The following is a 72089-nucleotide window of genomic DNA, read 5'->3' on the forward strand; positions in this document are numbered from 1 at the left end:
AACGTCAAGCCTTTGGGCTCTGAAACTACGGGGCGGGCCGAGGACAAATACACATGCGTTAATCGCACGTTAACATAATTAGTGGCGTTAAACATTTTTTGCATTAACGCGTTAACTTGACAGCCCTTGTAAGAATACATATTTATTGCCAGGAATACACAAATTAATGTAATGGTGTTTTGGCGATTAGGCCCCGTAGTGCAGGAATATCATTCGGGAGGGGAAAACTCCGATCCGATGAAACCCCCAAAAGAGAAGAAGTATAATGAAATGAGATGTACTGGGTTTCTTACCTTATGAGCTGGCTGCGTTGATCTATCAATATAATGAGAGAATTATACAGGGATGGAGAAGACATGTAATTGAATAGCATAGAATTAAAGAGTGGAGTTGCTCTTAAGGCCCGGACACACTAAGCTGACACCAAATAACTGACACAGACGGACCCCGACTGTTGCGTCGCCTCGCGTCTCTGCGTTTTGGCCATGTGTCGCACTGGAACACACCGCAAAGACTTCAGCCGACGGCCAAGAAGCACGTACGAACTGCGCATGCGTGAGTGGCAATAACTCTCCTTACCAGCAGGCGGCGGTAGTGTGTATTCGTCATTCAAAAGAGGCAACAACCGGAAGACAGACTGCGTGATAACCGAGAGAAGAAGAACAGACTGCATGATATAAACAAAAAACAAATAGCGTGTGCGTTCCATTTTCACTCTACAACGAGAAGCTCATGGGGCTTTCCCGAACCTGTGTCGAGAGCTGGAGTTAAATGAAATCTCAGATTTGCCTTCTTAATAGTTTGTTTGGGTCCCTCACTTCCGTTTCGCTTCTCATGCACTGATTCGCTAGCTGAACAGCGAATCAGAGTGATTTATTTTGCCTTTTGCCTTTTGCCTTTGCCTTTGCCGATTCAACATGTTGAATCGGCTCACACGAGCCTGAGACCCTTCCGGTCAAACGTGAAATAAAAATGCGAGCTCACACGAGCCTGCGACCCTTCCGGTCAAACATGAAATGGAAATGCGTGGATGATCACAACCTGGCTCTCACGAGCCTGAGACCCTTCCAGTCAAAACGTGAAATGAAGATGTGTGACATGGGACCTGAGACTTGAAATAAAAACAGCCAACACGAACATGACGTGCAAGAGTAAACGTGCCCGTGATCTTAGATTGAGTGATACAATAGGATTCATATAGATCATGATAAGTGATATACGTGCTGATATGCTATTAAGACACCACCACCAGTTATATGCATATTTACCATAGTTAAGCTTGAGAGATCTTTGGATTGCCAGCACGAGCCGATGTCCGGGCGCATGAGGGAGATGTAGGCAGCGTAATGCACGTGAGCTGTTAGCTTGAGTACAGTGATGCATGGATATCATAACCTGGCTTATCAGCAAGCCATGTGAGCATGAAACCAAGACTATGAATGAAGTGCAAGATGCACGGCATAAAATGACATACGCTTAGGTAAATACTGAAACATGACCCATGATATAGGTCTAGCTTAATTAGCAGTTTAGTTACGCCAAGATGAGTTATTGAGTAGATGCTGATATGCTTAATTACTTGATTGAGGGATTAAGACTGTTTTTCTATCATCTGAAATGAGAACGATGGAGGGAAGCTAGTGTTAGATCCAACGAGTATGATAATGAATTTGTAAGCAATAGTGGATATCTGAGCGTGCCACTATGGCGGATGATCTCGTGCAGGGAAGAAGCTACTGTAAGTGAGTGGGCCCGGGACTGCGACTCGCTTACCCTGCGAGATTCCCCCCAAAACAAAGAATGTGCAGTGTACGTCCTTAAGAGTTTTTTTTATAATATCCGTGAGTGATATGATAGTAGCGCTGCGCTGAATGTGGGCATGTATTTACCTTACATGATGCGACGATTCTAAACTGGGAAACAAGCAAGGGTTAGACAGGAATGAGCAGGGAGAGAGAAGGAAAATAGGATAGGGTGAGCTGCCGCCCCCTGTGATACTGACTATTGCATGGAGCAAGACTTCTGACAGCGCAGGCAGTCTGCAAGACTTCTGACAGCGCAGGCAGTCTGCTGGGGCTTATTATAGGGTCTCGTCTCCCAGCCCCCTGTGATACTGACTATTGCATGGAGCGAGACTTCTGACAGCGCAGGCAGTCTGCAAGACTTCTGACAGCGCAGGCAGTCTGCTGGGGCTTATTAAAGGGTCCCGGCTCTCTGTGATACTGACTATTGCATGGAGCAAGACTTCTGACAGCACAGGCACTCTGCAAGTCTTCTGACAGCGCAGGCAGTCTGCTGGGGCTTATTATAGGGTCTCGTCTCCCAGCCCCCTGTGATACTGACTATTGCATGGAGCGAGACTTCTGACAGCGCAGGCAGTCTGCAAGACTTCTGACAGCGCAGGCAGTCTGCTGGGGCTTATTAAAGGGTCCCGGCTCTCTGTGATACTGACTATTGCATGGAGCAAGACTTCTGACAGTGCAGGCAGTCTGCAAGATTTTTATTTTTTTTATTTTTGTTAGCGTATGTGGGAGAAGTGAGGACCTACCTATACCTTACCTAGATCTACCTTTACCCTGAACCTTGGAACTAAAGATAGCAATAACATATGTCGGACATTCTCGTGAATTTGTTGCAAACTGCCTTCTTGCCAGCGCTGCACTTGACGCCTTGTTGTTACGTAGAGGTGAGGCGCAGGAGGCGCAGGAGATGAGGTGAAGCTTTGCATGCGAGGATGTAAGGGCCCGTTCAGCGTGAAGGCCGGAAGCGGCTGCATTTTGAGCGGCCCTGATGCCAGTGATGCCCTCTCGAGAGGCTGAAGGAGCTGGAGTAATGCCCTCCTGCTGCAGTGGGAAAGGAGGAGATCTGCCACTGCTGTAGGTGAGCTGCTGCGGGATACCGAGCGGCAGCTTGAGGAAGTCGATGCGATCTCGGGCAGCGTGTCGGGCCCGGATCAAAATCCTGCTGGAAGCTGGTCGTGGTCTGAATACTCTGAATCGTACATCTTGAGAATTTAAGAGGTTAGTTTGACGATTGCCGTCTGTGTGTTGCCTTGAGTCACCTGAAATGACAGCTGACAGAGAGCACATTTAAAATCAAATCAAATCAAATCAGGTTTTATTTATAAAGCACATTTTAAAAGCGATTTTTGGTCGAGCCAAAGTGTTGTACATGTAATAAAAAACACATTACTACAAAACACAATAAACGACAATAAATTACAACAGATATAACTTAAAAAACAAAATAAGAATAAAACACACGGAAAAGTCAGGAGTCATGCTCCGCTCTAATTAGAAGGCCAGAGAGAAGAAGTGTGTTTTTAATGTGGATTTAAAAACCCCTACGGTCTGGGCCGACCTCACATGGAGGGGAAAAGTGTTCCAGAGCCTGGGGCCAGCTGCTGCGAAGGCTCGGTGCCCTCTGGTTTTTAGCCTGGTCTTGGGCACTACCAGCAGCAGCTGGTCAGCAGACCTTAAAGCTCTGGTTTTCTCGCTAAAAGGGTTAGCGGAGCGCTATGATAGGCTTGAGAGAATAGAGCGAAGTGATTGGTTAAGCTGGGGAGTGACGCCCCCAATCACTTATTGCAGGGTTGCCAACTCTTACGCATCTGGCGTGTGACACACGCTTTCACTCTCAATCTCACGCTCTCACGCTGCCCAAACTATTCTCACGCCAAAAACAAGAATACCGAAGACTAGAAACGGTTTTGAAAACCTTTGTCACGTAGTGATCGTCTTCTCAATAGAACATCTTTGATAATGGCTTCTGGCCAATCAGAATCACGATAACGGCGTGGTGTTGTTGCAGGAAGTCCCGACGGAGAATACTTTTGCGGTAGTACATCTCTATACATCGATACAACATTACGTGTTGATAGAAATCAACACGTAATGAAATAAGACCCCACGGTTTTATGATTGATAGGTGTGTGGGCTGTCTTTCATTTTGACACACAGAACAATGGGGGCTATCCACCCTTATCCACAATGTAAAGTAATTCACACAGCCTCTTCCCTCTTCTCTCTGTGAGGAGCAGCAGGTTCAGCTTTCAGAACAAAGTAACAAAAAACTAAAATGGCATTAATTTTTTTAAATATGTCGTGTAGTAATAGATTTATTTATTTTTCTTCTCAAGAGAGTACCAGAATGTGTATTTTAATCTGGGGGAGAATCCCCCAGACCCCCCTGCAGTGGTTGGTTTTTCAGCATGTCAACTCTTCCACCTGTGGGGAAATTGCAGGATTGGCTCCAGGTCGCCCTTTTTATTTACTACAAGACAAATGTGCCTTTTTATTTCATACAGTTCAATTTGGATTGAGACAGGGAAATAATCTAAACCTCACGCGTGGCGTTTCACTGTCGGGGGGAGCGTGTATGTAATTACATTGCAAATACTGACTTGAGCCCCACCACTGTATGGGTTAGCCCTACCATAGATTACCCAACAAAAATACTCTGGAGCCGCAACTGCCGACCCGTATTGCGCATGCGCAGATCTAAGATCCAGTAAAAATGATAAAAAAGTAAAAGTCTGCTGCTTATTGTTCTACTAGGCCAAAATAGAGTCAAAGAGTATATGAGAGTGAGAGTGTGTTAATTAATATATTTGGCAGTTTGGAGTAAGTCTGTAGATTTGTTTGTGTGTGTGTGTTTCATGTATAGGCCTCTCACGATAATTAATTTTGTTGGATACATTTTCCCGGAAATTATTGCGATAAACGATAATATTGTCGGCACCGTTGTATGACCATTTTAGACCACTGACATAATGATAATATATAATAATAATTCAAGTACATCCTTTCAAACTGCTAGTCACATCCTCATGTAAATGGCAATTTATCGAGGTCAGAAAAGTTATCGAGTTCATTTTTATTTATCGTACGATAAGTCAATTAATTGCTTATCGCGACAGGCACACAATAAAACAGTGGAAACAAACATGTTTGACTTTCATTAGTGAATGAAACTGTGTGCCCTTTATAGTCTGTATCCATTATTGTGTATTTGTATATATTGTATATATATCCTATATGCTAAGGTCCCGCTGCTGACACGATAGCAGTCATTTCGTGCGCATATGTGGAATTAAACCGAATTAAACCCATGATATCAAAATCTCATTCCAGCCAGGTACCCAAAGTTGGCAACCCTGTTATTGAGAGGAGAGAGAGTAGTAATGTAGCATAGTAAATGAATGAGTAAAGAAGGTCTTCCTGGTTGAACTTGCGCTGAGCTCCATGAGTTAGCAGGATAGCTAGCTAGGTAGTCAGGCGCTAATTGAGTAGAATGTAACACATTTGATTCATCAACACACTTTTGCCACAGCAAAGGAGAGCACATTGAAACTGTACAACTAATAACCGAACATTTCCACTTTCATTTTTCGATTTCCAAAACCATTTGGGTTTTTGGCCTTTGTGAAAGCAACTGTGCTAGTTAGAAAACTGAAACAAGCAGTGATCCTCACATTGCACTTCTCGCTATAAGAATAGAACAATTATTCCATTTTGAAGATTGTCAGGCTCATGATATCATGTCAGGGAAGCATCCTCCTGCTCAAGTGTTACAGCTGAACTATTTTCCACAGTTTGGTAGCTGTGCAGTAAAATGGGCCTGCTAGAAATGCGTTAGGGAGGATCTCATGTCTGGTTTAAAGGTCCCCTATTATACGGTTATTCATCAATATATTATAGCTCTCACTTATATACAACACATGTCTCTGAAGTGTTTGGCTCGAAATACCAAACAGATCGTGCATTGTAGCATCCCATAAACCCCTCTGTTTCAGCCCTGTTTCAAAAGTGCTGATTCTCTGTCTGTTACTTTAGATGAAAATAAGGAGCCACTCCCAACGCCCCTCCCTGAGATATTTGGTTAAAAAGAACACAATAGGCGCGTTCACACCAAGTACTTTACAGTACTTAGTTCCGGCACTCAGTGCCCCGGCGCTTTTTACCCCAGGGCACTTAGTACAGATCGCGTTCACACCGGAGTACTTTTCCCTGAGGGAAGATTACGCAAATGAGCCGCTGACGTCACTTCTTCTTCTTCTGCTTTGGCTTTACTGGCAGGCCACAAACCACTTCATGGCGAGTACAGTAGGTGGCAACCTTAAAGTTGTTTGCAATCCGCTACAAAAACAAGAGAAGAAGAAGAAGAAAAACTTCCCGCGTATACTGCGACGCCCACCCACTCGCTACATTAGGCGTCTGTTGTTTACCTTCCGACCTCAGACATGATGGAGATGGAGTCGACTGAAGTTGTGCTGTTTGTGCTCATGTTATACAGCTTTGTAACTGAGTTAATGCAGCCTGAGCCAGAGCCTGAGCCTGAGCCTGAGCCTGAGCCTGAGCCTGAGCCTGAGCCTGAGCCTGAGCCTGAGCCTGAGCCTGAGCCTGAGCCTGAGCCAACTAGGCCTCCGACACAAATCCGGAGCCGCCACACGTCGAATGCTATAATCGCAAAGCTGCTTCAGCATCAAAGGCAGTTAAAAAGCCTTAAGAAAAGGATTGGACGACGGAAAGCACGCATGATTGCCATGTTTCACCGTAGGATGGCTGATGACGATGAGCGTTTTCACGCCCTAAGAACAGCAATGGTAAGTTCAGTAAATTATTAATACTATCTAATGTAGGATTTGTGGAGTTATGTAGAGCTAATTTGCGCCTTTGTATGTGTTCCAGATATGCAAATACTACGGAACGCGTCGTGTCCCGCGCTCTCTCTGGGTGAACAATAGAACATCGGCCTGGTGGGAGAAGGTGGTGCCAACGTACACCGATGTGCAGTGGACCAGCTTGGTGGGCCATCGCCAGCCATTGCCGAGGCTGGGGGGCAAGACACGCGCACAGCCCTTATGAGGCATCTGAACAGCGTGTAAATTGTACATTGTAAACAATAAATGTAAACATTGACAATAAAGCTGATCTTTTGTACAGTGCTTTTGTTTCTCTCTTTTATTTTCCAGTCAAGACAGGCAACATTACAATAATGTACAGTGTGGCAATATAATAACAATAAACTGTGCCAGGTGTGTTGTATGCACAGTAAATAGGCTCAGCAGCAAACCCACCTTTATTATTTATTATATATCTTCCTGAGACCCACTGCATCCGTCTGCCATAAACACTATGGAAACATACATGTTAGTTTTGGCCCATAGTGGACTCCATTTTGTGTTGTGTAAAATGGGGGGGGGGGAATTAAAAGTTTAGGTCAAATAATATTTAAAATGATATAAATTATCATATTTGTGTATGTGCCCCTGCCATTCCCCCACAAAGTTGCAACATTGATGATAAATAAATGACAAATAAAGCTTCGCCAGTTTATAACCGATGAAACATGATGGTATCAGAATAATCACTTATATGTGATGTATAGGATGCTACACAGGTCATTAAAGATAAAGTGTCAGGAGAAATAAGCAAGATACAGGATCTGTTTAATCGCCATGTAGGTTCTCTTTATTGCACTCTCAAGACATAACAGTAAATAGAACAATTTTAAATGTAAATAAAATAGAGGTTGTACATGTCAGTAAACATTGTCAATATAAAATAAAGTGTCAGTTGTACTATATAATAACAGTAATAACAATATAAAAGAAACTGTCCCAGGTGTAGGGATAGTCTCAGCAGCATACACACCTTAGTGCAAAGTTGTGTGTCGTGTGTCAGTATTAATAAAAACTATACAAAATAAACTGTCCCAGGTGTAGGGATAGGCTCAGCAGCAAACCCACCTTAATTATATATATATCTTCCTGAGACCCACTGCATCCGTCTGCCATAAACACTATGGAAACATACATGTTAGTTTTGGCCCATAGTGGACTCCATTTTGTGAACTTGGTGAACAGCACCATCTGATCCCCGTGCATCGACTCTTTCACCACGGCACGCTGGTCCTCCAACGCCTGGACGGTGTCAAAGAAATTCGCATCCCGTGTCCGCTTTCCTAAGAGGGGAAAATAAGCAAGATACAAGATCTGTTTAGTCGCCATGTAGTTTTACAACATACTAGGAATGTGTTTACTAGTCAACATTGGACAGGGTGCAGGCCGGGACAAGACAGTGTACACAATGGAGGTGTATAGTAGAAGATAATATAGGATCAAATAGCATAAAATATATATATATATACACACACACTGAGTGTACACAATGGAGGTGTATAGTAGAAGATAATATAGGATCAAATAGCATAATATATATATATATATATACACACACACTGAGTGTGTGTGTGTGTGTGTGTGTAGCTGCCGCCCTTCTTTATTGTTTTGTATTTTTGAAGAGTGCTTCATGTATGCTTGAACTTTGTTTAATGTTGTTGAGGCAAGTTTTCTTACCGGAAGTCATGTGACCTCTAGCCCGGATGTTTACAATGTTTGTGAGAGAGTAAAAAGGCGCAAACATTTGTAAATGCCGGTCTAGGCGAATACGTTTTCACGCTGTTTCATAATTGTACCAAGAAGGAAATATGATTGTGAACATCAGTTCGATGCGTAACGTTCTTTCAAGACAAAGTTACAGTGTGTGTACCTTTGCGTTTGGTTGCTGGTAAGGGGGACGAGCAAGCGCTGTGATCTTGAAGGCAAAGCTTGCTTGTTTCCAATCCCGAGAGTTGTCCATCCTCGCCTGAAACACACGATTAGTGCCATGAGTTAGTGAAGCAAATTACAGAAACACTGCACAGTTATTCACAAGTCAAAACGTTTTCATAGCGGCCGAGAATATCTAGCTAGCTAGATGTTCTTAGCCAGCTCGGGGCGGTTCAGCCTAGCATGGCTAGCTCGATCTAATGAGCAAATAAAAGTACATCTGAGAACATTATTGTGCAGATTAAAACCCCAGTGCATGTAGTTGATTTTACCTTTGTCGTGGTCGTCGGCCTCTGAATCCGCCGTTTGAGCGGCCTCCCACACCATCGTGCCCGAATCAAAGGTCGATGCTGTCCCGGAGAATGAAGGTCTGTGGCCTAGCAGAGCATCCAAGCGCTCGTACCATTTACTGGTCTTCCGGTCGTTACCACTCTTGTTATTATAGTCTTTAATTTTTTTGTAGTCCTGCCGGAGTTTCTTTATTTTTAGCCGGCATGCCATGGTGCTGTGCACGATTCCCAGCTCAAGTAACTTTTTCGAACAACGATCGAACATCTTGGAGTTGGGTACTGCCTTCAGTAGCATTCCCTGGGTCGCGTCCTCAGCGTAGATCTCCAGAAGCACCGACACCTCCTCATCACTCCATCGCTCCGATGATTTCTTGATGCTTGCCATAACTGCTTTCAAAACAAACTACTCTCCGTCGGTGCGCTGGGTTTTTGTAGCGAGCAAAAACAATGGCGGCTCTACAAAACATTTTCACAGTTGTACGGGGCGTGGTTTGCAATTCGCCCAGCCAATCAGAACTGGGGCACTTTTTTCCCACAGGAAAGTACGATCTCTCAGCAGGCACTAAAAATGGGGGTAAAAGTTCCCGAGATTAAGTACTCTTTTTGGTGTGAACGCGACATAAGGGGTACTAACGGAACTAAACGCGAAAAGTACGGTGAAAATTAGTTAATCAGAACCTCTTTTACCCCCTTTTATAAGGGGGAATAAGTTCCTGGGGAAGGATTAGGCAGGATGCTAGAGAGCAGGGACTTTCGTGGGAGAAAAAGGTTCCTATGTCTGATTGGCTGGGCGGAATGCAAACCACGCCCCATAAAACTCCCAAAAAGTGTTGTGAAGCCGCCATTTTATTATCCTCGCATTAGCATTATTAGCATTAGCATTAGCCCAGCGCACAAACGCAGAGAGACTAACTTATGGCAACACAAAAGAAAACATGGGAGCGGTGGAGATGAGGAGGTGTCGGCGCTTCTGGCGATTTACTCGGAAGGCTTCAGTAGAAGCTGCTGGGAGTCCCAGCAGCTTCTACTGAAGCCAGTCCTCAACTCTGGGGACTTCTGGCCGGGGACTTCGGGTGGCAGTATATGCCGTGAATTTGTTTGCGGCCTGCCAGTAAACCCAAAGCAGAAGAAGAAGAAGTGACGTCAGCGGCTTCATTTGCCTAATCCTTCCCCAGGAACTTATTCCGGTGTGAACGCGATCTGTACTTAGTTCATGAGAACTAAAGAGTTCTCATGAACTAAGTTTGTGGGAAAAGTACTGCGGTGTGAATGCGCCTAATGGTGCTCTAGGAGGAGATTCAGGTGATAAGGGGGGGGGGGGGGGGGGGGGGGGGGCATTACCTTGGTTGGTTATTGGCTAATGGTTACACAACCCAAAAAAACCTTATTAAATCAAGTGGCCAAAATCTGATCAGCTCATTTTCAGACATGTTTTTATATAAATGGATCAGGACAAAAAATATTTTTTTCATGAAACTTTCAGAATCTCTTAATGCAGAGGGGACACATGTTTATGTATAAAAGACATGAAAAAGTAGATTTTGCATAATAGGTGACCTTTAAGACCACTTGATAACCCGGTGTATCAACATGTAGAGCGAGCAGCAGCCGGCCACATGTCCAAACTCATTCAACAGAGAGAGAGAGATGAAACATGTGATAGAGAGAAGAGGTCAAAGTTAAGAAGGTTCCTTATACAGGGAATCAGGGTTGGTTTGCACACTTTTGCAAATTTCTTATAGAATCATTTATTTTAGAATATTCTAACCGTCAACAAAATATCTACGCTATAATTAAAAACATTTTAATATGGGGTTTTCTCAAATTTGGTGATTCATGATTGCCGTCATATTTTTTAATTGGTAAAAAAGCCCCAACATTAACTGTGTAAAAGGACATTAATGGGCACATGACCCAACCAACCCTGCTCACATTTTAGCCAACTTTTTAAGGAAATTGTGTTATTCTGCTGCCAATACTCATCACACTCTTTCAAATCTTATGTCAAAACATATTTAACTCTTCTATCTATTTATTATATCTCTACCAAACAAAGTTGTATAATACGTTCAGTGCAAAGACCACTTTTTTTTACCAAACAACTAAAACAGTTGGTGACTCTGTTAAGGTTTAAAAATAGTAGATGAGTGCAGGTGAACAACACAAAAATGTTGATGTTCCATTTTTGTTTCTGTGACCTTTACCGAACCAGAAAATAGCTGTGTGCCAACCAACCCCGGTCTCCCCTACTTGACATTTAAAGTGTTTTTAGCATCCCATTAGCATGTAAACATCAGCGGCAGCGCGGTCTGTGTGCACGTCGAGGCCTCAGTGAAAGGCCTTCAAGTGCTCTTAGCATCCAGCTGCTGCTGTCAGAGAGTTTTTTAAAGCGCTCGGATTAGAAAGAGTCCTGCATGTTTCACGACTCTGGGATCCAGTGTGGGCCAGTTTTTTGAGAAGCTGTTACCCGGGGTTACAGCTTCCCCAGGCTGCATTACTCCTCTCTACCAAACAAACGTCCATACAGCGTCCCAGAGGGTTGCCCAGAGTAGAGCATCTTTCCTCTCTGCTCACAGCCACCCACATCTCTTTTTTACTGCCTTTCTCTCTCTGTCTCCATCACTCGGGCCTCACGCCCCTCTCTGCTGCTTATGGAAATGGCTGACATTCGCTCTGCTTCAATCAGATGTCAAGGACATTAAGAGTCTGAGATTGAAAAATAATCCATTATATTCAACGTATGTGGCACTTTTGCTGTTCATTGTATTGTGAACGCATCATCTGGTGCCGCACTTGTGACTTTGTTTTGTGTCTGTGTGTGTGTTTGTGTTTATGTGAATGTGGGGGCCATGAAGCTTTCTAATTTCCCCTCCTCGACTCCTCGGTTGCGGTCGAATAGTCCAAAAATCAGCTCCTATCGTCCTATCGTCTATTCCTTGACCTCTGTGTGAAACGTCACGGGGTTAAGGAATAGTGGATAGGAAAATTCAAAAGGACTTAGGAGAAGAGACTGCGGTGCTTTGAGAATCCGACTGCACTTTCACTATCCGACGTGTTTATGATGCGCCATGCTGCTGTGGGGAAACTATGGAAACTACAGTTTTCTATACAGCGGACTACATGGATGTATAATAAGAACAACAGACTACTGTAAACTCATCTAGAGACTCTGCACCGTGCTCTGATGGTGTTGTTTTATGCTTTATGAACGTGGACAACAGAGGAACATATTCTTCATGACCAAAGTTGGAATTGAAATAAAAAAGGAAAGTGAAACTTATGCTCGTCACCCTCTCCCTCCGGTCCACATTAATACAAATGATCCCAATAGAGAGCCGAAGTTCCTCCCCTTTCCTTATTTCGGAAAAAGTATGCATTGAAGTCAATGGAGTGAGAAAACGTATCTTTCGATCCCGTTTGAATTGTGCCACGAATTACACATATGATGTTTGTCAATCTTAAAAAATTATTTCCATGTAAAAAAAGTCACAGTTTGTCGTAAAACTGTTGAAATATAACACTATGAAAAATACGCAACTAGAAAGACTACAAATCCCAGAATCCCGGTCCCGCATGCTGGCTCTTACGAACCGACTAACTCCCCTTGTGTGTATGTACAGCTCTCAACATGCCCAGACTTGTAGTGATTTTCACCTCTTTTAATACTTTTCACCTCATTCTGAAAGAAAGAAGTGAAATGTGCCAACGTGACGGCCGTCTTGGTGTGTGGTGCGAGATGGGAGATGTAGTTCATTGAGCGGTTTCACACAAAAAAAAGTGTTACTTGACAGTTTTACGACATATTTAAAAAAAATTGACTTGCAAAATTATCTTTTAAATTGACAAACATATGTGTAATTCGTGGCACAATTCAAACGGGATCGCCATTGACTTCAATACATACTTTTTCCGAAATAAGGTCCCATGGAGGTCCCCCGGAAAGGGAGGGACTTCGGCACTCTATAGATGAGAGTAACAAATGCGTCACTTCCGGGCAAAAATGACAGCTCCGCCCACTTTTGGGGGAAAACAAAGCTGTCATTTGAATGGCGGTCAATTCAAATTCAGAAGTTTTTGCCAATCCGATCAGAAATGTAAGAAAACCGTGGATTTTTGGATCTTCAAAGATCCCGATTACAATGGCCAGACAGGCAAACAATTACATTAAATCGTTGGAAATCGACGATCGGGCTCGATATATGGTTAAATATAGCAGTAGGCGATCGATGTCCATAGATGAGAGTAACATCTACGTCACTTCCGGGCGAAAATTACAGCCCCGCCCACTTTTGGGGGAAACAACACTGTCATTTGAATGGCGATCAAGGCTGAAGCCACAGAGCTCTTCTTTTACTGTACTTTTTTCTTAGAGGAAGTACAGAAAAACGTAACTCTGGATTTGTTTTAATGTTTGAGGTGCAATAAACGACACAGCAGCTTTTTGGCATGATAAAACTATTATTTTACCTAGAGGAGTGCTAGTGGAGCCTCGGCGACACCGTGCCGCGCCACACTAATTGCGCCGTATAAACGCATAGGTGCGCCGCATTTGCGGCTCAGTTGAGGCTCCCTCCGCAAGATGAGGCCCCCTCCGCGAGGTGAGGCCCCACGCAGTCTGCGTGATCTTCCTGTAGGGAGGGACGGCCCTGCGTGTGGTACAGTGTGTAGCTGCGTGTTGTACACACTGTACACACTGTACCACACGCAGGGCCTGTAGGTGTGTTGTACAGTGTGTAGGTGCGTGTGGTACAGTGTGTAGGTGCGTGTTGTACAGTGTGTAGGTGCGTGTGGTACAGTGTGTAGGTGTGTGTTGTACAGTGTGTAGGTGTGTGTGTGTGTGTGTGTGTGTGTGTGTGTGTGTGTGTGTGTGTGTGTGCGTAGATGCGGCGGACAGACGGGTCTCAGTTGGTTTGGTGTCCTATGCTTACTTTAAATACTTGTAAATAAAACTTTTGGCCCGTAATTTCAGTTCCCCCATTGTAGCAACCAGAGAGAGGGGGGGGGGGGTATATCCAGTCTCTGATAGTGTTACGTTATTATGAGAGTGCTCTCATACTTGTTTGATTCTGAAATTGTATATATGAAATTATGAATATATATATAAATATATATGTGTGTGTGTGTATATGTCCGCATCTGTAGCCTGTTATTGTCTCATTATACCGCACTGTCAATGAATTAAAAGTAAATATATACGTTGTCATGAACACAGTTCTGTCCATCAGACAGAGGGCTGCTGTGCCTCCTGTCATCATTAATGGACGTCTCTTTAAAATGACTGCTCAGAGAGGATTTCTCATTTCTCTAAACGCCTGCTGCTTCCCCTCCTCTCTCCTCGGTTCCCCTCCGCTCGCATCTCCTGTGGGCGGGACTAAGACACGAGGAAAGGAGTCGAGGAGGGGAATTAGAGAAATGAGAAAGCTTCCATGTGTGTGGACGTGCAAGTGTGCGTGCTTTGCTCTACACTGCCACCGTGGGGTCAGTGAGAGTACTGCAGTCTCATAGGAGATTGTTCATCTGCAGCATTTTTCTTATGAATTGTGTTTTTATCTGATTATCAGATTTTCTAGTTGTACTTGCATCAGGTAGCTTTTGGAGTGCATGAACTTTGTGGTCATTAATTCAGAAAGTCCCCCAGGACACATAAAGAGATGCGTTAACACTGCAAGAATCATTCACAAAAACTGTGAACTGACTTCTCTCTTTGGTAAGTTATCTCCCTTAAGAGGAAATGTAGATGATATCAATAGCACACAAATGTGCCATAACACATGAAAATTAAGAAACATCTTCACCAACTTGACAAAACATGCACAGCGTTTACTAAAAGTGCTGCATAAACAAAACACTGCAAATAAAAAAACTATGCAAGAAGCTCAAAACAACACGGAAGATGGAGATTATAAAGATTGCCAACTGAACTGTCACTGGAAACTTATCTAAAAAGTTGTATCTGCTTATTTTAACAATGTGATTGCATGACTACTTTTGATATTATTGAAGATCTGCTGTAAGCTAGCTCGCTAAAGAAGCTAACCTTGTCATTTCAATACTGACAAAACAATTACAATTATGAAACAGACAAACTCTGATTGACATGCAATTTACAGTATATATACATATTATTTGAAAGTGCAGCACGATTTTCCTAATTGTAGCACGTTTGCATGATGGGTCGGCCACCGTACAATTAGAACCAAAAAATCAGGACACAAATAAGGTAAATAATTAGGAGAGAATTTATATTTTATTTGATAGGGACAATCTTTTCTGAAATGAAATGCTGCCTCTAGGACAACACATAACATATTGGAGAAAATAATATTAGAAAGAGCATCAGGAAAAAGAAAAAGAACTAGTCAACACTAAAAACAGTAGAGTTGCAGCATGCAGGCAGTTTGTGCTCCAGTTGCAGCTCTCATTGAGTCCTGTGAGGCTGAACGAATGAAAGGCCTTTTGTTTTTGCTGCTATGTCAAAACAGGGATTGCAATAATGACCAAATAACTGGATTTGGTCTCTTAAAATAGCAGCATCACAAGAGGAAAATCCACGTGAATATTTAGTATAACGAGAAATGTGCGTCATCGCTCTACATCTTTAAATGACATGTTTTCATGTCATAAGACCCAGTTTTAATGGCTCCTCACATAGTGCGCTGATCCCGGCTACTTGTGTAAAAAAAACTGCAGATTTAAGAAGCTGCAGATATTATCAGAGACCTGGAATAGTTTCCCACTGCACAAAGAGCCTCATGACCTTAAGGAGCAGCTAATACCAGACATGAGGCCAGAGGTTTTGTTATTTGTTAGATCTCCATTCTTGAAAAGGAGGGAGAATTCTGAGAACAATTTGGATGAGCAATCATGCAGAAGAGAATTTTGGATAAACAGCACACTCTTGCTCGTCCCTCCAGTGTAGCAGCTCGATGCAGGCAGCCGCGATAAGCTCCTGGTTTCTATGGAGACTCCACCTACACAGCCAGCAGTGGAGACACACACACATCCTCCCTGTGTTTGAAATTCTGCTGCTTCCCACTGTTAGTCACCTTCCTCTGCTGTCTGTTAGTACGCCGTACAGCTAATGTTAGAGAGTGGAAGCACGCGTCAGTGTGTGAGGAATATTCAGAGAGAGACTCGGAGGCAGTGTGTTTTTGCACAAGTACTAACTGAGGTTTCTTATTGAAAAGGCTCAGATTTTTTAAATAGTTTCCATATCATGTGACCTGGTGACTTTAAATCAATGCAGCATTGTTATAATCCACTAGACAAATAGAACACATCTTTAGGATTTTAAATATGGTTATCAAAATTCAGCTTTTTCCTGATTGTTCAATAGCTTCCATGACATGTTATCAAATGAATCAGAATAAAATAATTGAATGACACAGCTTTTTAAATTGGATTTTAGAGGTTCTTATATTTTATACACATATTGTAATTCGAATTATGCCGTTTCTTATTTTTATTTTACATGAATATCTTACTGATAAAATGTTGTGCTTTTATTTAGCTTCTAGGTCATGTGACCTTAAAACTATCCAAAAAAGTGTTCATTGTATTAAACCTACTTCACCTTTGCAGCTGTTAAAAGAGGAGCTTTTTTCACCATCTATACTTCAAGGTTGCTTATGAGTTCCACCAAGTATCAATGAAGTTTATATTAACCTTTAATAATACATTATCTTTTTTTTGTTGGTTATATTTTGGATTTTAATGTGAGGACGTCTGCAAACTCCTGTTTAATGAGGACAAATTATCCTCATTTTCAGGTTCATATTAGTATAGTGTGTCTCTTCTGGGACATGTCTCCATGCTTTAATGTTCAAAACTCTTTATTGTTCTCATACTGCAGCTCCTCTTTTCACCCTCTGTCTGAAACCAGAGCCCAGTGTGCTTGGTTAGCTGGCGGGCAAACACAGATACTGATTACCTGAGAACAGGGTGTTCAAAAATGAATTCTATATATTCTTATCATTTATGTGATAAGTGGCTAACAGTCATAGGTCTGTTGCTGCACATCTGCTCAGAGCTTTATCTGAATCTCCTGTAGCCTCTAATGTGAGGAAGCACCTTCGGCACCGCAGCTTTATTTAGCCCGTCCAACACAAAGGAGGAACGTTGGGCCGTGGCGGGGTGCAAACTGAATAATTGTTCTTATGTCGCTGGGAGTGTTTATCCAAAAAAAAACATCAACGCTGAGAAACACTCAGAGAGCAGGGACTCTGTAAAGAAACTCTTCAATTTCCACTGAATCGATTTTAGGGTGTTGATGCTAAAAGAGTATGATTCCGGCAATGCTGTTGTGAAGAAGAAAGAGTGACTTGTTCAAGTAAATGTAGATTTTTAATCCTGGATGTGTGTGAGATGGATCATACTAAAGCATAACGGATCAATTTAGGAATAAAAATGTGCGCCAATTTAACAATGCTGTTACATCAGAAATCATAGAAAATTATTTCATGGGGAAAGTTATCTATGGTTCTATCTGGGGCAGTATAGGAGCTACACTGCCCCCTTGTGGAGTGGAGCAGCAATTACACCAATAAAGCAAAATGTACTGATACAGAAAAGGGCTTTAAATTAATTTATTTAAAAAAAAAGCATTTCTCCACTTAAGCAGAACAAACATCAATTTTTTTTTCTTTTACTATTGTTTGGAACGTGTACAATCAGAAAACAGACTCGCCAGGTCGCCGGAACAGAGTAGTAAAATAATCAAGCAAAGGTGGGGGGAGGGGGGGTCTGCCAACACCACAACGTCAACACAGCTGGGAGGAGGAGGAGGAAAACAAAAAAGAAGGAGGAGGAGAAGGGAAATGAAAACACAAACATTTAATCAAGTGCAGGTCTGGTTTGGACAAAGCAGGTCTTTTTTCCTCCGTTCAATTTACAGTTAACAGTTAACTCTCGTGTTGTCGGATACATGCAAAGGTCAACATCTGGAACTACACATGGAGAGATTTCATATGCTTATATCGGTTATCTGTGCAAGTATTAAAATATGTAGGTATAACTAAGCAAATTTCATATGGATATGTCAGAACGAGGGGGGGAAAAGAAACGAATATTACGAAAAAAAAACTAATTACACTGTTTCACCGAACAGAAAAAGGAAGTCCACATAAAAAAAGTGAGATTTCTAACTTAGTTACCGAAATGTCGTCGACCTCATTATTTTGTACGCTTCCTTTCATTAAATTATTACTTATCTAGATAAGTGAAAATACATTAAAAAAAAAAATCCTATGCTCCACATTTGAACAACAAAATACTGCATATCTACGTACAGCTGCGATTAAGGAAGGTCAGTATTGTGAGAGGCTAGCTGCCAGAGTTTCAGGATTATTGGCTCCGAGTTGATCCCTTTCTGAATGCGTTGACCGTTTTTCATTTATTTTCTTTAAACCTTTGAATGCTCGTCGTACTCGTCGCTTGGTTGCTTCGTCCCGAGCTGCCCCGACAGGAGGGGGGGTGGGAAGGTGTGGTCTCCTCTCTGCTCTGAGGTAGTTTCGACAGAAAGGTGGTGTTCGGCCCCGAGCTCCGTTAGGGCCTCTCCCCGCGCGGGGCCGCTCCAGGTCAAAGGTCAGCTCTTAAGGGTTAATTGTTGTTAAGGCTTCCTGCGGTCTTGGTTTAGTCACTCTCCTGTTTCAGTGGCTCACAGGGGGGACACCTTTGAGTTCATCTTTCTTTATTTTTGTTCTCAACCCACATTCAAGTCTTTAAAGGGGTGGACATTATCTTTTTTTCCTCATGTTGCTCTAGAACAGAAAAATGAAAAGAATCCTCTCAGTTTGGCACCTCAGGAGTCAGTGGTTGAAGGAAGAGAAACGAAACAAAACGACTGGGACGAGAGAGAGAAGGTGGTGGTGGTGGTGGGGGGAGGGGGTTGTGTGGTGTGTGTTGTACAGACTAGTTGTGGCCGGGGTCGTTAGCTGCCGACGAGTCTGAGTCCGCCGGGGTCGAGGCCGCCTCGTCCTCTGATTTGATGCGCTTGGCGTCCGGCTGTTCGCTGGCCTGCTGCTCCCCGTTCTGACGCTTGGTGGGGAGGGAGGCCGAGGCGGAGGCGTGGGCCGCCAGCAGGTGGAGGGGGCTGGCCACAGCTGGAGGGGAAACAGATGGGAAGAGGGGGGTTAGCCGTGGAAGTCATTGTGTGGTTAACCGACATCTGTAAGCAGGAAGCCTGTGGGAGCTGTGGCTTTCTGTGATTCAGTGGAGGCAGAGAAAGTTTTAATCGTGTCAGAGTACTGCCTTAAATATTAGGGTGAGTAACAATCCCACTAACATTAGGTCATGAAAACTAGAGTGGAAAGCAGAAGTTCATTAATCAATCGGTTTAATCTGAACACTTTTTAGAGAGGCCCCTTTCGGCTTTTTGGGGTTGTCCCTTTCCTGTAGTGTGCTATATAGGTTTGTTTGCATGTAAATGCTCTGCGAAGGCTAAGATCCCTGTGTTCCATTCAGAGGGAGTTTCTCTCCCACACACTCCCCCCCTCCCTGCTGAAACGCCACCATTGGACTCCTTTTACTTCCGTTAATTTACTGACATCACTATGTAACATTCGGGACATTCTTGCTTCATTGTTCCAGATTTTGTCCATTATGGTTTAATGTAAACTATTCAGCGTATACATGATGTATACTTTCTTCAGACTTAATAATCAACATATAAACCCTCCATGTTCTCTTCCTGCTTGTCGTAGCGTTGCTTCTCACCTGAGCTGGTGGCTCCGTGGATGGCAGTGGTGGCGCTGTGGGTGCCGTTCTGTGTGATGGCCTTTATGGGCAGCTGGTGTTGACCCATGGGTGCCTGCTGCACGATGGTCACAGTCTGCAGCGAGCCACCGGACTGGGAGCTCTGGATGATGCGACTGGAGCCGCCTATAGAGGTGATGGTGGGAACCGTCTCCACTTTAACTGAGAGACACAGACATTTCAACAATGACTTCAGGGAAAAAGGGTATTCTAGTTTAACAGTGTACTGTTCATGCCTACAGTAAGAAGAGGAATTGACAGTTAGGAAACCAGCAGTAGAATGATTCATTTAGTAAATTAAAGAAGATAAATAATTTACTAGGAAAGAGCTATATCTCACTCAATAATCCCTCCTGGCTCTCTTACAGTAAAGATATGGTTAAAGCCAACAAAAAAAGCTAGTGAAAATAGCATTAAAGCTAACAAACATGTGGATGTATATCTTTTATCATGTCTAAATTCAGAGGATCATAAAATCAGGTGTGGAATTAATCTTCAGCTCTAGTTCGACATGAGACCAAACTTTTCTATGAATGAAGTTTTAGAGCCACTTTTTATGCTTCACTAAAATTGAATAAAGGTTCTAAATAATAAAGTATTTGTTTCCCATATAACAAGCTAAGGTTTTCTGTATTAGCTATCATTGAAGACGGATACATAACCAGTTATTATGTTTGAAATAATACTTTTTGTCCTTGTCGTCTTTATCTAGGGACACTAGACTCAGGAAAATGTTCCAGCGAAGAACATGAATGTTCATGTGAAAGCCACTGATGCCAGTACGGCTTTGTATCGACTAAAATATTTTTATTATGGTACCAATAATGTATTGATACCAAAACATTTTCAGTACCCCAAGTAACCAAGAGGTTAATCTCAATGTCCCTCCTCGACTCCTCGGGACTTGACCCGGAAATCGACCAAGACAAACCATGTTGAAGGACGTCCCAATCTCTTAAATGCACATGGAGGAGTCGAGGAGGGGGGAGGGAGGAGGCTTCCAGAGGAGACGAGAGCAAGGATACACAAGTGTAGACTACGCGGAAGTGTTTTCACTACTTGCGCATCAGAACTCCGCCCCCAGCTGCACAGCCTCTGCTCACTGCAGCTGATCTTACCGTTAAAGGAGGATCAGAGTCATTAAATGTTGCTTTAATGAGTAAAATATATAAATCTTTTAAACGAATGAGGAGAACATACTCTATAAAAACATGTGTGTGAAATATACTTACAATTTCAATAATAATGTTTTGATTATAAAATAATAACTTCCAGTTCTTACTTGGTGTTTTGATGCATGTGTGGTAAACCCACAGAACGTCAAACATTTAGGATATATAAAAATACGGGTAGCATAACTAATAAATATTTTAGTGAGTTGTGTCTCTTCTGTAGGACAAATTAAATAACAACATCCAATACAAAAGTTGATCTGAAACAAGCTCAAATACCATAATGACATTAATCCATCAATTATTATTGACAGAGCCTTCTCCATTGCTGCCCCCACCCTTTGGAACTCCCTTCCACAACACATCAGAGACTGCACCGACCCCCCCACCTTCAAAACACACCTCTTCAGACTGGCTTTTAATTATTGAATTATGTTGTGTTGCTGTTTTAATATTCTTTTTTATTCTATTATATCTCGTTTTATCACCACTGTTAAGCGTCTTTGAGCACCTGAAAAAGCACTTGGAAATTAAATGTATTATTATTGTTATGATTATAACTTAAATGAAATGTTATACCTGGAAAAACAAATACAGGACCGAAAATAATACATAGAAAACTATAATAAAAGAGATGAATGGAAGAGATGGACGAAATCATTTCAATGAGAAACTAAATCTCAGGTTTGAAGGGATTTATGTGGAGTGAGTCCAGTGACAGGTGATAAAACTGCACGCACCAGAAGTAAAGGGCGTTGTTTATGGTGACGCTGGAGTGAACGAGGACATCCCAATTAATACCTGAGGACTCCTCTGTCCTCGCGTCTCTTCCTCGTGTCTCTCGCTCGCGTCTTACGGAGGCGGAGCTAAGACGCAAGGAAGGGACGCGAGTGAGGGAAAGGAGGAGGCGAAATAATCAATTAAGATGAACTCCAGATGTGTGCCAATTTACAAAATGGTGGTGGATAACAACATTACCCAGCATGCCCCTGCCTCACCTTTGAGCCCTGTGTGGTCTCCGTTCTCCTGCAGCTCGCCCTTGATGATGGTGGCTGGCTGGGCGAGTACGGCGGAGCTGATGCAGCCGGCGGGGATCTGCTGCAGGAGGTGCACCGTCTGCATGGCCGGCTGCGAGCTGCTGGTGCTCACCGGGGAGGCCATGGTGTAGGTCACTGGCTTGATGCTCTGAGGTAACTGGCGCTGGACTGCTATGAGTACCGGCTGGTTGTTAACAGGCGTGCCTGGAGCAGAGACAGAGAGGGACACAGGGATATTTAATATACACCTTTGTTTATTTGAAATCATGGAGGTAACTAATGGCGCATTTCCACTACAGCGCGGAGCTCGCTTTAAGCGTGCCGTGCCCGGCCCGTTTTTGGTTGCGTTTCCACTTGGCGTAGTACCGGCTAGCGGGTACTATTTCACAGTTTTTCTGGCCCCATAAAATCGAGGTTCTTTCCGGGCCAACAACCAGCCTGAGTCGGGCTGAGTATGCTAAACTAGAGAGAGAATCGCTGGCAAGGGGGCAACAACTACAACAAGATGAACATATTTGACCGTGATTTAATTGTAATACACGTTTCAAAATGATGCCGAAGTAACAACATACTGATACCGGTTAGTAAAAACCATGAATTAATGCTTTGACAAGTCTGCAGACAGACGGCAGGCGAAAAACCTTTTAAAATGCGTGTTTTCTAAATGGAGATTGGCTAAGCTAACGTTGTATATGCTCCGACCGTCCACACTCACAACAACAGCCTATACAGACATAAATAAAGCAGCGACTGTATTCGCCATGACACAGACAGTCTGTGGTTTGTACTTGTTTAACTTTTGTCTAGTTTCTGAACATATATGAGGAGCTGTGAGCTCTGAGTGCTAACAGCTAACGGCTGTGTTGTTTTTCTGGGGTCCTCATTGAAGATGACGTCACGGCTCCGCCTACACTGCGTTACTATAGTTACTGCCCCAGCTACTAAACTGTAATGGAAACGCAGCATAAAGTGAGCCAGTCCTAACAAGGCCTAACGAGGCCTAGCCATACCGAGCGAGGCCCTGTAGTGGAAATGCGCCATTATATTATTGCTTCCAACAGCTTTTTAAGAGTAAAATTCAGACATGTTCAAAGTACCTAAACCAACAATATCCAGTGTTGAAGTCTCTATAGTCACTCAAGTTGTAACTACAAATGCAATTGTGAAAAAGGGTTTTATACCTGGTGTGTTTTGTGCAAAGCGTGCTTCCTGGATGACTGCCAGTTTGGGCTGGACCACCGTGGGGGTGGTCGGGGCAGGGGCCGAGGTGGTCTCCATCTCCAGGGGGACCGGAGAGCCCTCTCGTGAGAGGCTGTCAGGAGTCTGGACGCCGCTGGAGTGAGCGGAGAGGACGCCCGAGTGATTGGGAGACACTGGGGCACTCCTGAGGGTCAGAGAGAGGAGGGTTAACCATCTTACAGCAATATCAATATTTTACAGTTATTAAAGAGCTGGTTAAGATTTTGTTCAGTATGAAGCTGACCTTCATGTGCACCATGAGTGAACATCAATGACATCAAAAGCAAACAATTTTTATAGTTTATGGACAACAATGAAGGAATATTTGTGAGTGGGAGCAATTTCTGGTTGTTTTTTTAGTAAAAATGTAAATGGACCCTGGACATGTTTTTAAATGTTGCCATATAAGGCTTTAGTGAAATGTAATCATTTAATGCTTTGCAACTCATTTATTTTAAGCAATGTATCTCAAGCATGTTTTTATCTGAACAAAATAAAAATTATTTATAAGAAATGTTAAAAAAAAAATACCAAAATAAAACTACAATTAGTAATAAAAAAAAATATATTGTGCTAATGAACACTACAGTTACTGAATGATGGTGTGTATGAATCAAATCTTGAGTGTGTGACAGTGGGATGAGAGCAGACCTGGAGGAGAGGGGTCCGTGTGGGGTCCTGAAGCAGGGCACGCCCCGGGGCCTTCGTTTCCTGAAGGCCTGCTCGATGAGCTTGCCCTCTGAGGACGGGTCTATCCTCCAGAAGGAGCCTTTGCCCGGCTCCTCCTGCGACCGCGCCACTTTGATGAAATAACGGTTCAATGACAGGTTGTGTCGAATAGAGTTCTGCAGCAGAGGAAAAATTGTGTGAGGGTGTTGCCGTGAAAATAAAAAAAGTATTTTTGATGATGCATTTGTAATTCTTCTGAGCAGGTTCTGGGGCAGAGACCCTTCAGAGGACTCACCTGCCAGCCCTTGTCTGCAGTCCTGTAGTAGGGGTAGTTCTTTGTGATGTGATTGTAGATTCCGTTTAGTGTGAGCTGCTTGTCTGGAGCCAGTGTGATGGCCTGGACTATCAGCTGTGCATAGGAGTACGGAGGTTTGGAGTCATCCTGTGGAGCAGAGGAGAAATGCATATTTAAGTATGAAGCAAACATTAAAAAAAAATTATATAATTTTCTCAATTCTCAGTTTAAAAATGTGGAATTTAATCCCATTTTTAATCTTGTGGTTATTGTATTGCTAGAGTCTAAAAACACTGCCAAACTGGATATTGTCTATGAAATGTTAGGCATATAATAGTATAAAACATCTAGTATATAAGATTTTGGTCAGATACAATTCAGTTTCTGCAAAAAATAACAAAGGTTGCTGGAACAAAATATAGCCTTTATTAGTTTGTGGGTAGAGATGGTGATATGTTGTTATAGCTTGGAGCTGAAATGAATCATTTCATTTATAGAGAAACCAATTAACAAACATTCTGATCATTTACATTTTTAAAGAAATCTTTCTAAATATTTGATATTTATTAGTTCTGTCTTTTTTAATTTGATAATCTGCCATTTATGCTGGACTATAGTTTTTAATATTCTGACGATGCAAAATGATAAGATGACATTTTGTTTTTTGTTTGTTTTTGATAATTTACCAATATCTAAAGAAACATCAAATTATATAAAATAGTATTGTGATGAAACTTTGACCAGTGTCACAAACTGAGGGTCAGCTTTGATGCAAACCCCCCCCCCCCTCACAGAGTGACTGTCCTGCGGTCCCGCTCTCACCTTGGGACTGTCCCCTCCAGAGGCGTCTTTGTCGTTGTCGGGCTGGGAGTTGTCATTCATGAGCTGCAGCTCTGCAGAGCTGACCATGCGGCCCCCCATCCTGTAGCTGGAGGAGCCTGCGCCCCGCGGGCTTGAGGGGCACGAGTTAGCAGCACTGTAGGAAACACAATAACAACCGTGAGATGCAGAGACATTTTTTTAAATATTGTCAATACTTAATTCGTTATAGTCTTATTTAGTTGTTTATTAGGTGCTTCCATCGGAAATATAACTAGGCTATTATATCCCAGAAGAGGCACAGTTAGAGTAAGCGCAGTCTGTGCTGCAGAGGCACGCTTTTGTCCCACATCTATGCAAATTGCCTCACCTCTCAAACACTGCAGTCATTTAAGAAGGCACTATCAGGCCTTAAGCAACAACACATACCAATCTTAACCAAGTCCAATTATCTATTTGAATAACCCAGGAGGAAGAGACTTAACATTAAGGCACATTTACATATTTTTATTTCAGGACTCAGGGGACTGTGGAGAAGTTAGTACACAACACAAAGAAGCAGCAGCGCTGGACTGTGCTACACCTGGTGCCGCTTATCTTATGCCGACTGTTCATTTACAAAGAGAAAGCACATTATATCATATAACCTTGAAAAGGGGACCTGTATGACAGAAGAAACCTGGTTGGTTTTTAGCCATCTGGCTGAGATCAGGGGGTTGAAAGGATAAGAGAGTCTGAGATGGAGGCGCCTCCCTCTCTGAGCCCTGCAGTCTCTGAACTAAGCCTAAGCTGATCACCCTGCAGGGCCATGTCAAGGTCGGCTACAGGCGAGGGAGGGACCACCGAGCACTGATCTCAGGTGTTAGAATCAGAAAATGGTACGTTTACACAACTGAAGAAAAAAAAAGGGGAGAATTTTCATCATCCGGGTATTCATAATTATCCTCTATGGCAACTTAAAAAAGTTTTAAATAACAATCGAAAACCCTGCAGTAATTATCATAAAAGAAAAAGCTGAGCCTCAACATTTATTTACCTTATATTTATGCATTTTCTTTTAAACATTACCTTATTTAAGATTGTTGAGTTCACTAAAAAGGATGTCCTGTGAATATGTGATGCAATGCTGATATTTGTTTAACATTTCAGGTTAAGGGAGTCCACTATAGAGCCATTTTAAGAGATTCTCAGGATAACATAGTGAATGGCAATTATTTTGGCCAGGACTCAAATGTTTCATATTCTTCAGCCCAAAACATGGGGCCAATGGTGCCCTTGTACCAAGGCTGAAGCCTTAGCTGTGGCCGGGTTTAAAACAACTCTCTGCGAGGAAAAAAAGACAAATAGGCCAACAAATTATCTTAAAATAAAAAGCAGGAGGCAAATTAATGCTAAATGACCTGGCAAGTAAACAACTCATCTACAGAGGATACATTCTAGATACAAATTGTTGTTGGTGTTAGGAAAAGTTCTTCCTGCTTTTAGCTAGGGAACACATAACAGTTTGCAGAAGTGCGTACCTAATGGTGCCAGTGGGCGATGGCAGGGGGCTCATGAGGTGAGCGATGTTGTCTGGAATGTTGATGGTCAGCGGGGAGATCATGGGCTGTACGGGCTTCACCGGAGACTCTGGAGCTTCACGCTTCACCTTCTTCCCGCTGGACAGCGCTGTGAACGTGATCTTGATGTTTGTGCTGGGAAACCTGAAAGTGCACCTGCAAAACAAAACAAGACAAAGTTTTAAAGAGCTGGCAAGTAAGGAAGAGGTACCCGTCAATCATATCAACATTAGGAAGGCAAATCAGTGAGCGTTTAATAACCACACGTAAACTTCAGCTGACGGGCTCTAATTAGCCGAGAGACAATGCGCAAGTTAATTACATTTGAATACTGATGCAATGGCTTAATGAAGCTCCCTTCTACCTCCACACTGCTGGAAATATTTTGTTTGTGCGGCTTCTAACTGCAAATGATCACAGTACTGCACATTATTACACTGCAGAGGACAAAAAACAGAGCTATTACTCACTGGAGTACCGGCGAAAAATAAGCAGAGGGATACAAATTAAGACATGCTAACAGCACACTAGAAGTAACGGGGCAGAAACCCTCCTTTTTACGCAGCGGTCCAGACATAGACATCAAACAGCAAAACATATTCAGTGTGCAGTTACTTTGGCATTAGGGCAGGGATATCTAGATACTTTCCAAGGTTTGACATGATGAATTGTGCTACTTTTAAAGCAAGCAACGATGTTTTCAAATCTGTAATCAAAAAGGTCCGCAAGAACGCTATCGACCAATCAGATTGCTTGATTTGACTTGTCCGTTTTATAAATATATTTACATTTCTTCCATTACGAAACAAACTTACAAAGCATAAGATCGAAACATTTAAGATTAACTTCGGGGGGGGGGGGGGGGGGGGGGGGGGGGGGGGGGGTCTTACTATGGAGGGGTGGATTGAGCAGTGCCTATATCTCCAGAACAAAAAGCACCTAAACGACGACATGCAGAGCTACGTGAAGAGCAGGTAGACCAACTGGAAAAGTATCACCATTCAAAAGCTTTCTGATGCGGGTCTTGAAACAAAGCAGAGAAATTATGACCGTTAGTGGCCACAGGTGCGAAAGCTCTCTCCAGAGCTACTGGAAGCCGAATCTCGGGGACCGGAGAAAGTGGAGCAATATTCTCGCCACGCCAAGCAACAGCCTAGAACAACCTCAACTAGGGCTGTGCAATTAATCGTATTTTAATCGCAATTACGATTTTGGCCTGCCACAATTACAAAAACAACATAATCGAATAAAACAATTATTTTGCTTTGCTAGGTTGTGACTGCACTGCAACATATTTGATCTAATTTATTTTTGGTCTAATTTATTTGTATTTATCATATTTATATATGATTAGTAACTTTTGGAAGTGCGCTCCAAAATATTTGTTGATCTTGTTTATTGGTATTTATTATTTTGATATTATTTATTTAAAGTTTTTCAGTTGAATATACGTTCAGGGTAATCAACAGTTATAAGATACTGTTCAAATTATTATTTGTATTTGTTTTAAAGTTCAATAAATGGATGTTTTCAAAGTCAATGAATAATCGTATTTAATAATCGTGATATCAATTATTGACCAAAATAATCGTGATTATGATTTTTGCCATAATCGCACAGCCCTAGCCTCAACCTATACAAGTAACCACGTAAGCCATTCTACTGATGCTGGACAGTTTTTCAGTGGGTGCACAATAAACGGCAACATACACATTAATGTAAATAAATAGCCAAATAATGGATCAACGCTCTCCGTCTAATATGTTCGCTAGCTGTTAGTGTTGTTGCATAGCAACCACCTCGCACTATGTTTCGTGCAGAAGGCAACGGAGGGACTATTTTATTTTGAACTATTATTTACTAATAAAAACTATTTAAATTAGTGTGTATTTTTCTTTTATATTGCCACACTTGGTAACCGTTTTATAAAAGCAATAGCTCACTTCAGGCCATGATATATGCTCATTATATCACAGCTGTGATATAATGAGTATATACACCACAGCCTGTCGTGAGCTATTGCTTAAATATACAAACGCTTTAATGCCATGTTTATTTAATAGTTATTTAAGACCCGAAACCAATTTGGAAATGTTTGTTATGCTACAATGAGGGTTATTGGCATTCACAAATGAAAACCCCTAACAGAAACATTACCACAAGGCACCTAGCGTCAGTAAATCAGGGTCGGGCCAAGAAGAGCTTATCACAAATGTACAGTATTGGTGTAAAAGTCTGTTGATAAATAACTATACACAAAACAGTGAAAACTCAAGTTTTGAGTCTAAGTATGTTGCTAAAAATGCCCCATATCAGTTAGACTATCACACATGAGCTGTGAGGTAGCAGAGTGGCCACACATGAACCAACAACATCGTTTCAACGGCATAATGTACAGGATTAAGCATCATGGGATGCCTTTGAATTCACATACATGTTGCTTCTTATTTGAAAAGAGAATATGTAACCTACATTACTTGTCTTAAAGAAGCCCTATTATGCATTTTTGGGGTTTCCCTTTCCTGTGGTGTGTTATATAGATTTGTGTGCATGTAAATGGTATGCAAATGATAAAATCCTAAACAGGGAGCTTCTCTCGCATTATTTTTTGTTTTTTTTAAATTATTATTAAACTGTGAATATTCACTCAAATAAATACAAAATATAATGAAATAAACATTAAGGTGCAGCATTTCGATGAACTGAAATAATCTGTACTTTAACTGTACTGTACTAGTTTGACACTAGGACTTGCTTGTCATTGTATTTTCATGTTTTTTTAAAGAAAAATTAACTTGTCCACATTGCTTGCCGAAAGGGCAGATCTGCTGGCACTAACAATGTCTCCTGCTGTGGAGAACACCCTCTCACTAGGGACAGAGGTAGCAGATACAGCCAGGTAGCGCTTTGCTAACATGGCACTGAACTTTTTGCGAGTGGTGGAGGCTTAAATGCTACTGGGAGTTGGGTTTGCACTTCAGTCATTTTTCTTTTGGTACCGGTGATATTCACGTTCGGGTGATGCCTTTTCAAATGAGTGTGCAAGTTTGAAGTATTGCCAGCCGCGTAATCAATTTTAGTTGAACAATGCCGACAAACAGCTTTGGTTCGGTCCACCTGTCTTTGTCAGTCATCCTTGTACGTAACTGCGAAACCAAAATGTTCCCAGACTTCAATGATGCTGGAGGATTTTCAAGCTCAACTTTATCTGCGTTCGCCATTTCCCCCAACTACTGACTAAATGTTAACGCATCCCTGTGACCACTCTCATAGAATGCCTCTCGTCCAATGAAATGACTTGGTCGCTCTATGACTCGCTGAACCCAATGTGAGCAAATTACACTGAACGCTGCGACGCAGCACCTGAGATTACTTCCAAAAAGTTTTTCACCTCCTCAATTTTTTACATTTGACGTTATATTCGTGTACCGATCCGAAGGGCCCATATCGAATATTTTCGGTACGAATACATATACCGTCACACCACAGTAGAGGCACAAAATACAAACATTAACCTAAAAATGAGCATAACAGGGCGCCTATAAATGGATGAAAAATGTAACTCATTGCTTCTCCATTTGGTATGCAGTAGAAAAAAAAAGAAAACGGAAACAACCAACAAAACTAACTCAGGAATGCAGAGACATTGCCAACAGAAACTCGCATATTTTTGGGTGGATTCCTTACAATTAAATAATTTAGTCTTAGATAATAACAGACTCCTTGCTGGTGACGGGAAATGTTCAACATTCACAGATAGTGGTGAATAGAAGGAACCTTTCTAAATCACTGTTAGGATCAGGCGGTCTGACACCGGGGAGACGGAGCAGACACACATTTGTTTTCTTCTAGTCACAGAGTGCCAGGCACAGCAGTTTCTTCGCCAGGCCCTCACAGAGCTGGCATCTGCTGAGAGAACTGGATCCCTGACACCTACATCTTGCTGCTCACAGGAGACTGAAACACTTCCTGGGGCCAGACTGGTGAGGGGAGACACTTTTCATTGTGCATGTTCCCTCTCAGCACCCTCTAAGTAAGGGTAGATTTTACTGAGGATCTGGCAAAGTCACGAAGGATCCTTTAAATAACATCAGAGCACTTCTCAATATCCAGCGGCTGTGGAGAGCTGACAGAGTGAGGGCAGTGATATCTAAATATATCAAGAACTAATAAAATATCAAAAACGATCCTCTTCTTTTGTGTTCTTGTCTGTATTACAAGCTGCTGAAAATGCGAACCGCTGTATGTCCAATATTACATTTTGGCTCATGACAAAGCCTGAATGTTAACCATTAGTGCAGCTTTGATAAACGAATATTAAATAATAAGGATAACATTGGCAGCATAGTTCATTTAGAAAAATCTTAGCATATAATCAAGGTTAAGGTTTCCTTTCATATTTTACATATTAATGGCCTTTGTCTTTGGTAATGGTAAGTGGTCAGTCTATAAAAAAAATACTCAAGGAACGACGCTTTAGGGAAAACCTTGGTTTGATGGATAATGTGAGATGTCCTTTATTTGAAACTAGACCCTTACAATAAGCATATCTTCTCAAATGAATGAATATTTAACATTGTAGAAAAACAAGATGCCTTATAAGAAATTATCCAAGATATAATAAGAAATAAGTGGGCTAAATTGAGAATTTTTTTATGGAAATAGGACATCGATCTTTTATACTTGGCAGTTTTTCAAATCTATGGACACAGGTTGGCTGGGGTGGCTAAGAGTTTGGTTTATGGGTTTTTGAGAAAGGGGTTGAATATTATTTTAATGATAAATGCGAACTAATCCATATAATGCAACTGGGGGTGCAAATTACCATTATCTGTTCACAGTTTTCAATTAATCAATACATGTTGAGTCTATAAATGTCCGACCAAAACCCAAAGATATTGGATTTACATTGAAATAAAACATCAGATTTGAAAGCTTGGACCAGCAATGTCCTTACATTGTTGCATTTGAATGACCCAAAACATTTAATGCACACTATTTTCTCAATCTTTAAACGCAGATATTTTAAGAGCTATGAAAAGTGAGTTAAATTTACGTCAGGAAAGCTTAATTTAAGTTAATATGCAAGAGGATCTAACCAAGGACTTAATGGCCAAACTGATATTAGACTTTAATTTATCGCCACTTATTTGATGATATCAAGAGGTTCCTCACCTAAACCAAACAGCAATTCATTCCCTGATTACCAAACCCTTTCAGCCCTACTAAAAATACATTATTTTTAATTAATAATTGGACATTTTATATAGTCTGGGTGTGGTTCAATGTCATGGGAAACTGTGTCCTTATTGTTGAGTATCCCCCTGAAAGCATGCATTCACTGAAGCCTCTTTAAATCGACCCTATTTCTCTCCTGTATGAACAATGAGGCCAAACTCCATGAACACTAACGCACAGTTGCTATGCTGCTAAGCTGTGAGGACGGCAACAAACAAAGCTTGTTCAACTGAAAACTTTCACTTGATTTTCACCCCCACCCCCACCCAAAATGCAAAATAAGAATGTAAACAAAAGGAGACAGGAAGAACTTGGAGTGTTTTTCGGGTGTGGGAGAGGACATGGAGGGGAGGGAAAAAAAGGGGAAGGGAAGGCTGTTCCTTTCTGTTTAGTCTGTTTACATCACCAAATAGGAATCCCTGGAATACAACAGACCTGTCCTCTGGGCCAAAGCTGTGCGAGTTCTCTCATGCTGTCAATCTGTGCTTTAGCAGTCTTATCCTGTACATTGAGGGTCGTCTGAGTGAGCTTGCGGATTACAGTAAATCATGTTAGCCTGTGCTAGGTGTCTTACTTATAGAAGTGCTTGTTGTAAATAGTGCCACTGATTAAAAGCTCTTTATTGGCAGTGGGCCTGATCAATACGAGAACCTGAAACCGCCGCTGCTTCTTCTTCTTCTTCTTCCCTTGGTCCTCTGGGTGCCTACTAATGAAATGCATGGGTGTATGTACGATGTGGCAGTGCAATCATTGATTTACTATTTAGTTATGAAAACACAAACATGTTCAGCTGCAGACAATATTTTTGAGCAAAAGTCCAGTTTGAGGTTTAAAAAAAGGCAAAACAAGCTTATTGTTTGTGCAGTAAAATGTGGTTTCACATTGAAAGATGGCACAATAGCCGAGAGCAGTGTGCAAAGTCTGGCCTGTAATGGCAGTGGCTCAGTCAGTAGGGGCTTGGACTGGGAGCTGTAGGTTCGCCGGTTCAAGACCCTGACCAGACCTAAAATATGGAGTGTGGACTGCTACTTGGAGAGGTCCCAGTTCACCTCCTGCCCTGCCGTGGTGCCCTTGAGCAAGGCACCGGACACCCCCCTTCACCCCTCACTCCCCGGGTGCTGTACAATAGCTGCCCACTGCTCCTAGTACTAGACTCCTAGTACTAGGATGGGTTAAATGCAGAGAACACATTTCACTGTGTGTGTGCGCTGTGTGCTCTGCATGTGTGACCATTAAAGAGGGTTTCATCCCTCCCAATTCTATTCAGAGGCTGTTTTTTTCTATTATACAACCAACTTTGGTAAATTATTGCAACCACTTTTTGGAGAGCTTAAATCCCAAATAAATCCCTCTCAACACAATGTATACAGGGTAGTTTGTTTACAACCAGAGATGATGTTCCTATTCTGGTTTTGTAGTTTTCATTGTCCATTAATCCGGAAGTCACTTGGTACTAGAACATGCACGTTACACATTTATACTTTTGGTTTAAATGTACATAAAAACATCCTGACATTTGAGAAATTGGGACCCAACACGTTTCAAATGTATGATTTTAACAATTGATTACACATTTGTTGATAATAAAAGATTTTCTGTTAATGAAATTCTCATTTAAGCATTACCAGCACACATAACTTGTAGAATCTGAATAATTATGACTTTATTGCTTATCTTTATATATAACCAGGGGTGCACATAACTGGTATGCAGGTAGGCATGCGCGGCAAAAATCTGAATTGCGTAACGTCACTTGTGTCACTACACGCCTTTGAGTACCTCAAAACAAAACACATATTTCGTCTACACATGTTTCTTGTCAACACTCAATGGAGTAAACTACAAGACATGTCAAAAAACCCAAAGACATTAAGCAGCTACGTTGCCGTTTCGCTCCCTGCGAAAAAACTTCGGACTTTCTATGGCTGATAGGCCTGGGTGCTGGCCGAGCCGCGCAGGACATAACCGACGGACCTGTGAAGCTTTACAGGAGGCAGAGGCTTAGATCACTGGACGACAGAGTTGTTCACCGTGTGCACAGACAGGGTTAACGTAAGTATGAACAACAGAATTGTGCCAAAACTCCGCCAACTGGCTGCAGTGGGAGACTCCCCTGTGCACATTCTGTGCCCCGTGCACACACTGGAGAACTGCGCAAAATCAGCTGATCACAACGTTCACGCTCTGTGGTCAAGCTGCTGCAGTTTTATTTACACCAAAGTGGAGTGAAACACACAGTTGCAAACTTACTCAGGGTGTTGTGGAAGAATTTGAAATCAGACAGAGGTGGAAGAAGTACTCAGATCTTGTACTTGAGTAAAAGTAGAAGTACCAGAGTGTAGGAATACTCTGTTACAGTAAAAGTCCTGCATTCAAAATGTTACTCAAGTAAAATTAGAAAAGTATCATCATCAAAATATAGTTACCAAATAGTACCAAAAGTAAAAGTAGTCATTGTGCAGATTGGTCCATTTCAGAATAATATATATGATATGTTTTGTAATGATTGATCATTAAAGTGTTATCAAAGCTGGTAAAGGTGCAGCTAATTTTACAAAGTAGATCGAAGTCAAGTAAAGTACAAATATCTCAAAATTGTACTCAAGTACAGTACTTGAATAAGTGTACTTAGTAACTTCCCACATCTGAAATCAGATATGACTTCAAGTCATGTGATAATTTCTTAGTATTTGATCCTTCAACTTGGCCTCAGGAAATGCAAGGACTTTACAGTTTTGGCCACAAGTTTTGGAGAAAACAAATCGGAGGCTTAAAAAGAGACAGGGAGGTGCATCTTCATCATCTAGCATGCAAGAAGTGTAAATAGAGGACGGCAACACTCAGGAGACACTGAGGAGGACCACGCTTCGTGTGGGTTGAGTACCAAACGCTGTCTCCTGGTACTCATCTGAGTAACTCACTAAAAAAAAGTTATGGGCACCCCTGTATATAACTTTCTCTCTGTCCATCCACACCAGGCGGCATATATTTAAAATCCCATTGCTAAATGTTAGTACAGATCAGGGCGATAAATTCTTGAGTAATAAAAGTGTGTTGAGAAAGCAGCACATTATCAACAACCCTCAAAAGATAAACAATGGCACGGTGCAGGCTACAACCTGCACAACATAGCTCTGGAACTTTCTTTTGGAGAGGCAAACCAACCTCTATGGGAAAAACTTCTCATTTAACTTTGAAATTAATGAGGAGGGTCAATTCTCGTTTATCAATACTGTTCATAATTAACTAGTTAAATACACCAGCGAGCATGAATTCGAATTTGAACAGAGGCCAAAGGTCCCGCAGGCTCTGTTGTGAGCCGGTAGGGCGGGGACGGGCTGGTTTGTTTACGTTTAGGGGTCGAGAGGAGCTCCATTCACAACTACAGAGAACTAGCAGCTAACTGCTAGCTAACGTGTTTGCATAACAACAATGGCGAATGTTTACAGTATCACGAGATATACATTTCTGACTTACGGGTGTCCACGTGACAGAAAAAGCTGCTACTAGTCAATATCAACAATAGCGTCGCCAAAGCTGTGTGCTAGCCTAGTTATTTTGGCTATGTAGCCACCAAAACAGACACAGTGGAATGCGGCTAACGCAAAGATAACCACAGGAGGGAATGTGGGGTGAAGGCAGTCGGCAATTCACACTGTTGCTAACAAAAATGTCAACAAAGAAAATGGCATAGGGAACAGGATGCGGAGTTCTTGCTAACATGCTAAAACACGTGGTGCTCTCAACCCTGCTAGCCACTATCAACCCAATGTTGTTGACTGTTAACTTTAGCTTCTCGGCTACTAGCGCTAGCATCCACATGTTCGCTGAGAGGGGAAACTTACATTCGTGGTAACTGCAGAGGAGGGGCGCCCCGTCTCAGGAACACTCCGTCTACAAACACCCCGTTTTTACCGAGACACCTCAGGTAAAAATCCCCGCTGCCGGTGCCATCGTCGCTGGCGGTGAATATCTCCAGATGCCTCCGGGAGATGAAGCTGGAGTGGCCCATACTCACGTCCACTGAGCCCTGAGACGAGTTCCGCCCGATGGTCACCGAGCGCTTTTTCATCATGTATTCGAATTCACGGCCCTCAAGCCGGGCAACCGGCCCAGACGATCCGCTCACCACGGCCATGTTCGTGTTTAAGTCTCAAAATGCCAAATACTGGGGCAAATAAAAAACGGTGTATGGACGCCCGACTGTGGCCTAACAGAAGGGTCTAAATGGATCAAATGTACAATAGGGGCATCAAATTGAAAACAGGAATTTAGAGGGGAACATGCGAGGCCAGGGACAGCGGCTCCGACCCACCGCCGAGAGAAAGGGTAGCAGAGAGCTCCAACCAAACAGAGCAAGAGGCGGATATGCTTTTACTGACAGCGCGCTCCACCAATCAGAATACAGGAAGCCGGTGCAGCCCTGCGAATGCAACAAATCACGCGTGAGTATTAATCTGAGGACAGATTCAAGGTCGGTTGGGGAGTAGCGCATATGCTGCTTGGTGAGAAGCAAGAAGTGGCGTGTACGGTTTTTTCACCAAAGCAGGAAAGGAGTGGATCAACCGGTTTACACGTGCAATCTGTCACAATAATCACTACAGAGAGAAATTATCGACAATCTACAATAATGCATCGATATCACCATCCAATCGTGTATTAAAACTCACAAACTACCGCATGTATGAGATTATTTTGCAGGATCAATTCTCCCTTCAGTCTCTACGTCGCAGCAGGGCAAAGCCACACTGCATGATGGTCTTCCTCCTCCACTACAGAATCAATGACACGTTTTGCACGTTGCCCCCTTTGCAGCATATTGTCATTTTGAACTGAATACAGAAATTAATTTAAAAGATTCCTCATTAAAAACAAATGTTTTATTCCCGACAGAAAGATTGAGGCTTTATATTCTCTTGTCGGGGCTGCAGGTTTATAATCCTGAGCTGTCCTGTCTGCAGGCCTTGTTATCATAAGGGTGAGTGACCCTGCCATCTGTAGGCCACTTGTTTGTAAACACTGTCTGTGCGGAAGTGGTGTGTGCGCGCGTGCAAGCAGACATCAGATGATAACAGCCATGGCGAGTAAAGAGTAAAGTAATGATCACGCGCTAACTGATTGGTTTCATTGAATGCAGCATGAATGCAAAACCAAGGTTAGTCAACATCAAAATAATACATTTATTTCATGGTACATTCTAGTTTGTAGGTCAGAAAACATTTCCACATAGAGAACTACAAGAGTAACATGGTCTGAATCCTTATTGAGGCAAAACGTATATAACTAAAAGAAAGGGGAAAGCCGTGTGTCAAAAGCTTTTATTTAATATATTAAAGGTGGGGTAGGTAAGTTTGAGAAACCGGCTCGAGATACACTTTTTGTTATATTCCATGGAATGCTCTTAACATCCTGATAGCAATGAATATTTTAAGTGCTTTGACAAAAAATCCATTTAATCTGTGGAAGCCGTAGTACTGTAAAAAGCACGACCAATCATTTTAGCCGGCCCGGCTAAAATAACTGGATGGCCTACCTGCCTGTCAGCCTTCCATCTGTGCACAAATGTATCTCGTGCCCTCATTGGTCATGTGCGCGTTCGTGTGTGTTGGAGGAGGAGGGGCTCTGTAAGGAAGTGGGAGATTTTTTCCGGCTGTGTATTTTCAAATTCTAGCACACTCGAGCTGGTTTCTCCAAAATTACCTACCCCACCTTTAATATAGCAATTTGATACACAAGATTTATGTGACATACTTTGCCACTTAAAACAAAAATATGAGTCCATTTATAGTTATACATTAAATTGTCATCAATTATAAAGCTATATGATCAGTTATTAAAAATATCAAAAACGGCTTGCTTTTGCCTGTTTTTGATATTGTTAATTCATTAATAATATTGTTATCATTATTATATTTATGAAGTTTGTTCAGACAAGCATCTGAAGAAATAGCTTTTGGCATTCTCACAACTTTTTCACATGTCATACACTAAGAGAATAACTAATCAATCGCGGAAAATAATTACATATTAATGATTGGTTACAAATATTCTTTGTTATTACCCCACATTTTATTATTGCATTAAGTTAAAATACAGAATTATTTTGTACAACTGCAAAGATATGAAAACATACTACTTCAATGATGCTCATCAATTATTTCAATACTAGGCCTACATATGAAATCAATTACATTAATTAAGTAAAGTATTTTATTTTTAGAAGATTATATCTACTTAATCATAGTATGGTTGAAGGGCATCATTCACCTCTAACTTTTCTCCACTGGAGGGAGACATGCACCGCCACAATCCTCCAAAGATGACATCACAAAATCACCAGCCATTTTAAGCTTTTAAGCTGAGGTAGTGTGCACCAGCAGAATAATGAACATCATCACTTCATCACATGCCTAAAGACAGATTTATCTGCCCACAGCCACGTGTACCAGTATTTATCTGCTTATTGTGAAAAGCATTTGAAAGGTATGGATACTATCAATACAAGTTCCCTAATGAGACATATCCTTATACATTCACACACCTCAGATTTATTACTTGAAGAAAGTATTTTGATGGCAGTTCTTGTATTACAAATCTCTGGTAATCATTCATATACCGATGGCAGAACTTTTAACACATGATAGCATATCATATCATAACCCTGCTATTGTCTCACCTACCATTTTAACATGACAGAATATCTCTATCCTATCATAGTACAATGTCACACATCGTGTGAATACAATTTATGGGTACCATTATCCCTCATGGATCATATCTGTAAAAGTGTAAGAGTATTATGCAAATATCTTTGTAATTTGTTGTGTCTTATCTTGCATCTTTTTTATTTATTGCTTTTTAGCCCTGCTTTTTTCAAAACTTGAGCTTCTTTAATAAGTACATTTCCCCTTAAATCCTTTTTTTTCTCAAACTATTATCTGATCTCATCCCTTCTTATCTCTTGTATCAAGATTAATAAATAAAGCCACATCTAAAATATTAATACTTAAAACATTTATAAGTGTTTCTTATTATACTTCCTGTGTACTGGTGGTTTTTCCACTGGTGACAGTCAGTCCCATTTTTGAGTAGGAATTGTAGCACAGCTAATGGGAATAAACTATTAGCTAAAGCTCTTTAAAACCACAGGATTAGGAGTCATGACCTATGTTTTCTCAGCATTGCCGACAAAATGCTTCATCATGCTGTGTTATTTGATTAAGGCTGTAACCAACCAGGAAGTGTATCTGAGCCTCATGCTCTTGTAAAGTAGAGCCTCTCATAATGCCATGTATATCACTGGAGATGCTATTATGCACTGACAAGTACAGTTGTGATTAAGATTATAATGAGATGTATACCATCAAGACAACTTGGGAATTTCAGCACAACGGAGAAGGCGGCACCCCGCGGGGGAGGAGGGGCTGAGCAGCAGGGTTTCCATCTCTTTGCAGTGAGAGAGCCCCATTACGCCTCTCCTCCATTTCCTCTCTCAGGGGCAGGAACCAAATGGACACATTAATAACACTCTCCATGTCTGAGGGGGCTAATGGTGCCTTGAGTGCTGATTAAGCCTGGGAAGAATTGGGCGTGGAAGGGAGGTATTAGTTTCATTCTTCTCAATGGCTGTTGTGGTGAACAAACTGAAGCTCAGTTCGCAGAGCTTTGGTTTTCTTTTGAGGGAAAACCTATTGCTAAATTACAGAACGCGCCAGTACAGTAGATACACACCTTAAACCCCAATGTTACACTATTCTTGCATCGATTTATCCAATAATTTTAGCAGACCTTTTTAACTGTTCATCCATTACTGTAGCTAACTTTGAGTTACATATTTCAACTATTTATTCATGACTTTTAGCTAACTATTGCAATTGTTTATCCATAACTTTAAGCTAACATTTTAAACAGTTTAAGCATTACTTCACAGATTTTTTCAACTGTATACCAATACTTGTAGCTAACTTAAGCTAACTATTTCAACAGTTGATGCATTATATAAGCTTATCATTTCACGGTTTATGTCTTATTTTAGCTAACTATTTATACAGTTTATGCAATAATTTTAACTAACTATTTCAACTGTTTATCAATTATTTTTAGCAGACTTTTTCATCTGTTTCCATTAGCCTTCTTTTAGCTTACTGTTTTCCAATCCTTTTGGCTAATTAAATCTACGCCTTATGGATGCATTTTAACTACCTAAAGCATCTGTGCTTGCTTGCTAACAGGTTTTAACAAACATAAATGCAATATTAGGCCTACAGGTGTTACAGCTGATATTTACATATGTGGATATATTATTGTAATGAAATCAAATACCCATGGTTTCAAATCTCTGCTAGTTGGAGCCTCTTTGCTTTGTGAATGATCATGATTCCTGTCTTTCTGGATACCTTAGTGATTTTGCTTGTGTGAGAGAGATGTTCATTCTTCCTGTTAAACTCTGTACTAAAGACTCCAATAACCCAGAGCAGAAACCTACAGTGCCTGTTTGGCCAGTTCTTATAGAGGTGCAGCCCAACAACACACAACAAAGATCACAACACAAGTCATTTTAAAGCATGTTTAGTCCCTAATTCCAAAAGCTTATACATCTAACATGAATGTGCAAAGATATGTTGAAATATAAATATCAAATCATAATGTACATGATAACAACATACATAAGGCATACAGTTTCACACATTTTTAAAAGTTTCCTTCCAATGAAAGTGCTGAGAAATAAATGTTCCACTCCAACAAAGTCCAGGAATCAATGCTGTCCACATACAACATGACAAGTTGTTTTACCCTGAAGTCGTAAGGGTGGAAAAGAGTTCTTTTTATCTCCTGGGATTAGTCAAATGTGTTCCTGGTCGTGCCCGGATTTGGTTTTATCACACATCCTTCACTTGAGGCAAAACTTCAAGGAGTGCCAGGCTCACAAATTCATGATTGTTGACGAAGCTTCTGCTTCAATCTGTCCCTTCAGTCCCTTCCTCATCATCGTGCTGCTGGGTTGAAGGAGTCCGGCTCGGCCAGCCCTGCTTCACACATACTGTCTCACAGTATGTCGTTTTTGGGCAGGTTGAGCTCCTCGTCAGACACCTTGATGTTCCCCATGTACCAGAATATCCAAAAAAACGTACTCATGAAGATCAGCAAAGGTCCGGACAGCACAAAAAAGTCCCAGAAACTCAAAGGTGCAAAGATCCCAACAAAGAAGAGGATAAGTCCGGCGACGTCCAAAATCACAGCAATCGACACGAAGATGATGGTATACTTCCCCTCCTTCATTGTTGGGCCTTGAAAGACGGACAGGTGGATGTCGTCTGAACGTCTGACAGGAGTGAGAGCAAGTCTCTACACAAAAGAGCTTTCAAGATGATACTGTTTCAGCCTCAGCACACCTTACATTTCTATCAGAGCACAAGACTTGTTGGGAAGACTGGTATGCAACCACAACAACTGGTTGAGCTGCTCATAAATATGAAAGACTCTCGGTCCTTCATTCCTGCACAGGGCCGACTTGTTTTGCTACTTCCATGTCATTAAGGTGACACCTCAACCATTGTCTGTAAGCTGCATGGCAGATTTATGCACATATACTTCGCAATCAGCCGCCATTGAGCTTGTGTGTGCACAGCGATAAGCCTGCTATCATTAATTGAGGCCCCCCTGATCCTTTTTGTTCAGCTAATGACACTAAAGTGATTTGGAGCCGCATCAGTGTGTTGCATCTTTTATCTGATGGTTCAAAGCTCGCTCTTGACTTTACTCCTACTGAGTTCAGAGAGTGGAAACAAACTTGCTCTTCATATTTAGCTTGGGAGCAGCTCTGCAGGGTGGATGCACTTCATTCAAGCCTTCCCTCAATATTTGATAACCCACGGTTCGTGTATGACTACAATAATGACACCTATTGTGAAGTGACTGTCACAATGAGGAAATGCACGTAATGGAAACTTCTCTTTGAGCTGCTTGTTTGACATGACAGGCTGCCACAATTTTCTCTCTGCTATGCGGGTTTAACCTCCTGCCCATAGCTGGTGTACACAGCACCGATGGGTTTTATTTACTGTAACATCACAAGTTTCAAGTGTGTCAGGCTGTCAGTCATGCTAACTAACTCTGTATTTGGTAAAGGCTGCTTCAGGTTAAATAAACAAATCCCTGGCACGGCCGGGATATTTGCATAAGGTGTGCTATCATTTGGACTACAATTTGTGTCTCTTTTATTGCCAAATTTGCTTTAGTAGATACAGTTTGTTCCTCAGGGTCTCAGGTCATATGATCCTCTGTCCGGAATGTTCAGGTTTGTTTAAACAACACAACACCATTGAGACAAAACCAGTCTGACCAGTGCACTTTGCTTTGACAGCAAACCAAAGAGCAAACATGACTTGACTTTTCTTTGTCTCGTAGCAGCAACAACTTGTTTAAAATAGGTGAAATGTTTTGGAACATGTGGGAAAGAATTTGTATTAAAAATAACTATGACACGTCAGCTTGTTAGACTACCACAACAGCCTTTCTGAGGAGGCACACTATTTTTGGATTCAATATAAATTACAATATATATTATTAGGATTTACTTCTAGACATAAAATAAGAAATAAAAAACTAACTATCGATTATTAGTTTCATGTAGAATGGCTGACTACACAAAATATTGATTTAAGAAATAGATTTTAACCTGACACCCCTTTAAAATATGACACGGCTACAAGTTTAATGCCCTTAAGACCTTAATTGTTAAAGTTTATAATGTGCTTCCGTATAAATACTATATATACTAACTAACAAGAGAAAGGTTTGAAATAGGTGAGACCTTAATGTTTGTGAATAAAGTGGACATATAATACAATTGAACCCTTCAAGTAAAACACAAATATGTTTTCAGGTCAACAATGATTAGTTTCTTGGAAAGACAATTTGTAATTAAAGGGAAACTATGAGTTTTCTCAACCGTTTCAACCATTTCAAAACCAAGTTGATTCCTTTTTAGTGACTATACATGTTAACTTAGTTCTTCATGTACTTTGAATTGTTTGCTTGCCTGTGGATCAATTTTCACATCTTGGCACATATACAAATATTGACATACAGTAGCTTTATTTTTAGTGCAAAACTAAACTTTTCCCATCTTCCCCAGTAGCATTCTTTCCATGAAACTTACAGACATATACCATAAAGTGTTACTGAAAATAAAAGCAACCACAATATACCTTTTAAGTGCAATAACAAAGGGAGTGTTTCAGGGAGTACATTGAAGTTTCTTTGGATCTCCATATTTCTAATGAATCTTGGGTATGACTTTATCTCAATGCTTTCAGTTTTGGGCTGGGAAATAATAGCATTTTTAGCATCTTACGTGAAATAGTCCCTGCAGCAGATTTGTATATGAAGGTACCCATATGTTCAGATGTTTGCGTCTTCTTCTGCTTCTTGTTGTTCTATCTCCACTTTCTTCTCCACAGCAGGGGGGTCTGGACCCTCTTCATAGCCCTCATTTTGGTAGGCTGTGGACCTGCCCCATGTCACCCGGCTGGCTTTGTGTGCAGGTAAGCTCTTCCCGCAGTCATCTTCCTCATCCACACATTTTACGCGTGGCTCCCCTTTCAGCGTCTGGCTCAATCTCTCGGATAGTTTCCTGGCCAGCTTCACTATACGGCTCCTCTTCTTCCACCCGTCGTCCTCCGACACCCGGATGTTCCCCACGTACCACATGAGCCAGAAGGCCAGGCTCACGAAGGTGATCAGAGAGCCGGTGTAGATCAAGAAGTCGCCGTAAAATCGTCCGCTGACGCGCACGTTGGCGAATATGCCGACGAAAAGCAGAATCAGACCCAAAACATCGAATAATATGGCGATGAAGAATACAGGAATGCATCCTCCTATAACATTCATTATCCGTTCCATGGTGGACACATCACAGCTGCTTCATAACGGGAGGATGCTTCAGGGTTTGTACCTGAGCTGAGTCAGCGCACCTGTAGAGAAACGCCCCACCTTTAGAGTGCAGATAAACACGGGCTTTTCCCAGGCTTATTCCCTGAAGCACACACCCCTGAATACACACACACACACACACACACACACACACACACACACACACACACACACACACACACACACACACACACACACACACACACACACACACACACACGCACACACACACACACACACACACACACACACACACACACACACACACACACACACACTTTCCATGAGGCAGGCTTATGGTTTCCTTGTCTTTCATTACAACACAGCAGGTTAAAGTCCACAATATAATGCTCCAGGTGACATCATGCAAAAGATGCAGGAACTTTACCATATCGTTTGACATTCAAATGAAGGTATCGTGACTCAGCCTTTTTCTAATTGTGAGGACTGTGTAAAGCCCTTTAGGCTATGATAGACCATATAATAAATACAATGTTGCCATTTAAGACATATTCCTATATTCTCTTGTACAAATAAAGCTAAATCAACATTTCTAGGAAGCTTTATTACATTTTTGTGTGCCTCCAATAGAATGGAGTGTTCAACAGAGACAGACATAATAGTAAAGGCTGTCTTTTACATACAAATATATGCAGAAAATGTGGTTATTTTATATTTTGAAAAAACGCTTTATTGAAGAATTTGTGTCATTAGATTTGTCTTTTTTTGGTAAGTCTGACCGTTATTGTTCTCGATTATTCAACATGAAATGTCAGAAAAAATTCAAAATGCAAGTTTACATATACAAAGGTTTTATTCCTGTCCAAAGATCTTCAGTTTGATATCTTGAAATATCCTGAAAAGTGAGTTCTTGTTTGAGTATCATCGATCAGATCATTTTTACTGACCAAGGATTCATTGATTAAAGTAGTTCCATTATTATTTATGTAAAAAACAAACCAATAAATGATCTCTGCTGGGGTTCTGACACCTCCAGAGTACGTTCGCATGTGTGTCTGATGTCTAACATGTTTACATTTAACACACATATTTTATAGTTTAAGAGGCTTGGGGACTCAAATGTACTGCAGTGTACTGAATAGGGACTTCAATAACCAAAACTTATGTAAATTAAGTAAAATAATATGGTATTCACTTTACAATATTATATTGATTAAATAATAAACATCATAATTTGAATATGAATATAACATAATCTGAAGTAGTATTTCTTTAAAAATAAACAAGTTACAGTAACCATTGAAAACAATAGTAGTTCTATAAAGATAGTTGTCATAAGCACACAAAAAAAAAAGTGCAAATTTACCATATCGTGATTTAGCATGTTGATATCAAAAAGGTGAAAAGGTGTCTGTTCTTGTGTAAATTTTGCCACATATGAATGTATTTGTTATATCTGTATAAAACTTTATTTAAGGCCATTGGGCAAGAGCTGTAAACACTGAAATACATTCATGGCTTCTACAGATTAAGGCAAGTGCATTTTCTTACAATTTTAAGACATGAATGCCACTCTGGATGAAATCGAAGACTAACTTCACACTAGAAAACAAACCTGACATCAATCATTTGGGGTTTGGGACAATTTTACCCAAATGTTAATGTTAGCATTTAATGCTAGCTAACAGACAGGGCATCCGCAAACAACAAACAAATGACATTATTAGTGTTGTTGGTTCCTTTTTCCTGATCTGTGTGACATAATGTTCGTGTCCACTAGATACAAGTTAGACAATATAAATTCTCCATTTAATTATGTTGTGGTACTAAAGGATCTGGCTATTTAACTGCTAATGTTAAATTACATCTTTTTTTGTAAAATGTAATGATTCAATACTATGTTATTTAGCAGTAGTACAATTCATGCCAATAAAGCTCAGTTGAATTTAACATAAAGTAGTCCTGTGATCCCTTACATATTGATTAAAACTACTACTTTGAATACCGATCTGCCTAATTGCAAGGCCAAAGTCTACATTTAAGTGCATTTCCAATTGCACTGAATATTTCATGTCCACTTTGATGGAGGCCAAGTCTGAAGGGGTTAATACAAATGTCCTGCCACGTAATATTTAAATCCTATGAAAATGTGCTTTCAGGTCACAGCAGTCAAATGTTCGTCCTTTACATATATTTGAAGATGAATGTGCGCAGATTCAAAGCCTCTGCTCCACAAAAAGGACTTCAGTGCATGCAACAAGACACAGGAAACCGGGAACTGACAATTATAAGCTCTCACAACCTTTAATTATTCATGAGATGGTATAAACTCTACCACACAGCATTAGGAAATCCCCTTGTCCACTTTTCCCTCATGAAAATGCATAAGGACAGTTTGCCTCCTCACTAAATTGTGCTCGAATGAATGCATTTTCTACAGCACATTGTTGTCCTTGTGCTCTCACCTTCATTTTCCACAGCCATGGCTATTAATGCAAATGTTTTCATGCACACTTGAGATAAGTGCTCGTCAATCCTGGAGAAATAAAAAATAGTCTTTTTATAATAAGCTCCCATGCTGAACTTTAATCCAGCGTGCTCTTAAAGTGCCTCATGTTAATTATCCCCAAACATGATTTTGTTGATCACAGGTTATAAACCGGAGGCCTGTAGTAACTGAGGGGCTTCTTCATGGTCGCCTGCTTCCTGTTCTCCTTGGTGATGGGGATCAGAACCACACCCACAACAAAAACCATCATCCCGATGCTGAGCAGGGCCGGACCCAGGAAGTTAGTCACAGTCCTGCAGTGACCGGCGAAGTACAGGCTGCTGATGATGATGCCGCACGCCAGGAAGCTGCCCCCCGTCGACATGAGGTGGATGGAGAACCAGAACTCCTGACACTTGCTGTTGCGGGGGGTCTCTGTGGTCCAGATGGACTCGCTGCGGGACAGGCTGAACACGGTGCTCTCTGTGCGGCTCGGGGGAGTCAGCTGGTCCCTGGACTGGGAGAGGGTGCACTCTCCCAGGGGGATGTTCTCTGGGCTGCCTGGCATGGCCTCCTGGAAGACTCTGTGGAAGCAAAGAGTCAATCTGTTTAGGGGAGATGCAACTCTCTGAGGTCTAATGCATGACGTTATGACTAATACAGTGAAATCTCTTCTGTAAATAAAATTTTTTATATCAACAGTGACAAAAAGTGCAGATCAGGAAGCCACTTTTGAACTGAAAATGATGTTAAATGACTTCAAAATAAGCATTAAATGTTAAAATGTTGACTTTATCCACATCAGCGTTATAGACTAACACATTTCCTATCCAATTAAGTCAGGGTTGCACATTTTAGTTTAACATCCATCAAAATCCTGCTATTTCCACTGGACGAACAGAAGTAAACAACACCCACCTTTAAATCTGGATCAAGTTTCCTTGTCTGTATTTTTGAGGAATCAGCAATCAGTTTAAATCTCTTAACCATCGGAAAACATCCAGAGATCTCAAGAAGACAAAGATTTTCCGCCCACCGTGCAACCAGTAAAATGCAGTGCTACAGATTCCCACTGAACAACCATCTACCCCCCCTCCCCCCCTCTTATGCTTTCTCCACCTCCTCAAGAGAATCCTGTGGCCATCATCCCCTTACCATCATCTACCATCGCTGGCGGTCACTCCTGATGCTGCATGCAGGGCAAGGAGCTTGCCTTCCACTCCCCAGAGGATATCCATATACCTCCAACCACTCATGATGATGCCTCCATTCTTTCAAAACGATTTCAAAAACTTCAGCTTGGGTGTCTTTTGTTTGAAAAAGCCTCAAAAGAACCAGACAATGAGAGAAAAAATATCTGCCTCAATAGGCTGGTACACACCAAAGAGGAGCAGGGCAGGGCAGCAGCTCGGAAATGACTGTCTGTAGAAGGATTGATGTAAGCAATCACCCATACACAGACTTTCCAATACAGCCTCCTATGTTGGTGCATTATTGATCACAAAGTACCCCCGAGCAATTATCTGCAAGTTGTAGTTTTGTCCGCTGAACATCAGATCAATGGTATCCGTGTAGCGTAATTAACCTTCAGAAAATGGAGGAAGTCAGGGAATCTTGGTCAAATTTAGGATCTTTGTGTCATCTTGTAATTCATCTTCCAAAATGTCCTGCCTCGGATACACAGGGTTGAAAACAAGAGGGATGTTTCTGCAACATGACTCCTGCTTACATTAAGCAGCCCCTGATATTACATTTGTGTCTGTGTTGTCTTTTGGGAAGACACAAGTGTCAGTATGTCGCCACTGATCTGAACATGATATTGGCCTTTAACTCAATTACAGTCCACAGAGAGCAGCTGGGCTCTAATACGCCTCTCCTGCACGACTTGTACTGGTAAACACTGAAGTTCCTGCATTGAGTCATTACATTACTGCCGTTTGAAATGCACTACTGTACCATCCTGTGGTGCAACACTGATATGATGAATCCTGTCAATACATGCAATGAGAGGCTCAATCCAACAGAGGGCAGTACCAGCATGTGTTTTGGCATGAACGCAGAACGATTAGTTGACTCATTAACTTTTATTGGAATGTTTCGTGGCAGGATTAGTTAATTAATCAGTTAATTCAGTATTTGAGTAATTACCATATTGCTCTAGTATATTCTGATGTACATTATGCATCAAAGTCTTTTTCTGCTTCCACATATGAGAAATTAATCAACCATTCCATGTAATGTGCTACAGTATCTTGCGATTATGATGTGCCTAATTCTCTTTAATGGTCCATTTAAGTGGGTTGTATCCCATTCACTTGATCAAAGTCGTCTGAGGGCATTTCACACTGCTGAGTAAACCTGCTGGAGGATGAGATGAACTGTGTGTCGGACCAAGATTAGACATGATATATGTGGTAAAAGATTTAGAAACCCATTTTAGAAACATGTAATGCATGTAGAAGGTTTGTTTGATATGAGGATTTAAAGAAATGTGGAGTCCATTTGCCAAAAATGGTCACTTGATGCACAAAAATGTATGTGAAAAGCCAAATATCACTTGATAGGCACTCAAATGCAGTATTGACAATTACTTTTTTATGTTCTATCAAATAGATTTATTTTATTTTTGGGACTGTTTTTATCACAAAACAAACCATTTTTATGACACAACATTGTGCTTAAGGAGACTGTCACTGCCATTGGTGCTGGGGTAAAAGATACGACAATAGGATTACACTTTATTGTCAGATTTATTGTCTGAAATGTTTATAGCATCATAAGCATCTCTATTAAGAACATCAACAAGGTCAAATATCAAGACGAGAAACAAGGAAAACATTTAGGATACAATACTAAGGGACATTATGTTCCAAACTCTTTAGTGTGCGTCTGACCTGAGATCGAGTCATGTAACTCACAAAAATAACTGAAACATCAAATGTTGTTCCATAAAAGGAAAGGATTATTGTGTTTTGTAGTTTTTCCAGTGCTTACGTCTTACATTTGAACCCCTTTGAGCAGCCCTGCAATGCATTCCTTCAATGTGTGTCTGACAGCCACAAACACACTTGACCTTTCACCTTTGTGTAACGCCTGCATGTGCAAAAGGGGTCTGTGCACATGGAAAATAAAAGTATCACAAGACTAAAATAGACCTCTTTACTAAACTAAGCCCAGAGTTAATAAAATCTCTGCTGAAAACACAATTCCTTTTATATTTTGTTCTGTCCTTTTTTTTTTTACATAGTAATTAGATTTGCTTTTCCCAAGTAGCATTCATTTACTAAACTACAATTCTCCCTAGTGTATATTTATTGCAGTCCTTCCATTGTGACGCATATGGTAACTTGCATCTTTCAAAGTAGCTTTGTCTTAAATAATACAGCAAAATAATGTATTGCTGACCTAATAACAAGACCTTCGAGAGGTTAGTTTTCCCTAATTGTTGCTAAGGAGATCAGACCGTTGCTAAGGAGGATCAAGAGACTATGTGCAGTCATATCAATCAGCAGAAAGAAGTTTGGTAAATTGAATGTCAGCTGTGGACAACAAACTATAGTTTTCGCCGTAAAAAAACACCATGGAATACTTTTCGAATATCATTTTTTATATTTGTGGAGAGCACATGCACTCAATGGTGATGAAAATGTTTTGTATACATTAATTACGGGCAATATACTTGCATGTTTTCAGATGTTCTTATAGTCAAGAGTATCACAGGTGGATTATTAGCCTTGTTGGTGTTATAAAGTTAAAAGTGGAGCCAATATATTGGTATAGCGACACACAGGTATCAGTCTAATCCTGTTTGATAATACAAACACAGAGGGTTGCAGGGATTAGACTTAATAAGCCTGGTCTTGAGTCAGCACGCAGAGTTTGTTGGGTTGGAAGGGCTTTAGGACTGGATTCAAATGAGCTGTGGACTTTGAGGTGCAGCGCGCAAACCCTCCGGTTAAAGCCACCAGAACTAAGACGCTCTAACAACTCCAACCCTTGCTGTTTTTTTTTTTTTTTTACAGAGGCTGTGGATTAAACAGAAATACTTTTTGGCCAAATGAGGCCTCACACAGAGCTTCGTTAACTCCCAAGCAAATATCAATAAAATCCATGCAGCGACTCATCTGCAGATATTCATTCGTCTGCAGAAAAATCTCATATTTACGCATGGAGACCTTTTCTGTACAGGTGACCTTGGGAAACTAATTAATCTGCTTTGCATATTTACAGCTTTTTGTTCAGTAATCCCAGGGGGAAAGGCTTGAAAACAACCGTGGCATAAAGGTTCTTTCACCCATGGAAATGTGTGATATTCATAGTTCTCTTAAAGCCATCAAACTTACTTTAAAATGAAAAGATGAATACTTTAATCAGCTAATTTTTTTGTGTTTAAGATTGGTATATTTTGTAGGCGTTTCCACTTCAACCTTAACTGACCAAGATTGAGCGATTGAATAGGTTTTCACCCAATTTGCTGATCATTAAACAAGGGGCATCAGATTCCTTAGAAAGACCATGTGTTACAGCCACAAGACAACATAACACATTTGTGGCTCAGTTTGTGATGCAAATGAAAAAAAAACGGAGAAATAAAGCTGCAAAAACTGCACTACCAGATCCTCCATCCCCAAAATAAGCAACGAAAAAGAATACAGGCAAAATAAAGAGTAAAATCCTAAACTAAGGATCGGTGAGGTGGCTGGCAGCAAACAGTAGAGTGCCTCCAGCCTTCTTTTTCTATGGGTGATTAGTGCAGATCAGGGACACCTGAGCGAGGTAGAGCCAGGAGGAGACCGGAGGTTCATCCCCAATCATTATTTGGCTTCCTCCATTTCCTCACTTGGGTATCTTCCTCAAATTCAAGCTAATTAAACATTTTAGCATTATCTATCAATGCTGAAGGATTCTCCCTCCTCTCTCCTCGTGTCAACTGATTTTTGTGTCAAGTGATCAGCAATGTGTCTGATGGCTCAAACCACTTCCATTAGGAAAAACGTGCTGCACAAAAAAGATGCATATATACAAATACAAATGTGCCAAAACACATACAAATGAAAAAAGCACCTTTACCCACTTGGCAACACATATGCAGCACAAAGTTCTGCAAATATAACATGCTGCAAGAAGCTCAGAACTCAATGTAAACGGGGCACTAAAAAGTGACAGTTGGCCAACTTTATAATACTCAAACGTCAACAAGCACCCGGGTCCCAACTGTGTGCATCACTTTTTATTGTCCCCATTTCCGTTGTGTTTTGAGCTTGTTGCAGTGTTTTTCATTTGCAGTGTTTTGTTAATGCAGCTCATTTAGTAAATGTTGCACATGTTAAGTGAAGTTGGTGAATGTTTTTTAAAAGCTGCACATGTGTTGTCAAGTTGGTGAAGATGTCTTTTCATTTGCATGTGTTGCTTTTTGAAACTGGAGTGCGTTTCTCTGAGTCATGATGGAAATGTTTTGGGCCGTTATAACGCATTTTCACCTGTCGTCCACCGCAGAGTTGAGAGAGTAGTCGAGGAGGGACACTGGGATGAACAACAGGAGCACCTGGAGCAAAGAGAGCAAAGAGGAAAGGAGAGAGAGAGAACACCAGGGGGTAGCGCGTAACAACAAATAAATGTATGTACAGTTGAAGAGATATCCACCACCACTTCACCCTGAGGTAGTCCAAACTGTCACACATAGAGATGTCAAGGGCACAACACTAAAGCAGTGACAAAGACACAAATAACACAACTGCATGTCAACAGAGGCGGCTCTGATGTACATGCACTCTATGGTTCTATCTCACATCACATACTGCTTAACAACCTGGTCACATGTCTGTACAACCACTCTTAAACCCTGGAACCATTATACAAACAAACACTTAAAATAGTAGATAAGAAATCAGTTTATTCTCATCATTGTCCAATACTCACAAAGTACAACTTGTTGAGCTGGGAAAATGTAATGAGATATGCAAATGCTTGCCTCATGTACAAAATAATACACGGCCTTACCTCACCTCCGCTAAGACATTTTATCACCATACGCACACCTGTAACTAGGTCAACAAGAGCTGCAACAAGAGGAGACTGCGTTGTTCCATTAAGGAAGAGTTCATTCAGCCAATCTTCTTTTTCTTTTAAAGCTGCACAACAGTGGAACTCAATCCCAGTAAAGATTAGAGAACAAAACACCTGCCGTTTATTTAAAGGGGACCTATCATGCAAAATGCACTTTTGTACGTCTTTTATACATGAATATGTGTCCCCGGTGTTCCAGGGAACTCACCAAGTGTCAGAAAACACAACCCTCTCTATTTTCCTCCATACCCAAATCTCTAAAAAAGGGGCTGCAACGAATCTGATAAAAACTGATCCAGATTTGAACACTGTCCTGACGTCAGGACAGTGGCGCTACGGCTATTGGGCCAACTCCACCAATCAGGAGGAGACAGCCACGGGGATTGCCGTTCGAAAGCGCTGGAGACGCTGTAGTACATATGCCAGGCCAGTAGATGGTGCTGTTCTCACAGAATCAGCCCTTGCAAAAACAGAGCTAGAAATTGTCAAATTGAGCAAAATGAGGCATGGCTAAAATGCATGATCTGTTTGGTATTTTGAAAAAAAAAAAGTATAAATATGCCTTATATAGGTATGGTCCTACACTATATTATTAAAATATAGCATGATAGGTCCACTTTAAATCTAACTTAAAAACATGGTTAGTGGAAAATCAGCTCTGTCAACACTGACACAATCTGCACTTTACAACGCTTTGTTTGTACATGTGCCTTGACCTGTTGCTATCTGTCTGCTCTGTGAATATGTATTTTAGTTTTTCTGATAAAAAAATAAAGGCTTCCACCTCAGGCATTTCCCTGTTTAGATGATTATAACATCCACAAGTATTACTAAACATAGCCACCTAGAGTTTTTCCAGCTCCCTGGAAGAAGAAAGGAGCGTAAGTAGGTAACGGACTGCATGATCCGCTAATGATGGTCCTTGGGCTTTCGTGACGTGAGTGGCCGGCACTGCTTAGTGCTGTGGCATGTCAGAGTCAGAGAGGCAGGCGGTGCTAATAGATGCAGATGCTAAAGGATGTGGCTCCTATAAACAGATCAATAGCTCAGCCACATCTCATTTCTGACAGAGTTGTTGTTCCGGTCTAATAATTGGTCAAATAACCAAGTGTGCCACACTCCGGTTGATATGATGGTTCAACAACTCTGGATGGTCTGGGCTCAGTGCTGTATGTTTGTCAATGTGGGGGTGTTAGAGGGTGTTAATATATTGAAACGGACCCACAGATAAGATTTTATTTTCCTGTCATTTTTTAATCTTCTCTGATAAAGTCTAGTCACTGGTTATGTGATGCATACATGTTCAACCAGAGGTAATGCTGGAGGGCCCTCTATATTCTCAGAACCCACATACTAAGAAAATATCTCATACTTATAAACCAGATAAATATACACATTTATCATCCTAAATTATGTCTCAGGCTAAGCACATAGTTTTACCAAATTCAAAGGAGCAGCTACTCACACCATTTGTGTAACTAACTTAGCAATCAACACCTCCGTAAAACAGATTTAGGTTATGACTGGTCTTTTCATCTCAATTCTTCATTTTCCAACCTCTATTGTTAGGGTTCGTCATCTGTGTACTACTATATGATTGTAATACATATGGTTAACCATCAAAGCAGAATTACAATCATCTTCATGAAAGTCCACTTAATATTTAGCAATTTCACTTGTTAAACTTCCCTGGTGTATAGCCACTGTATACCAATTGAACCCAATGCAAGCATTTTAAAGCTTTCCTGGTAGCCTTTGTTTTTGCGCTGTGTGGCAGGAATTTATTTATCAAATGTGGTGTCTTTGTCGTATTTTATTTCTTGCAAGAAAGTTCAGTCAGTCATACAGAGAGCGTACAGTCTGCAGTGTGAAAGACGAAGAATAGAGTTTGGGTTGCATATTTAAACACAGAGAGAGGAGAAAGGGAGGGGTGAAGCTTGGTGATAACAAAGGAGCATTCTGGAAGTTTAGGGAGGTAGGGAGGTACTGTTGGTGCATATAGAGTGTAACTAATAAAATTGCAACAAATCTTCTTAATAAGGAATTGTCCCTATCTTAGCTAAGAAGTGTGAGAAGTAAATATAGATAAACATTAGCAAATACGAATCACACAATGACATTATTAAAGTAAGTAAGTGGGTATAACATTTTTCTATTACAGCTGTTATATTTCTACATTTCCAGACAGTAGCAAGTTCAAAGTTGGAATGCATAGTTAGAATGACCACATTCACAAGTCTTTCTTGGGTTCTTGTAAACACTGTTAGCTGCGGGAAGTTAGGCTACATGTTGCTTTTAGGTTTTGTTTTATGTATGTACAGATAACGTATAATAAATGAGTTTAAGGGGTGCTGGTAGGTGCATTTTGTTACCTTTTGACAGATTAACTGTTTCCTCGTGTTTGTGTCCTGCACAAAATGTCTCCCATGTTTCTGCTAAGCTAATCTAAGCTAACTGGCTAGCAGTTTTTATTTAACAAAAACATATGAAAGAACTCGCCGAAAGAAAGCAAACAAATGTTTTCTCGAGTTAATAAAACTCCTGACATTTAAATCTTCATTACCTGCGGCCTTGTAGGTGGAACAATGCCCAATGCAGCTTGAAAGTACAATTGTAGCATATTAACATTTTCTTACATATCTGACCCACTGCATTGTCATAATGCAAACCATAAAAAAGGCAGCTTTAATTAATATCTCTGTAACACCCAAGAGCAGATTTGACAAATAACAGACATTTCAAATAGGCCCTTTAAAGGTATAAGTGAGGTGGGTGACAGTCACTGCCAGTCTGCATGAACACAGTGCTTCAGGAGAGAAAACAGGCAGCATAAACAGGACCTGCCTTTGATGACGGAGCCTGTCTCAGTGGGTGAACCACACTGTCCGGAAGAATACACTCAAAGGGCGATGTTCACACTCGAAATGAATAATTTGACAATTTTTCTAAAATGTTATCTAATAATGAGTCTGTGGTGAGTCATGGCCCATTTTGGATAAGAAAAAGGCACTGAGGAGAGGACCTGCAGCCTTTTTGACAGAAACACAACAGACCTTTTATAAAAAGCACTAATACATTGGGTGGGAAGATAACACCTTTTTGTATTATTGTTTTTGATGGCCACCAGATTGAGTTCTACATATTTGACAATCTGTAGTCGCTAGATGTTGAAAACACCCTAGTTTCAGTTTCTAAAAATAGCAGCTTCCACATTTCTATTCAGGCTTTATAATTGAACCCCTACAACTTTCATCAAAGACCATTAGAGGTGTTTTTATGTATAGAAAACCAGCAGGCCTAGTGAGACATTCTTGTTATATGCACTTAGGTATAATCCTACTGTAGCAGATATATACAAAATAATGTGCAGATGGAGTACTTAAGGTACATTAGCCATTATTAGGGGCTATATGAAAGTGTCTCTTCTGTTAATTTATACAGCTTGTACAGTGTTCAAGAGAGAATATGAGTGTGCTATAAATTCTCTACTTTCGTACAGCAAGATATATAAGAATCTTACTCGAAGTTCAAGTCTGACAATTTTCTGCATTAAGGTAACACTTAGAAAAAAATATGTTTTCGACATCGAGTCATGACAACACTTCTACAAACCAACATGTGATCTTTTTCAATTAAAACCATAATTTTTTCTTCAGAAACTACTTTGCTGCAGGAGTACAATGTTCAAGTCCGGCAGATTTACTGTTTTGGTTTACTTTCACCTCTCCCGTGTTATCGTCTGGCCTCAGCAGGCAGCCGTTTTAAACAAAAAAATCGGTGAAAGGACTGCTTTGACAGCAGACAGACACATATAGAGACTAGCTGGTGAACATACAGGATCATTTTGCAGCTAAAGAGACCAAAAACAGAAAAAGAGAGAAAAGAGAGAATATGAGTCTTACATTTAATAGGGTTGGAGAAACACGACTCCATATGGATATTCATGCTGCTTTGTAAATGCTCTGAAATGGATGTGTTTGTAACTAGTTTGCCATATCTACTAAAATAATAATAATGATAATATGTCTGTTGTTCGCACACGACACAATCCAGCTCCAAACTCATCAAAAATGCGACTCTTTAAGCTTTGACTCTCTAAGTACTTTACCTCTGTGTTGCATCAGTTTGGACGTGTCATTGTCCCAGTAACATGCTAGTATCTTTTTCAATATATACTTCCAACGTAAGTTAAATTAGTTTTGAAGTTAACTTACCCATCAAAAATAATGGGTTCGACTTGGGAAAAGATTATCGTAAAAAGAAAGACGTTTGTTGTTGTTACGTAAAAGGAGTTTGCTTTGTTCCTAGCTCTCATACAGTTCACTTCTTAATAGCAAACTACAAAACAAACACACTAGTAAGGTCTCTTTTTGCAAACCTTTGCATAGTGTCATGGAGAAACTGACGCCATAAACTGTAGTGCAAAAGGTATCAAAACATGCAAGATTCAAAACATTTACATGTATCAACTTAAAGTAAATAATACTTTGAAAATAGTTTGTTCCCACCAACATCACTAGCCTGTATCCGGTTTATTTTCTATTCTTGTCTTTATAAAGTAAATTGGGATTTAGGTAATTAAGCAGCCATGATACCCTGTAAATTCATGATATGTATGGTACGCGTCTTTTCACTAGAAGGCTCATAATGTCTCTGTTATGCCACATCTGTTTCTAACCGAGCAGAAAATGATATGTTTTTAGTTTCAATGTTATTGGAATATCCTTAGAGTGAGGTAGAAGGTAGGTATGAGATCAAGAACAGCTATAGCTTGAAGGCTGACCAAGACAAAGTGGCCAAAGAAGATAAAGGAACAAGCACCACCAACATCAGGTCAAATGTTGTCATTATAAAATCTATGGTCGATGATGTCACAGGTCTGACAGTTATGGATTACAAGTGGAGAAACTCATAAACTGCCTTGCAGTAAAGTAACACACTTGGAAAAAGGTGCAAAACTAAAATGTTAAATGCATTTTTCCTTTTTTGTAAAATGGGCGTACTTTTAGTTTTTGTACTTAAATCGATTTGTATTGCTTATCCTTGTGTTTATATATTTAGGTAACATCTTTTAAGCAGGACTTTTATTCATCACACAGCAGAGTTTTTCAACTCATAATCTTCTGAAGGAAAATATCTGAGTACTTTGTACACCACTCAGATAGAGACAGAGAAAGAAACGTTATTCTCTAAACTAAAACTGTGGAGTCCTGATATGATTGACCACAGTTTGTTTTCTAAAAAACTTCCAGCCTGCCATATTCCGTGCTGTGTGATCCTCTTAGAGGCAATAAAACTCTAATGATGTCAGCCCTGAGTCGAGAGCTTTCGGCCGAGGTTACAAACCAAGTGGAGCAATATACAGCGAGTTATGACTTTACTTCACTGGAGAGACTCGGACATCTCATTTCAGATATCAAGAGGGCCTGGCTTCCTGAACCATGGGAAATAAGAGCAATCTAGCTGGGGTCAAAGGGATAACGGCACTATCCACCATCACTGCCTGTGTAAGACTGAGGTTTACAATCAGGTTTCTATAACGCAGCGGTTTCCATGGCGACCATGCTTTTAAAGCCACAGTTTTTGGTACAGTCTGTCTTTGTCCAAGCTACGGGATCTCAGGTCAAGGCTTAGACTTGTCTCACCTTTGATGGAGAAACCCGCCGATCAATATCATTTCACAGTTGTAGCTGGAGTTCCTGTTGAAATGCTAATTCCACTCAGAGCAGTGGGGACCAATCAATGATATTGATCCGCATGTCCATCAGCAGATAGCTGAAGAACCTGCGGCCATATGGATAAGTATTTCACCTCCTTGCATACCTCCATATTTTTTGTGTGTATGCGGAGAAGACTCACAAAGACTAACGCTCAATGACACTTTGATGGCCGAGGCTGTACAGATGCGCGGGCCTAATCAAGATAAATGGGAGCTTTTTGTTGCATGCTGCACAAGTCAATACGGTGGTCCCACTGAGTTACCTGTAGAAAACTCCCTGTGGGGCGCAGTTTTTAGATTACTCAGAGGAAACAGTTCAGCAACAGCAATTAGCAACTTTCCTTCTACTGTACTATTATTCTGCAGCTTCAGCTCAAAGCACCACAAGTCTAGACGCTTGAAAGAGAAATTTGGAAGCGATTAAACTACTTATTCACAAATGTATAAGTAAGTAAGCAGAAAGGCACTCTGGGAGTGACCCCGGCTAAGGCCAATTGCCCTATCAATGTTTACAAAAGGGAAAAATATCTGCGTGTATCTGCCCTGTGAGCCACACACAAATTAAATGGGTTCTACCTTGGTGCATTTCACACCATTCCTATCCAATATGTTTCATGAAAGTCAGGACAGGAGAGGCAAACCAACAAACTGAATCTAATACATAACATATTTGGTGGAGATAACAATGTGAACATGTGCATATGTTATATTTTTTTCAACAACAGAAGTAAAGTACGTTTCTTTGCCCTTTGTCATTGCAGTGGGCTTCTCCTGATTAAGATTCTTCCATTGTCCATCACTCAGGAGCAAAATTATCCAAAGGGGTCTTTTCCTCTCGAAACAAACAGACCCAGTGATAAAAAACGGTTAACAATACTTAATAAAGCAGTTCCACCTTAATCAGTGTTTCCCCACTGGACACTAATACCTACTGGCTACGAGCTAAAGGCTAATGTTAGCTTAGCTGTTTTCTCTAAAAACGTGAGATCCAGACATGTGATCACTAAAATATTCCATCTGGTCAAATATATAGTAAAAAAATACCAAAATCTAAAAGTGTATCGTACAAATTTGACTTAAAACTGGATGAAAAGTACTTTTTTATGACAGCTTGTGGCTGACAACAAACCTTGCATTTAAAAACTATGATCAGCTGAGGAACCCAAATCATTCATACGTCTGTGATTTAGATGGTTAAAACAACTACGGATTGCAACTTTAAACATATACAGCAGGGAAAAGCTGCAATATACTACTACAATGTCATTCACAATGTGTGTAACATTGTATTCAGACATAAACGAGTGGTTAAGGTCAAAGCCTTTTAACACCTTTCAACTTTAAACAGCTTTTATAACACATGTCCAAACAACCATGTCTGTGTATTTATTTTGTAATGATTTCTTGAACCAGGGTCCATCTCATATGTCACAGTATCCTAAGTTTTGAAGCCCTGACATACATCCCAATGTGCTGGTGTGACCCCAGGGAGCAGCTCTCACAAACACTCAGCATGACGAGCTGCTCCGGCCTCTTGTGCCTCTACGCTGTGATTTCATTAATTTTTGCTCAGCGAGGAGATGACACAGTGTTAGATGAAGTCAGACCACCTGTTCAACTCGCTCCATTTATATGTCAGTCTGAGGAAAGTATGAATTGATTTTATGCACTTTTGGTGATTGTGTTGTTATTTTTGCATTGCTTGCTATGCACGGTGACATTAGGACAAAGCAGAGATGCAGTGAGTCACTTTGAGTCCCGAACCGCACTTGATCATAATCACAAGCACTCTGGATTTGTTTGAACCATTTCTTCTCCAGAAAGGCTATACAACATAATATAATTATAATTCCTATTGTGGACTCATAAAGGGAGGCATTTATGAGATTTATGTGAGAAGAGCAATGCATTAAATGTCAGTCCAGGACAATTTATTGATATAATATCATGGCGGCACCTGAAATGTAATTCTTGGCTTTACGATATAACAGTTTGAGTCCTACTTATATAACACTATTTTATCGATAGCTTTTAGGTGAACATTTTATAATAAAATAAAGCGCCCAGACTGTAACCTATAAAATAAATCTAGTAAGTGGTTGGTTGATAATCCTACGTCTAATGTTCTGACTAGCTTGGTCAGAATCCTAATCTCGAACTATTCAATTATTTTAAGATGAAAAAAGGGTTTTGACTATTTGGTACAATATGTACTGTGCACTGTAAATGATAGATAAACAATAAAACAAAAAAAGATATTACTTAATGTAAAAAGTCTCACTAAAAGAGCAAAATTGCTCCATCATTTCCTAATCCCCAATTGTCTGTGGCACTTCTATGTCAATCAATCAATCAATCAATCAATCAATCAATCAATCAATCAATCAATCAATCAAAGTTTATTTATACAACCCAATATCACAAATTATTGATATCCTATAATATCCTAACACTTGGTCAAACAGGATGAGAAACTGCATTTGTTAGGGACTATTTTCAGTGGCTAATGAATCCACATTTGGTTTTCTATTGAGTATCTCGGGCAGCAGGACGGTGTATGTGTGTCAAAATAAACTAGTGTGTTGATGGTAAAGAAGCAACATGTCACCGAGTGCAACAGTGTGGCTCAGTGATGTGGTTTTAATACATTTCGGACAACAATGGAGCTCTTTGGCATGGAAAAATAATATAAATCAGACAAGTTGTTAGAAGGATCAACTCATTATTGGGGATGGTCTTGCAATGGGATAAGTTGACACAAACAAAAATATAGAATAGCATACTTAAACATTTGAGTCCTCTGATGTTTAAATAGCTTAAAACCACGCCATGGGGTGGATTTGTGTGCCTTTCAAAACATAACATTGGATTAATTCGCTGCGTCCGATGTTTTGATGATGCGATTTATTGATGAAGTTCCTCTCTGATGATGAAAGCCTCACTTCCTCTTTGCTGTTTGAGCTCTAAAGATTTCATTCAGCGCACACTAACTCCTTCAGATTATTTTGAGACAATTGATTATCTCCTCCTTCATTTCTCTCTCTCTATTGAGACAGCCGATGGTGTGTCTTGGCTTGCTTCACTTCAAAAGAGGAACAAGAATATAATTACATTTCAAAACAAACTCCCAGAAAGGCCTGCTTGTCTGAAAATGTTTATCGGGCAAAGTTACTTAAACTGTATGTCTAATTTCTGCACATTCACACTTTGTAATTGACTCAAACATTGTCAGTATCCACACGTTCTTGGCAGCTTTATTTTCTTACACTCATAGTTCATTATAAAGTGGTGTTTGCTTAAAGACTAACATTATGAATTATTCATGGGCATACTCTTTTTTTCTCCTGGATCTGGTTTTGTTTGCTCCAAACTGTCACACCGCATTTTAATTATTCGGCTGCCTGCCCAGATTTATAGTGGAAAAACAAAGAGATTTGACCTTAAAGGGGCAATCTTTTTGCCATTTGAGATCAAAACACTTAAGACTTTCTTTACTTTCTCTTCAGAAGATTACTCGCAGAAGTTGGCTGGACAGTTGAGAAAAGTCACAGAAAAACAACTGCTTATTATCTCACTGTTTCTTTCTTTCTTCAGTACACACCAGTTAAGGTCAACTGTTTTTTTTTATCAGGCTCAGTGAGAACCGGCCATAAATCCACGTTTAAAAATGTCTTGATGTTATTCCTGCGCTCTCTCACACTTAAATCGATACATATGACTGTGAGTGATGCTCCCGAAGACAAAAACCAGAGCAGGTCCATAGACAGTGAATTAGAAAAGATTGTGGAGTTAAGTGGTGGGGCTTCCAGGGATCTTTTTCTGCTGATATAACAGCTGACAATGCAACTAAAGCAGGGGTCACCAACTACATTTGTCCAAGGGCCAAAATTAATCCAAGAGACACTTTCGGGGGCCAGAGATTTATATATATTTATAAATATATATATATAAATCATAATAAATTACATGATTAATATGTTCACTTTATTGAAAAAATTATCTTTTTTTTAATAAGCCTGTATCCGGGGTAATACAACTGTAAGCAGTCCTGATTGGCAGGGAAAGGAATCAACTTTTTTATTAATACCATGTCCTGATTGGTGGGAAACGGTTGCAGGATATAAGAAAATTGTTTGCCAGACTTGCATATCTCAAATAATGTATGCGCTGCCATTTCCCCACATAAACATAACAGTCTGCAATGAAACGGTTGTGTCCTGTGTGCTCCACTTCCTCCTTGGCGAACCGGTAACTTTCTTTTTAACCCGTTTTGGTTTAAAAACAGAATAAGGTCGGTTTTTTGGTTGTCCTTTTTTCTGTTTTTCCGTTTTGGTTTTAACCAAAGAACGAACCATACACGGATTAAACATAAACTTCTCCTCATATTTTTCTAAAAAAAATCATCATCTTTATATATATATATATATCATATATCATATATAAAGCACCTTCGGGAATGTAGTGTCTTGATCAAGGACACAACAACGTTTTTTTGACGAGCGTGGGGCTCGAACCCGTGTAACTCAAGGTGACAAGAGTGGGGGGTGAACGCACTAACCACTCCGCCAACGCCACAGTCACCCCTGCCATGCGGGCGGGATGAGAATGTCTGGCGGGCCGGATGTGGCCCGCGGGCCGCTAGTTGATGGTCACTGAACTAAAGAGTGAAGCACAGGAATTTAAGCCTGAGAAACAAAGAACAAAGAGGGTCACAAAGTCTTTGTTTGTATGAACTTGGTGGCATACTTTACATTCCTAATGTGTAAAATTGAGACTGAAGTTTAGTTTAAACAATAAACATTTTTTATTTACATAATCAAACAAATGTGTCACAGTGTTGATGTCAAAAACATCAATGTATTGTGTAGTAGAGATGTCGGTTAAATTAGCATGCAACACCAAATGTTCCTCGAGAGGCGATAATGAGTCAATTTAGCAATTGTAAGGCTGTCGTTCTAGCCTTAAGGCCGCTACACACCCATCTGAGACCAAAGAACGCGTACCGAAGGCGTCCCGACTTTTACGTCGGCTACGCCGCCCGCCTACGAACACAGCGCAAATACTTCAGTCGACGAGTGGCAATAACTGTCCTTACCAGCAGGCAGCGGTAGTGTGAACAGCCAATCAGAGTGATTGCTTGGGCCGACTTTCTCTGACCTCCCGCGGCAACATGTTGAATCGGAGGTGTGAAAAGGTGCCGTAAAGAGACGACGGTGCGGCACACAACCTGAGTAGGGCGCCGCGAATGCCCGACTGCCTCTGACGGCCTCTGACTCCCAAAATCGGGTTGGTGTGTAGCCAGCTTAAGGGGTTTCCGTCCACCACTGTTTACCTGGTCAAAATGTAACCTCAGAATACAAAAACTACTGCCTATAGGTCAATGAACCTCTGAATTGGCACACTTAACTTATCTTTTAAAGGGTTATGTGCTCAGCTGAACGGGACAAGTGAAGACAGACTTCTTCTTTAGGTAGCTTATGCAGTGCTGGGTGAAATGAGAACTCTCTGATTTGGCAAAACACAGGAGGGAAGCCCCGTTAATCAGGTTACCAGTTAGCCTGGTTTTTACATCCAAGGATTCAAATGTGGCACTTCTCATTTAGCAATTCATACAGTCTGGTTGTGCCCCACTATGACATACTTTAATATATGGTTCAAGTGCCTGCATAGGCTTAATGACTGCTTGTGTTGCTTGCGTTTGCAGGAGAACACAATACTATTTGCAAAGTTAACTGTACAAGAAATAAAATACTTCCTTATTTTGAGCTATACTTCAGAACACAACCTGCTGATCCAAACCGTTGTTGTACCAACAGTTTAAAAAGTTGTTTTGAAAATGTGTCCTATTTTCTTTAAGTTTTACAAGTCATATGTTAAAAATTGATAAGATAGACACTGTTTTTAGACCGTTTCTCAAGGTCAAAGGTCATAGAGGTGCAAGTGGGGTATTTGTTTGTGATGTACTGTATGATCTGTGAACAAGTGGGAACACATAAAATAGACTGAGTTAACATGCATTTCTGCCTTTTATTTGTTTTAGAATCATATGTACCATGTCAATTAGATTTTTTCAACATACTATTACTTTAGCAACCAAATTACAATAATCCTTATACTTTGCTGTAGTTCAACTTATTCATGTGTACCGTAATTGCAAAGATATGCTTCCAAAGTAGCTTCCGCAACTCTTACCCTAAGTTTCCTCACTGGATGAGACAGCAATACTCCATTTTCAGTATCCGACATGTGTGCTACAAAATCACTCCTCCTTCTGTAGCCTCCATGCTGAAGTAGGCTGCACCCGATCACACCGCTCAAACACAGGGTGCAGCGTTTCCTTTAGGTGTGAGGAAATAAATCAGCGCTCTGTAGGTTTCTCTCCTGTAGAAATCAAGGTCATACAGTGTCTTTAAAATCTAGGACAGTTCTCCTCATGAGACGAGCTGCTCATCCACCTCGTGTTACCAGGGTGGCAGAGCAACCGCTACATAACTGCACCACCATGTGCACTACCAGTAGAAATGTCAGAAGAGCAGGGCAGGTTCATTGTACAACTGTATGTAACCTTTCATACAAGTTTATCTCATGAAACAAATCAAATGTACACATATCTGAACTAACAAGAAACAATTGAAGTATCCTGGGCATCACATTGCGCACTCTGATGAATTTGTGGTGTGAACAGCCAACCTGCTGGAGGTCTCTCAGAGCAGTTTACTGCTTTTTCTTTGTGTGCTTACTTTGTGCCCTCCAGTAATTCCCTCTGAGAGACGTCAGCCTAGTTGCCCAGATTAAATATCTCTGCCTGTAAGTGGTCGGTCTGAGCTGCCATGCAACTTTTCATGAAGTAGAAAAGGAAGTCGACCTCGCTGCAAACACTTCTTAATAATGTTCAGGCAGTATAGACGTTTCTAAACCCCTCACTTACAGAGCTTTACATCCAATACTTAATAGTAGTGTGAAAAACACACAAAAGCCTCTGTAAACAAGCACTGGTCTCTGTTGGAGGCCCTCTCTGTCAGATAGTTCCCAGCAGGATGCAGTCTGATCAGCAGCATCTTGTTGACGGCTTGCAAACATCCTCAGTTCATCATGTTCAAACAGTAGGAGGCCTCACACCTCACCTCACACAGAAGAAACAGGAGGTCCCACATCAGGTTCCTGTGTTGCCACCAGAAAGCAGATGAGACCTGTGTATGTCACATTCAGTCAATACACACATATAACGGTACCACTTTACAATAAACTACCCTTATAAAGGGTTTACGAATAGTTTGTAATTCATTTATTAATTAGGTTGTGAACACTATATAAATCATTAATAAGCTTTTATAAGACATGAGATAAACAGGGCAACTGTGACCGGTTCCTTGCCAAATAGTGAGCCCACATTTATCTGTACTGCTAAGCCTTATATTGGCTACTAATGGCGCATTTCCACTACACGGCCTCGCTCGGCCTCGCTCGGTATGGCTAGGCCTCGTTAGGACTGGCTCACTTTATGGCGCATTTCCATTACAGTTTAGGAACTTGGGTAGTATCTATAGCAGGGGTCGGCAACCCCTGGCACGTGTGCCACCATTGGCACGCAGCACCGTAACCAGTGGCACACTAGGAATAAGTGGAATAAGTGTGCAAAATATTTAAATGTTATTTTCGGATCCTGAACGAGACCGCCGCCAGGGCGCGTCTCCCCGTTACCTGCAGAAGGAAGCCATGCATGCAACGCAGCCCCGCTCTCTTTAACTCCAGGCGACTTTCTGCCGCTTTCCTCCGTGGTGCAGTGCTGATCGTTTAACTACAGAGGAAAGCACTTTGCAGTACCCATAAGGAGCTGTACAAATGCCGCAGTTTTTGCGATCTGCTCATCTCTCATCGAAATAATATGCTACAAAGGGGCGGACTGGCCATCTGTGTGTTGAACTTTCCTGTCGGCTCCCAGACCGTATAGTCGAGGAAACAGGGGGGATGACTCTCTGTCGTCTCCCAGGGCAGAAGCAACAAGCTTCACGTTCAATAACCCACTTTTGCTTAAATGACTGGAGAGAGGCGAGCTCTTCTTGGGAGGCCGTTGCATTTATTTAGTTGTTCTTCTGTTTCACAAAATACATCACAGACCTCGGTTTTTCTGCTGCCTCGTTTCACTTCCAGAAACATACACACGCTCGCTCACTCTCGCTCTACCATCCACACACACACAAGCACTCAAGCTCACAGCTCCTCATATCTGTTCAGAAACTAGACAAAAGTTAAATAAGTACAAACCACAGACTGTCTGTGTCATGGCGAATACAGTCGCTAGTTCATTTATGTCTGTAGGCCTATAGGCCGTTGTTGTGAGTGTGGACGGTCGGAGCATATACTGCGTTAGCTTAGCCGATCTCCATTTAGACAACACGCATTTTAAAAGGTTTTTCGCCTGCCGTCTGTCTGCAGACTTGTCAAAGCATTAATTCATGGTTTTGACTAACCGGTATCAGTATGTTGTTACTTCGGCATCATTTTGAAACGTGTATTACAATTAAATCACGGTCAAATATGTTCATTTTGTTGTAGTTGTAGCCCCCTTGCCAGCGATTCTCTCTCTAGTTTAGCATACTCAGCCCGACTCAGCCTGGTTGTTGGCCCGGAAAGAACCTCGATTTTATGGGGCCAGAAAAACTGTGAAATAGTACCCGCTAGCCAGTACTAGGCTAAGTGGAAACGCAACCAAAAACGGGCCCCGCACGGCTCGGCACGCTTAAAGCGAGCTCCGCGCTGTAGTGGAAATGCGCCATTAGCTTACTTTGTCTTCTTCATCAGCCAGCATCCTTGGTATCTGTTGTTCACAGAGTTGATTCTCCCCCCATCCATCTTGATCTTTCTTGGCATCTCTTATGACCATTTATGAATGATTTACTAACATTTATAACTGCCAAAAGGGAGCCTTATTGTAAAGTGTAAAACACATTCCCATTTATTAATGAGTTACAAACATTTATAATTGGTAAAAGGGAGTCTTATTGTAAAGTGTTAAACAAATCACCATTTATTAACGAGTTACTACCATTTATAATTGGTAAAAGGGAGTCTTATGGCGCATTTCCACTGCAGGGCAACGCACGGCTTAGTACGGTATAGTTAGGCCTTGGTAGGCCAGGCTCACTTTATGCTGCGTTTCCATTACAGTTTAGGAACTGGGGTAGTAACTATAGTAACGCAGTGTAGGCGGAGCCGTGACGTCATCTTCAATGCGAAACACAAAACCAACATCAGCCGTTAGCTGTTAGCCCTCAGAGCTCACAGCTCCTCATATCTGTTCAGAAACTAGACAAAAGTTAAACAATTACAAACCACAGACTGTCTGTGTCATGGAGAATACAGTCGCTGGTTTATTTATGTCTGTATAGGCCGTTGTTCTGAGTGTGGACGGTCGGAGCATATACAACGTTAGCTTAGCCGATCTCCATTCAGAAAACACGCATTTTAAAAGGTTTTCGCCTGCCGTCTTGTCTGCAGACTTGTCAAAGCATTAATTCATGGTTTTTACCGGTTGTTACTTCGGCATCATTTTGAAACCTGTATTACAATTAAATCACGGTAATATATGTTCATTTTGTTGTAGTTGCCAGTGATTCTCTCACTAGTTTAGCATACTTAGCCCGTACTGTTGGCCCGGAAAGAACCTCGATTTTGGAGAGCCAGAAAACGGTGAAAAAGTACCCGCGAGCCGGAACTACGCCTAGTGGAAACGCAACCAAAAACGGGCCGGGCACGGCACGCTTAAACCGCGCTCCGCGCTGTAGTGGAAATGCGCCATTATTGTAAAGTGTGACACATATCACCATCTATTAATGAGTTACTACCATTTATAATTGGTAAAAGGGAGCCTTATTATAAAGTGTGAAACACATCGCCATCTATTGATGAGTCACTAACATTTATAACTACTGAGGCCCCGGCCCCACGAGGACGAAACGGGTTGTATCTGCATAGTTTATCTTGCGTATAGCCCTTTCATTTACACGAGGCCGTGACAAAACGATAGGAACGGACCCCGCAAATGATAACGGGTCCCAAGGTGGATAGATCTGCAAACGGAACGCTCTGGGGGGTCAAACGGCTCCGTGTAATCGCCTCTATACGATCATTTTCTGATAACGATGAAATAGCCCCGCCTCCCTCTCCCCACGTCTCCCTCTCCCCACGTCTCCTGCTCAGATTTAAACTTTAACGGACATGTTGACCTGCGAAAAAAAATGTTAACGGAAACTCTGCCGCATGGTCCCCTCGTCCCTTGGAAGAGGCGGAGAGGTGGGTGTTTTTCATCTGCTGGTGGACTGGTTAGTCCACCAGCAGATGAAAAACACCGGTGGACTCCACACGCCGTCCACCGCAGAGAATAAACAGAAGGGCAATCATGGCTACAATGCTCCGGGGGCGGGGTCTTCTTCGCTGCTTGTGGTGTATTTTGTGGCGGCAGCAGCGCCACTTACAGGCCTGGCATATGTACTACAGTGTTTCCAGCGTTTCCTGCAGTCTCGTGTGAACGGACACGTTAAATGAATCGAATGCGTGTGAACGGAAGACTTTTTTGAAAACGCATACGCGGCGTAAATGCAAACGTCCTCGTGGGGCCAGGGCCTGAAAGGGTGCGTTGTTTTTAAGTCTAATACACATGTCCATTTATGAATGAGTTATAACATTCACGCTTACCTAATGCACATTTTTCACATGAAATGCAAAGTAAAATGCAACAGAACCAAGCAAAACATTTTATTCACACATGAAGAAAATCAGGACTCAAAATAATGACTATTTAGTATGACTGATACACATATTTAAACATAAAAGCTTTTCTCAGACATAAATGAAAGACTTGGTAAGAAATAATGGTTCTCAGACTGGAAAGGCTTTGTGTATATCCTTGAACAAGCGTCCAAGCAGTCCATCAGGGTGACCAGAGCCAAGCCAAGATGACCATTCAAGAACCTTGAGGTGTTCCTCCAACAAACTCTCTGTACGGTTTCCTCTCAGTCTACGGACATGTCCTTTGACGGTCGACCTAGCTCTTTCTATATGTTGGGTATGACTGCCAGTCTGGGGGTTCACAAACCACCTGCTGTGGTTTATGGTGTAGTGGTTGTACCCCATGTTACTCAGCACTCTCCTGTATGCCCTCCACTCATCACTAATAATGCTACTTCCTGACTTAACATGCCGTCTAATCAGAGGGACAAGGGGGCATCTTGATCGTTTCTCCACTAGTATCAACACTAGTCGCCGCCTTTTGTCTTTAACTCCCATCATTCCGAAGACCCATTTCTTCCTTCTCCAGGTATGTCCAAAGCGTCCACGTGCATACTAACAACACATAAATCATAACATCATCTTAGTTAAAGTGGACCTATCATGCTATATTATAATAATATAGTGTAGGACCATACCTATATAAGGCATATTTATACTTTTTTTTTTTCAAAATACCAAACAGATCATGCATTTTAGCCATGCCTCATTTAGCTCAATTTGCACTTTTTTACCCCTGTTTTTGCAAGGGCTGATTCTGTGAGAACAGCACCACCTACAGGCCTGGCATATGTACTACAGCGTCTCCAGCGCTTTCGAACGGCAATGGCCGTGGCTGTCTCCTCCTGATTGGTGGAGTTGACCCAATAGCCGTAGCGCCACTGTCCTGACGTCAGGACAGTGTTCAAATCTGGATCAGTTTTTATGAGATCCTTGCAGCCCCTTTTTTAGAGATGTGGGTATGGAGGAAAATAGAGAGGGTTGTGTTTTCTGACACTTGGTGAGTTCCCTGGAACACCGGGGACACATATTCATGTATAAAAGATGTACAAAAGTGCATTTTGCATGATAGGTCCCCTTTAACAACAAAATGCACACAAATTACAGTAAAAATTGTTGCACATCATGTTTCAAAATGCCATACTTGTTTATTAGGTGCATTGTTGTCACGAACTTGGATACTCAAAGGTAAGGACTCAAATGCACGACCCGGGAGCCAGAGGTAAAGTATAATAAATATACTTTATTTCTTCCACAAAAGATATACAAAAGAAAAACACTCTTACGAGGTGACAAAAAAGGGTCCAAAAAGATACAACAAAAAATCGCTCACAACGTGAGGAATTAAACTTTCCATAAGTTTCAGAAGCATAAAGTAGGCTTGAATAAAGAAGCAATCGATGACGGGCAGAGTACTGGCATGAGGACAGGACAAGACGAACTGACAAAGAACACATGGGAGACAGGGGAATTTAAACACAGGATAACAAGACACAGGTGGGAACAATCAGGGGCGGGGCTGACGCTGATGAGGGCGGAAGACACACACCAGGATAGGAAGTGGGAGACAAAACAGAAAATGGTTAAACAAAACATGAAACATGACTAGACTTAAAGGGGACCTATCATGCAAAATGCACTTTTGTACGTCTTTTATACATGAATATGTGTCCCCGGTGTTCCAGGGAACTCACCAAGTGTCAGAAAACACAACCCTCTCTATTTTCCTCCATACCCAAATCTCTAAAAAAGGGGCTGCAACGGATCTGATAAAAACTGATCCAGATTTGAACACTGTCCTGACGTCAGGACAGTGGCGCTACGGCTATTGGGCCAACTCCACCAATCAGGAGGAGACAGCCACGGCCACTGCCGTTCGAAAGCGCTGGAGACGCTGTAGTACATATGCCAGGCCTGTAGATGGTGCTGTTCTCACAGAATCTGCCCTTGCAAAAACAGAGCTAAAAAATGTCAAATTGAGCAAAATTAGGCATGGCTAAAATGCATGATCTGTTTGGTATTTTGAAAAAAAAAAAGTATAAATATGCCTTATATAGGTATGGTCCTACACTATATTATTCAAATATAGCATGATAGGTCCACTTTAACATTTATGTCGGTGCACAACAATTGTATAACATAATTTAAGGATAATTATACAGTAATGGTTCATATTGTTTTTTAAATTTTTTTTTGTATTCTCTTGTACAAGAAAGCCCAGTATATAACTGCCGAACATAGGAACTGGGTACAGTACCTTCTCCCAGACACAAATACTAAAATAAAATAGTTTACTTTATCAGCATAGGTATTACCAATGCTTACTATTTATTTGATACCAATTTGGTAATACAATTAATAAAAAGAACAAGGTTTGGGTTCGTTCTTCAGATATGACTGTGACGTTAATGTGTAACCTCAATAATGAACTCCAGCTCAACCAACCATATTGTAATATCTAAGTAATCATCTTGAAATATGACATTATTATTTGTAATATACACACATCTTATTGTGAGGTTAATTTCACATACACTACGCCGCTCTTCAACACTACTTTGACGTTAGCTTGTCTACATAATCAAGCATAGCGAATTTAAATTAACTTCAGCAATGCATAAAGTTACCTATCTAATAAAATATGTCTCTAACTTACAAGGATGACCTTATTTTACCAACCTCAAACAGAAGCCATTTGTTCTACAGTATTATCCCACTTAATGCTTAACACTTCTCTATTACGTTTTAACTTGGAGGCTACGATTAGCATTATTAGCACAGATGTAGCTACCACTTGCTTACATGCTAAGCCTTAACATTCATTAACGTTAGCTAACTACAAACATAAGTGACACATACATAAAGTACTCAAATTTCACTTACCACAAAACCGCATTCATGCACCGTCTGTTTTAACCACAGAGCGAGACACAATAGTCTGATATAAGCATGCAGAATAGTCCACAAGGCACCAGCACAACAAACACGGCCGAGTTCAAATGATGTTCCCCGGATGAGTTGAACAGGTAGAGTCCCTGTAGCATCACGGAGCTGCTAGCAGAGGGACAGAAAGCTAACAACAGCAGTCACTGGAATGACCTGTCACTCAATGTGACCACGCCCTAATTTATGCAAAACGTTAAGGCTTAATATAACTTAGACAAATTATAAATGGTAGTAACTCATTAATAAATGGTGATTTGTTTTACACTTTACAAGGCTCCCTTTTACCAATTAGAAATTGTTGTAACTCATTAAAAAAATGGGAATGTGTTTTACACTTTACAAGGCTCCCTTTTGGCAGTTATAAATGTTAGTAACTCATAAATAAATGGTCATAAAGAGATGTCAAGAAACATCAAGATGGATGGGGCGAGAATAAACTCGGTGAACAACAGATACCAAGGATGTTGGCTGATGAAGAAGACGAAGTAAGCTAGGTAGCCAATATA

The 72089-nt window shown here is 41.0% G+C and overlaps 2 protein-coding genes across 2 annotated transcripts; both read right to left on the reverse strand.

Moving 5' to 3' along the window:
• Positions 1–17470: 17470 nt before the first annotated feature.
• On the reverse strand, positions 17471–36013 carry foxk2 (forkhead box K2). Its single transcript, XM_034142864.1, has 9 exons — positions 35527–36013; positions 26405–26599; positions 24888–25041; positions 24066–24212; positions 23753–23946; positions 23044–23246; positions 21824–22066; positions 19615–19815; positions 17471–19001 (listed from the first exon to the last, which is right to left on the reverse strand). Exons 1-9 carry the CDS (start codon positions 35817–35819, stop codon positions 18811–18813), a joined length of 1821 nt encoding a protein of 606 aa, XP_033998755.1. The 5' UTR covers positions 35820–36013; the 3' UTR covers positions 17471–18810.
• Positions 36014–40233: 4220 nt separating this feature from the next.
• LOC117492728 (transmembrane protein 238-like) lies at positions 40234–43677 on the reverse strand. Its single transcript, XM_034143112.1, has one exon. The coding sequence runs from the start codon at positions 43583–43585 to the stop codon at positions 43085–43087; it is 501 nt and encodes a 166-aa protein (XP_033999003.1). The 5' UTR covers positions 43586–43677; the 3' UTR covers positions 40234–43084.
• Between the last annotated feature and the right edge of the window lie 28412 nt (positions 43678–72089).

Source organism: Trematomus bernacchii, unplaced genomic scaffold (assembly GCF_902827165.1).
Source record: "Trematomus bernacchii unplaced genomic scaffold, fTreBer1.1, whole genome shotgun sequence".
Classification (NCBI taxonomy): domain Eukaryota; kingdom Metazoa; phylum Chordata; class Actinopteri; order Perciformes; family Nototheniidae; genus Trematomus; species Trematomus bernacchii.

Bases quoted from the DNA above. Each gene is read 5' to 3' on its own strand.
- LOC117492728 (XM_034143112.1), bottom strand. From the start codon at position 43,585: ATGGAACGGATAATGAATGTTATAGGAGGATGCATTCCTGTATTCTTC.
- foxk2 (XM_034142864.1), bottom strand. From the start codon at position 35,819: ATGGCCGTGGTGAGCGGATCGTCTGGGCCGGTTGCCCGGCTTGAGGGC. The intron at 26,600-35,526 runs GTAAGTTTCCCC...TTTGTTTTGCAG, and splicing joins CCTCTGCAGTTACCACGAAT to GTGCACTTTCAGGTTTCCCA. The intron at 19,816-21,823 runs GTGAGGCAGGGG...TGTGTCTCTCAG, and splicing joins AGACCACACAGGGCTCAAAG to TTAAAGTGGAGACGGTTCCC.